This window comes from Ranitomeya imitator, chromosome 9 (assembly GCF_032444005.1).
Source record: "Ranitomeya imitator isolate aRanImi1 chromosome 9, aRanImi1.pri, whole genome shotgun sequence".
In the NCBI taxonomy this organism is placed as follows: domain Eukaryota; kingdom Metazoa; phylum Chordata; class Amphibia; order Anura; family Dendrobatidae; genus Ranitomeya; species Ranitomeya imitator.
This window is the reverse complement of record NC_091290.1, coordinates 6,084,357-6,156,445: the sequence shown is the minus strand read 5'-3', so window position 1 is coordinate 6,156,445 and position 72,089 is coordinate 6,084,357. Positions and strand designations below refer to the sequence as shown.

At 54.7% G+C, this 72,089-nt stretch overlaps 1 protein-coding gene across 2 annotated transcripts; it reads right to left on the bottom strand.

The window, feature by feature from the left end:
- Window positions 1–38,337: 38,337 nt before the first annotated feature.
- ZNF143 (zinc finger protein 143) lies at window positions 38,338–71,525 on the bottom strand. 2 transcript variants are annotated; one of them, XM_069740435.1, is made up of 15 exons: window positions 71,423–71,525; window positions 61,554–61,669; window positions 60,082–60,174; window positions 59,925–60,014; window positions 59,688–59,765; window positions 59,363–59,559; window positions 59,214–59,288; window positions 59,020–59,139; window positions 58,871–58,946; window positions 56,868–56,993; window positions 52,108–52,287; window positions 51,770–51,997; window positions 40,003–40,130; window positions 39,676–39,822; window positions 38,338–39,498 (listed from the first exon to the last, which is right to left on the bottom strand). In XM_069740435.1, exons 2-15 carry the CDS (start codon window positions 61,660–61,662, stop codon window positions 39,415–39,417), a joined length of 1,731 nt encoding a protein of 576 aa, XP_069596536.1. In that variant the 5' UTR covers window positions 61,663–61,669; window positions 71,423–71,525; the 3' UTR covers window positions 38,338–39,414. The 2 variants fall into 2 exon arrangements, with proteins under 2 accessions (XP_069596536.1, XP_069596537.1); XM_069740436.1 differs by having other exon boundaries at window positions 59,925–60,002.
- Between the last annotated feature and the right edge of the window lie 564 nt (window positions 71,526–72,089).

The window sequence follows — 72,089 nt, the reverse complement described above, 5'->3', positions numbered from 1 at the left end:
GCCTGTGTACTGTGTATATACTGCCTGTATACTGTGTATATACTGCCTGTATACTGTGTATATACTGCCTGTATACTGCCTGTGTACTGTGTATATACTGCCTGTATACTGCCTGTGTACTGTGTATATACTGCCTATATACTGCCTGTGTACTGTGTATATACTGCCTGTATACTGCCTGTGTACTGTGTATATACTGCCTGTGTACTGCCTGTATACTGCCTGTGTACTGTGTATATACTGCCTGTATACTGCCTGTGTACTGTGTATATACTGTCTGTATACTGCCTGTGTACTGCCTGTATACTGTCTGTATACTGTGTATATACTGTCTGTATACTGCCTGTGTACTGTGTATATACTGTCTGTATACTGCCTGTATACTGTGTATATACTGCCCGTATACTGTGTATATACTGCCTGTATACTGCCTGTGTACTGTGTATATACTGCCTGTATACTGTGTATATACTGCCTGTATACTGCCTGTGTACTGTGTATATACTGCCTGTATACTGTCTGTGTACTGTGTATATACTGTCTGTATACTGCCTGTATACTGTGTATATACTGCCCGTATACTGTGTATATACTGCCTGTGTACTGTGTATATACTGCCTGTATACTGCCTGTGTACTGTGTATATACTGCCCGTATACTGTGTATATACTGCCTGTATACTGCCTGTGTACTGTGTATATACTGCCTGTATACTGCCTGTATACTGTGTATATACTGCCTGTATACTGCCTGTGTACTGCCTATATGCTGCCTGTATACTGCCTGTGTACTGTGTATATACTGTCTGTATACTGCCTGTATACTGTGTATATACTGCCCGTATACTGTGTATATACTGCCTGTATACTGCCTGTGTACTGTGTATATACTGCTTATATACTGCCTGTATACTGTGTATATACTGCCTGTATACTGTGTATATACTGCCTGTATACTGCCTGTGTACTGCCTATATGCTGCCTGTATACTGCCTGTGTACTGTGTATATACTGCCTGTATACTGCCTGTGTACTGTGTATATACTGTCTGTATACTGCCTGTGTACTGCCTGTATACTGTCTGTATACTGTGTATATACTGTCTGTATACTGCCTGTGTACTGTGTATATACTGTCTGTATACTGCCTGTATACTGTGTATATACTGCCCGTATACTGTGTATATACTGCCTGTATACTGCCTGTGTACTGTGTATATACTGCCTGTATACTGTGTATATACTGCCTGTATACTGCCTGTGTACTGTGTATATACTGCCTGTATACTGTCTGTGTACTGTGTATATACTGTCTGTATACTGCCTGTATACTGTGTATATACTGCCCGTATACTGTGTATATACTGCCTGTGTACTGTGTATATACTGCCTGTATACTGCCTGTGTACTGTGTATATACTGCCCGTATACTGTGTATATACTGCCTGTATACTGCCTGTGTACTGTGTATATACTGCCTGTATACTGCCTGTATACTGTGTATATACTGCCTGTATACTGCCTGTGTACTGCCTATATGCTGCCTGTATACTGCCTGTGTACTGTGTATATACTGTCTGTATACTGCCTGTATACTGTGTATATACTGCCCGTATACTGTGTATATACTGCCTGTATACTGCCTGTGTACTGTGTATATACTGCTTATATACTGCCTGTATACTGTGTATATACTGCCTGTATACTGTGTATATACTGCCTGTATACTGCCTGTGTACTGCCTATATGCTGCCTGTATACTGCCTGTGTACTGTGTATATACTGCCTGTATACTGCCTGTGTACTGTGTATATACTGTCTGTATACTGCCTGTGTACTGTGTATATACTGTCTGTATACTGCCTGTATACTGTGTATATACTGCCCGTATACTGTGTATATACTGCCTGTATACTGCCTGTGTACTGTGTATATACTGCCTGTATACTGTGTATATACTGCCTGTATACTGCCTGTGTACTGTGTATATACTGCCTGTATACTGTCTGTGTACTGTGTATATACTGTCTGTATACTGCCTGTATACTGTGTATATACTGCCCGTATACTGTGTATATACTGCCTATATGCTGCCTGTGTACTGTGTATATACTGCCTGTATACTGTGTATATACTGCCTGTGTACTGTGTATATACTGCCTGTATACTGCCTGTGTACTGTGTATATACTGTCTGTATACTGCCTGTGTACTGTGTATATACTGCCTGTATACTGTGTATATACTGCCTGTGTACTGTGTATATACTGTCTGTATACTGCCTGTGTACTGTGTATATACTGCCTGTATACTGCCTGTGTACTGTGTATATACTGCCTGTATACTGCCTGTGTACTGTGTATATACTGTCTGTATACTGCCTGTGTACTGTGTATATACTGCCTGTATACTGCCTGTGTACTGTGTATATACTGCCTGTATACTGCCTGTGTACTGCCTATATGCTGCCTGTATACTGCCTGTGTACTGTGTATATACTGTCTGTGTACTGTGTATATACTGTCTGTGTACTGTGTATATACTCCCTGTGTACTGTGTATATACTGCCTGTATACTGTGTATATACTGCCTGTATACTGCCTGTATACTGCCTGTGTACTGTGTATATACTGCCTGTATACTGCCTGTGTACTGTGTATATACTGCCTGTATACTGCCTATATGCTGCCTGTATACTGCCTGTGTACTGTGTATATACTGTCTGTATACTGCCTGTGTACTGTGTATATACTGCCTGTGTACTGCCTATATTATTATTATTATTATTATTATTTATTATTATTATAGCGCCATTTATTCCATGGCGCTTTACATGTGAGGAGGGGTATACATAATAAAACAAGTACAATAATCTTGAAAAATACAAGTCACAACTGGTACAGGAGGAGAGAGGACCCTGCCCGCGAGGGCTCACAATCTACAAGGGATGGGTGAGGATACAGTAGGTGAGGGTAGAGCTGGCCGTGCAGCGGTTTGGTCAATCGGTGGTTGTATACTGCCTGTGTACTGTGTATATACTGCCTGTATACTGCCTATATGCTGCCTGTATACTGTGTATATACTGCCTGTATACTGCCTGTGTACTGTGTATATACTGCCTATATACTGCCTGTGTACTGTGTATATACTGCCTGTGTACTGTGTATATACTGTCTATATTCTGTGAATACCAATTAGACACACAGTGCAGAGGGTTAATAGTTCCCAACCCCTGCGCCCATCCGGAAATAAATATAATTAGTCCCATGCAAAGAATATATAAATCTATAAATAAATTTTGCACACAGAACTCAGATAAGAAAAAAGTATAAAGTTTATTGATAATAACACTTAACATCATGAATAATGCGGCCAGTGGTGAATGGACCAAATGAAACAAGACCCCACAGACCAGAGGATCGTTATACCCCAGAATTCTGCCCCCTACGGCCGTAATGTAAGTGCCCCCAGTGGCTGATCAGCACCTCGTGCCGTGACCAGGCCCAGTCAGAACGCCACATACGGGTCAGTACATATCATATAATCCTCATTACCTCTGCTCCGATTTGTTTCCTACGAAATTGAAATAAAATATGACCCTTCTGTTTGCTCCCATGTGGAAGTTTGGCTTTAAGGGTCCGTCCCCTGCTGGACATGGCTGTGGCCCCTGCTAACTGGACATTGTGGAGACCCCCTCCCCCCATCCTGGGCGAGGCGCGACCTGTCACCTGCAGGAAATAGTCCATGATTGGGACAGCCATCAGTATCTGCCGAAACACAGTCAGGTGTGAACAGTGACATCATTCCTGGAGACATCACGGTGTCATCTGCTCCATGCAGACGAGTGGTGGTCGGCAGCAGCTCTCCAGCGGTGGTCGGCAGCAGCTCTCCAGCGGTGGTCGGAAGCAGGTCCCCAGCGGTGGTCGGCAGCAGCTCTCCAGCGGTGGTCGGCAGCAGCTCTCCATTGCTGGTCGGCAGCAGGTCCCCAGCGGTGGTCGGCAGCAGCTCTCCAGCGGTGGTCGGCAGCAGGTCCCCAGCGGTGGTCGGCAGCAGCTCTCCATTGCTGGTCGGCAGCAGGTCCCCAGCGGTGGCCGGCAGCAGCTTTCCAGTGGTGGTCGGCAGCAGGTCCCCAGTGGTGGTCGGCAGCAGCTCTCCAGCGGTGGTCGGCAGCAGCTCTCCAGCGGTGGTCGGCAGCAGCTCTCCAGCGGTGGTCGGCAGCAGCTCTCCAGCGGTGGTCGGCAGCAGCTCTCCAGCGGTGGTCGGCAGCAGGTCCCCAGCGGTGGTCGGCAGCAGCTTTCCAGCGGTGGTCGGCAGCAGCTCTCCATTGCTGGTCGGCAGCAGGTCCCCAGCGGTGGTCGGCAGCAGCTTTCCAGCGGTGGTCGGCAGCAGGTCCCCAGCGGTGGTCGGCAGCAGCTCTCCAGCGGTGGTCGGCAGCAGCTCTCTAGCGGTGGTCGGCAGCAGCTTTCCAGCGGTGGTCGGCAGCACGTCCCCAGCGGTGGTCGGCAGCAGCTCTCCAGCGGTGGTCGGCAGCAGTTCTCCAGCGGTGGTCGGCAGCAGCTTTCCAGCGGTGGTCGGCAGCAGGTCCCCAGCGGTGGTCGGCAGCAGCTCTCCAGCGGTGGTCGGCAGCAGGTCTCTAGCGGTGGTCGGCAGCAGCTTTCCAGCGGTGGTCGGCAGCAGGTCCCCAGCGGTGGTCGGCAGCAGCTCTCCAGCGGTGGTCGGCAGCAGTTCTCCAGCGGTGGTCGGCAGCAGCTTTCCAGCGGTGGTCGGCAGCAGCTCTCCAGCGGTGGTCGGCAGCAGTTCTCCAGCGGTGGTCGGCAGCAGGTCCCCAGCGGTGGTCGGCAGCAGCTTTCCAGCGGTGGTCGGCAGCAGGTCCCCAGCGGTGGTCGGCAGCAGCTCTCCAGCGGTGGTCGGCAGCAGTTCTCCAGCGGTGGTTGGCAGCAGGTCCCCAGCGGTGGTCGGCAGTAGGTCTCCAGCGGTGATCGGCAGCAGTTCTCCAGCGGTGGTCGGCAGCAGCTCTCTAGCGGTGGTCGGCAGCAGCTTTCCAGCGGTGGTCGGCAGCAGGTCCCCAGCGGTGGTCGGCAGCAGTTCTCCAGCGGTGGTCGGCAGCAGTTCTCCAGCGGTGGTTGGCAGCAGGTCCCCAGTGGTGGTCGGCAGTAGGTCTCCAGCGGTGGTCGGCAGCAGCTCTCGGCCGTCTCCCCCACATCCAGGAGCTCCGTGTTCTGAGTGTCGCTGGAGGACATCCCTGACAGCCGCTTATTCCTGCCAAACAAAGGATCGGACATGCCCGATGCTTAACTACCCCGTCGACTGTCCAGGGACCCCCATGTGTAATGTGTATGGGGGGAGGGCTGTGAAGTCAGACCCCTCCAAAATGGACACAACTGCACAGCCCTGTATGGGGGGCCGCCTGACAGTGCGATGTCCTCTCCTTATTACAGTGGACGCGGCGGCCCCTCAGTGTGGACGTTACTGGGGGTGCGCTGCAGACGTCGCTGCTGTCCAGGGCCGCGGAGAGCACTGAGCACCCGCACGTTTTATAGGACGACCCTACAGGAAGATTTTCTGTTGCTGGAGTTTTCAACATGGTTTTTGGATGAAACATTGCAAAATTTAGCGACTTTTGTCAATTTTATGACATCAAATTTCCAGCTTTGTGTAAAGTTCATAGGGAAGGAGACATCACCGAGCGCAGCCACATGACCGACTACTGGCGTGTGAGTGTCGCAGGCATCGACGCCCAACTCTGCATGAATCTGTGGTTAGCACACAGAGGCTCAGTGGTTAGCACACAGTGGCTCGGTGGTTAGCACACGGTGGTGGCTCAGTGGTTAGCACACGGTGGTGGCTCGGTGGTTAGCACACGGTGGTGGCTCAGTGGTTAGCACACGGTGGTGGCTCAGTGGTTAGCACACGGTGGTGGCTCAGTGGTTAGCACACGGTGGCTCAGTGGTTAGCACACGGTAGTGGCTCAGTGGTTAGCACATGGTGGCTCAGTAATTAGCACACGGTGGTGGCTCAGTGGTTAGCACACGGTGGTGGCTCAGTGGTTAGCACGCGGTGGTGGCTCAGTGGTTAGCACACGGTGGTGGCTCAGTGGTTAGCACATGGTGGCTCAGTGGTTAGCACATGGTGGTGGCTCAGTGGTTAGCACACGGTGGTGGCTCAGTGGTTAGCACGCGGTGGTGGCTCAGTGGTTAGCACACGGTGGTGGCTCAGTGGTTAGCACGCGGTGGTGGCTCAGTGGTTAGCACACGGTGGTGGCTCAGTGGTTAGCACATGGTGGCTCAGTGGTTAGCACATGGTGGTGGCTCAGTGGTTAGCACACGGTGGTGGCTCAGTGGTTAGCACGCGGTGGTGGCTCAGTGGTTAGCACGCGGTGGTGGCTCAGTGGTTAGCACACGGTGGTGGCTCAGTGGTTAGCACATGGTGGCTCAGTGGTTAGCACACGGTGGTGGCTCAGTGGTTAGCACACGGTGCCTCAGTGGTTAGCACGCTGTGGTGGCTCAGTGGTTAGCACTGTTGCTTGCACCACTGCGGGTGCAGAATGCCGCCATCACTGGGTGCTGGATACATGGATCACTCTGCTTACACTTCGTCATGCTCAGGGTCTGTATATCTGTGGCCGTCTGTGGGTCGTGCACACTTTGCACCGATTGTTTTGGTAATTCCTTGGTCTGAGGTGATGACGACACGTGAATGTGATAGAGAATGGACACCGCCACATCCAGCTCGTTCTCACATTTCCTAGACGCGGCCTCCATAGAATTATTTGCGACTTTATGACTGGGGAAGTAGAAACGTGGCCACAATCGGCGGCATCGTCACGAGGTCGGCGGCGGCATCTCAAGGCCGGCTGCATCGTCACAAGGTCGGCGGCGGCATCTCAAGGTCGGTGGCATCGTCACGAGGTCGGCGGTGGCATCGTCACAAGGTCGTCGTCGGCGGCATCGTCACGAGGTCGGCGGCGGCATCGTCACGAGGTCGGCGGCAGCATCGTCACGAGGTCGGCGGCGACATCTCAAGGCCGGCGGCATTGTCACGAGGTCGGTGGCAGCATCTCAAGGTTGGCGGCATCGTCACAAGGTCGGCGGCATCTCAAGATCGGCGGCATCGTCACGAGGTCGGTGGCAGCATCTCAAGGTTGGCGGCATCGTCACGAGGTCAGCGGCGGCATCTCAAGGTCGGCGGCATTGTCACGAGGTCGGCGGCGGCATCTCAAGGTCGGCGGCATTGTCACAAGGCTGGCTGCATCGTCTCAAGGTCGGCGGCGGCATTGTCACGAGGTCGGCGGCATCAGAAGCTCGGTGTTGGTACGGCAGAGATGTCTTTAAAAACGTTCTCTTTCCCCTCATTTGTGAGTAGTGACGGTGGACGTGTGGCGTGCACCAGAGCGGCGGCTTCCTATGATTTGCGGAGGAGCTGTACACGGCGGTATAGACGGCACCGCGGTGCAGACAGGAGCGGCACATGCACGGCTGGTGCAGGGGGCGCTGCGGCCGGGGACTCCAATCACTTTATTATTATTTATATCGCTTTCCATCGCTCACCCGTTATTATTCGAGGATTACATCCAGATTTGACTTTCTTTGCCCTCCAGCTTTTATTTGGATCTTATCCAGGATTTTCCGCTGCCACGTCCACAGAGTCGCAGACACCAGACCAGAAAAACCGGATCTGTAGATTCCTGCAGCTCATCCCCCGACATCAGACACCGAGACAAAGGAACAACAACTCTGCTGTGAACAGTCCAGTCATGGAATAAGAGACCGTGTACTCCTGAGCCGTGCGTATACTCTGTGATACTGTCTGCTGAGCCGTGTATCCAATCCCACAGTATGTGACACATTTCACTGAGCTGTGTATCCAATCCCACAGTATGTGATACATTTCACTGAGCCGTGTATCCAATCCCACAGTATGTGACACATTTCACTGAGCCGTGTATCCAATCCCACAGTATGTGACACATTTCACTGAGCTGCGTATCCAATCCCACAGTATGTGACACATTTCACTGAACTGTGTATCCAATCCCACAGTATGTGACACATTTCACTGAACTGTGTATCCAATCCCACAGTATGTGACACATTTCACTGAGCCGTGTATCCAATCCCACAGTATGTGATACATTTCACTGAGCCGTGTATCCAATCCCACAGTATGTGACACATTTCACTGAGCCGTGTATCCAATCCCACAGTATGTGATACATTTCACTGAGCCGTGTATCCAATCCCACAGTATGTGACGCATTTCACTGAGCCGTGTATCCAATCCCACAGTATGTGACACATTTCACTCAGCCGTGTATCCAATCCCACAGTATGTGACACATTTCACTGAGCTGTGTATCCAATCCCACAGTATGTGATACATTTCACTGAGCCGTGTATCCAATCCCACAGTATGTGACACATTTCACTGAGCCGTGTATCCAATCCCACAGTATGTGACACATTTCACTCAGCCGTGTATCCAATCCCACAGTATGTGATACATTTCACTGAGCCGTGTATCCAATCCCACAGTATGTGACACATTTCACTGAGCCGTGTATCCAATCCCACAGTATGTGACACATTTCACTGAAGTTCGTGTGTATCCAATCCCACAGTATGTGACACATTTCACTGAGCCGTGTATCCAATCCCACAGTATGTGACACATTTCACTGAGCCGTGTATCCAATCCCACAGTATGTGATACATTTCACTGAGCCGTGTATCCAATCCCACAGTATGTGACACATTTCACTCAGCCGTGTATCCAATCCCACAGTATGTGACACATTTCACTGAAGTTCGTGTGTATCCAATCCCACAGTATGTGACACATTTCACTGAGCCGTGTATCCAATCCCACAGTATGTGACACATTTCACTGAGCCGTGTATCCAATCCCACAGTATGTGACACATTTCACTGAGCCGTGTATCCAATCCCACAGTATGTGACACATTTCACTGAGCCGTGTATCCAATCCCACAGTATGTGACACATTTCACTGAACTGTGTATCCAATCCCACAGTATGTGACACATTTCACTGAACCGTGTATCCAATCCCACAGTATGTGACACATTTCACTGAGCCGTGTATCCAATCCCACAGTATGTGACACATTTCACTGAACCGTGTATCCAATCCCACAGTATGTGACACATTTCACTGAACCGTGTATCCAATCCCACAGTATGTGACACATTTCACTGAACCGTGTATCCAATCCCACAGTATGTGACACATTTCACTGAGCCGAGTATCCAATCCCACAGTTTGTGACACATTTCACTGAACTGTGTATCCAATCCCACAGTATGTGACACATTTCACTGAACTGTGTATCCAATCCCACAGTATGTGACACATTTCACTGAGCTGTGTATCCAATCCCACAGTATGTGACACATTTCACTGAACCGTGTATCCAATCCCACAGTTTGTGACACATTTCAATGAACTGTGTATCCAATCCCACAGTATGTGACACATTTCACTGAACTGTGTATCCAATCCCACAGTATGTGACACATTTCACTGAGCTGTGTATCCAATCCCACAGTATGTGACACATTTCACTGAGCCGAGTATCCAATCCCACAGTATGTGACACATTTCACTGAGCCGTGTATCCAATCCCAGCGTGTGTGACACATTTCACTGAGCCGTGTATCCAATCCCACAGTATGTGACACATTTCACTGAGCCGTGTATCCAATCCCACAGTATGTGACACATTTCACTGAGCTGTGTATCCAATCCCACAGTATGTGACACATTTCACTGAGCTGTGTATCCAATCCCACAGTATGTGATACATTTCACTGAGCCGTGTATCCAATCCCAGCGTGTGTGACACATTTCACTGAGCCGTGTATCCAATCCCACAGTATGTGACACATTTCACTGAGCCGTGTATCCAATCCCACAGTATGTGACACATTTCACTGAGCCGTGTATCCAATCCCACAGTATGTGATACATTTCACTGAGCCGTGTATCCAATCCCACAGTATGTGACACATTTCACTGAGCCGTGTATCCAATCCCACAGTATGTGACACATTTCACTGAGCCGTGTATCCAATCCCACAGTATGTGACACATTTCACTGAACTGTGTATCCAATCCCACAGTATGTGACACATTTCACTGAGCCGTGTATCCAATCCCACAGTATGTGACACATTTCACTGAACCGTGTATCCAATCCCACAGTATGTGACACATTTCACTGAGCCGTGTATCCAATCCCACAGTATGTGACACATTTCACTGAACTGTGTATCCAATCCCACAGTATGTGACACATTTCACTGAGCCGTGTATCCAATCCCACAGTATGTGACACATTTCACTGAGCCGTGTATCCAATCCCACAGTATGTGACACATTTCACTGAGCCGTGTATCCAATCCCACAGTATGTGACACATTTCACTGAACTGTGTATCCAATCCCACAGTATGTGACACATTTCACTGAGCCGTGTATCCAATCCCACAGTATGTGACACATTTCACTGAACCGTGTATCCAATCCCACAGTATGTGACACATTTCACTGAGCCGTGTATCCAATCCCACAGTATGTGACACATTTCACTGAGCCGTGTATCCAATCCCACAGTATGTGACACATTTCACTGAGCCGTGTATCCAATCCCACAGTATGTGACACATTTCACTGAGCCGTGTATCCAATCCCACAGTATGTGACACATTTCACTGAGCCGTGTATCCAATCCCACAGTATGTGATACATTTCACTGAACTGTGTATCCAATCCCACAGTATGTGACACATTTCACTGAACTGTGTATCCAATCCCACAGTATGTGACACATTTCACTGAGCCGTGTATCCAATCCCACAGTATGTGACACATTTCACTGAGCCGTGTATCCAATCCCACAGTATGTGACACATTTCACTGAACTGTGTATCCAATCCCACAGTATGTGACACATTTCACTGAGCCGTGTATCCAATCCCACAGTATGTGACACATTTCACTGAGCCGAGTATCCAATCCCACAGTATGTGACACATTTCACTGAACTGTGTATCCAATCCCACAGTATGTGACACATTTCACTGAGCCGTGTATCCAATCCCACAGTATGTGATACATTTCACTGAGCCGAGTATCCAATCCCACAGTATGTGACACATTTCACTGAGCCGTGTATCCAATCCCACAGTATGTGATACATTTCACTGAACTGTGTATCCAATCCCACAGTATGTGACACATTTCACTGAGCCGTGTATCCAATCCCACAGTATGTGACACATTTCACTGAACTGTGTATCCAATCCCACAGTATGTGACACATTTCACTGAGCCGTGTATCCAATCCCACAGTATGTGACACATTTCACTGAGCCGAGTATCCAATCCCACAGTATGTGACACATTTCACTGAGCCGTGTATCCAATCCCAGCGTGTGTGACACATTTCACTGAGCTGTGTATCCAATCCCACAGTATGTGACACATTTCACTGAGCTGTGTATCCAATCCCACAGTATGTGACACATTTCACTGAGCCGTGTATCCAATCCCAGCGTGTGTGACACATTTCACTGAGCCGTGTATCCAATCCCACAGTATGTGACACATTTCACTGAACTGTGTATCCAATCCCACAGTATGTGACACATTTCACTGAGCCGAGTATCCAATCCCACAGTATGTGATACATTTCACTGAGCCGTGTATCCAATCCCACAGTATGTGACACATTTCACTGAACTGTGTATCCAATCCCACAGTATGTGACACATTTCACTGAGCCGTGTATCCAATCCCACAGTATGTGACACATTTCACTGAGCCGTGTATCCAATCCCACAGTATGTGACACATTTCACTGAGCCCTGTATCCAATCCCACAGTATGTGACACATTTCACTGAGCCGAGTATCCAATCCCACAGTATGTGATACATTTCACTGAACTGTGTATCCAATCCCACAGTATGTGATACATTTCACTGAGCCGAGTATCCAATCCCACAGTATGTGATACATTTCACTGAACTGTGTATCCAATCCCACAGTATGTGATACATTTCACTGAGCCGAGTATCCAATCCCACAGTATGTGACACATTTCACTGAGCCGTGTATCCAATCCCACAGTATGTGACACATTTCACTGAGCCGTGTATCCAATCCCACAGTATGTGATACATTTCACTGAGCCGTGTATCCAATCCCACAGTATGTGATACATTTCACTGAGCCGAGTATCCAATCCCACAGTATGTGACACATTTCACTGAGCCGTGTATCCAATCCCACAGTATGTGACACATTTCACTGAGCCGTGTATCCAATCCCACAGTATGTGACACATTTCACTGAACTGTGTATCCAATCCCACAGTATGTGATACATTTCACTGAGCCGAGTATCCAATCCCACAGTATGTGATACATTTCACTGAGCCGTGTATCCAATCCCACAGTATGTGACACATTTCACTGAGCCGTGTATCCAATCCCACAGTATGTGATACATTTCACTGAGCCGTGTATCCAATCCCACAGTATGTGATACATTTCACTGAGCCGTGTATCCAATCCCACAGTATGTGATACATTTCACTGAGCCCTGTATCCAATCCCACAGTATGTGACACATTTCACTGAGCCGAGTATCCAATCCCACAGTATGTGACACATTTCACTGAGCCCTGTATCCAATCCCACAGTATGTGACACATTTCACTGAGCCGTGTATCCAATCCCACAGTATGTGATACATTTCACTGAGCCGTGTATCCAATCCCACAGTATGTGACACATTTCACTGAGCTGTGTATCCAATCCCACAGTATGTGACACATTTCGCTGAGCCGTGTATCCAATCCCACAGTATGTGATACATTTCGCTGAGCCGTGTATCCAATCCCACAGTATGTGATACATTTCGCTGAGCTGTGTATCCAATCCCACAGTATGTGACACATTTCACTGAGCCGTGTATCCAATCCCACAGTATGTGACACATTTCACTGAGCCGTGTATCCAATCCCACAGTATGTGATACATTTCACTGAGCCGTGTATCCAATCCCACAGTATGTGACACATTTCACTGAGCCGTGTATCCAATCCCACAGTATGTGACACATTTCACTGAGCCGTGTATCCAATCCCACAGTATGTGACACATTTCGCTGAGCCGTGTATCCAATCCCACAGTATGTGATACATTTCGCTGAGCTGTGTATCCAATCCCACAGTATGTGACACATTTCACTGAGCCGAGTATCCAATCCCACAGTATGTGACACATTTCACTGAGCCGTGTATCCAATCCCACAGTATGTGACACATTTCGCTGAGCCGTGTATCCAATCCCACAGTATGTGATACATTTCGCTGAGCTGTGTATCCAATCCCACAGTATGTGACACATTTCACTGAACTGTGTATCCAATCCCACAGTATGTGACACATTTCACTGAGCCGTGTATCCAATCCCACAGTATGTGATACATTTCACTGAGCCGTGTATCCAATCCCACAGTATGTGACACATTTCGCTGAGCCGTGTATCCAATCCCACAGTATGTGATATATTTCACTGAACTGTGTATCCAATCCCACAGTATGTGACACATTTCACTGAGCCGTGTATCCAATCCCACAGTATGTGATACATTTCGCTGAGCCGTGTATCCAATCCCACAGTATGTGATACATTTCACTGAGCCGTGTATCCAATCCCACAGTATGTGACACATTTCGCTGAGCCGTGTATCCAATCCCACAGTATGTGATACATTTCGCTGAGCTGTGTATCCAATCCCACAGTATGTGACACATTTCACTGAGCCGTGTATCCAATCCCACAGTATGTGATACATTTCACTGAGCCGAGTATCCAATCCCACAGTATGTGACACATTTCACTGAGCCGTGTATCCAATCCCACAGTATGTGATATATTTCACTGAGCCGTGTATCCAATCCCACAGTATGTGATACATTTCACTGAGCCGTGTATCCAATCCCACAGTATGTGACACATTTCGCTGAGCCGTGTATCCAATCCCACAGTATGTGATACATTTCGCTGAGCTGTGTATCCAATCCCACAGTATGTGACACATTTCACTGAGCCGAGTATCCAATCCCACAGTATGTGACACATTTCACTGAGCCGTGTATCCAATCCCACAGTATGTGATACATTTCACTGAGCCGTGTATCCAATCCCACAGTATGTGACACATTTCGCTGAGCCGTGTATCCAATCCCACAGTATGTGATATATTTCACTGAACTGTGTATCCAATCCCACAGTATGTGACACATTTCACTGAGCCGTGTATCCAATCCCACAGTATGTGATACATTTCGCTGAGCCGTGTATCCAATCCCACAGTATGTGATACATTTCACTGAGCCGTGTATCCAATCCCACAGTATGTGACACATTTCGCTGAGCCGTGTATCCAATCCCACAGTATGTGATACATTTCGCTGAGCTGTGTATCCAATCCCACAGTATGTGACACATTTCACTGAACTGTGTATCCAATCCCACAGTATGTGACACATTTCACTGAGCCGTGTATCCAATCCCACAGTATGTGATACATTTCACTGAGCCGAGTATCCAATCCCACAGTATGTGATACATTTCACTGAACTGTGTATCCAATCCCACAGTATGTGACACATTTCGCTGAGCCGTGTATCCAATCCCACAGTATGTGATACATTTCGCTGAGCTGTGTATCCAATCCCACAGTATGTGACACATTTCACTGAACTGTGTATCCAATCCCACAGTATGTGACACATTTCACTGAGCCGTGTATCCAATCCCACAGTATGTGATACATTTCACTGAGCCGTGTATCCAATCCCACAGTATGTGACACATTTCACTGAAGTTCGTGTGTATCCAATCCCACAGTATGTGATACATTTCACTGAGCCGTGTATCCAATCCCACAGTATGTGACACATTTCACTGAGCCGTGTATCCAATCCCACAGTATGTGACACATTTCACTGAACTGTGTATCCAATCCCACAGTATGTGACACATTTCACTGAACCGTGTATCCAATCCCACAGTATGTGACACATTTCACTGAGCCGTGTATCCAATCCCACAGTATGTGACACATTTCACTGAGCCGTGTATCCAATCCCACAGTATGTGACACATTTCACTGAACTGTGTATCCAATCCCACAGTATGTGACACATTTCACTGAACTGTGTATCCAATCCCACAGTATGTGACACATTTCACTGAGCCGAGTATCCAATCCCACAGTATGTGATACATTTTGCTGAGCCGTGTATCCAATCCCAGCGTGTGTGATAAATTGAGGGGATTTTCACCTGTCCCCGGCTTAGATGCGCGGTACCCCCCATGCACCCATTGTCTGTCCTGACTCCTGCAGAGGCTGATAAGAGTCATTGATACCAGACAGGATGGAGTGGGGGATGGGGTGAACAATCACAGATAACAGGACAATGGCGGCTGCTGGGGGGTTCTCCGATACTCCAGCCTCAGCCATCGCCTGCTCCCCTCCAGACGTCTGGGGTCACACAATGAGGGTCTGTGGACGGCTGCAGTCACTGGTCGGGTCCAGGCCGCGCTGGCAATTCTGCATTTTTCATTGTAAATTATTATTATTTTTTTAGTCCATAATAATAATCTTTATTTTTATATAGCGCTAACATATTCCGCAGCGCTTTACAGGTTGCAGACATTATCATCACTGTCCCCGATGGGGCTCACAATCTAAATTCCCTATCAGTATGTCTTTGGAATGTGGGAGGAAACCGGAGAACCAGGAGGAAACCCACGCAAACATGGAGAGAACATACAAACTTCTTGCAGATGTTGTCCTTGGTGGGATTAGAACCCAGGACCCCAGTGCTGCAAGGCTGCTGTGCTAACCACTGCGCCACCGTGCTGCCCTAGTCCATCTTCTGGTCATAAATCCAGGACCCCGTGGGGCACGGAGACGGCGAGGAGCCCGGGGGCCACAATCTGGGAACTTTTCTTGCTCTAGAAAACATCTGGAGGCAGAATATCAGTATTGGCGGTGATCAGCCGGCGGGCCAGGCACAGACCTCCAGGGAAGCAGCGGCCCTCTGCTCCTGACCGTCACAGCCACCAGCCAGTCCTCCCAGGCCATTAGGTGCAGAGACCACCTCCAATATAAACCCCCTAAATGCAGCAGTGATTCCCGCATCCACCCACACGGACGGACCGGCCATCACCTCTCTGTCCCCATCGGTTAGGCCACGAGTTAGGCTACTTTCACACTAGCGTCGGGCTCGGTCCGTCGCAGTGCGTCGGGCCGAGGTTACCGACGCTAGCGTTGTCTCTGCCGCACAACGGGTGCAGCGGATGCTGCTTTTCAGCGCATCCGTTGCCCCATTGTGAGGTGCGGGGAGGAGGGGATGGAATTCCGGCCGCGCATGCCCGGTCGGAAAAGACGGACACGTCGCACAAAAAAAGTTACATGTACCGTTTTTTTGTGCCGACTGTCCGCCAAAGCACGACGCATCCGTCGCACGACGGATGGGACGTGTGGCAACCTGTCGCAATGCGTCGTCAATACAAGTCTATGGGGGAAAAAACGCATCCTGCAAGCACTTTTGCAGGATGCGTTTTTTCTGCAAAACGACGCATTGTGACGGATTGCAGTTAACGCTAGTGTGAGCTGAATGCAGACGTCCATGATTCCGGCTCCTAGTACGGTGTGGTCCGGAGCGGCCGCCGGTCTCCTGAGCCGGAGTCTTCATTCTATGTCTCTCACATCGTCTACTCGGACTGACAGCGGTTTGTGCTCAGGATCTCTGCTTGCTGTCTGTGAAAATGCTCTCATCTGCATCCACTGGTGCGGTCCTGCTCACAGCTGATCATTTGTTACATTGTATCCAGTCCTCTGAGCGTTTGCTTACATCACATTGTATACTGGATACAATTGAAGTCACGTTCCCCGCCGTCACGTTCCCCGCTGTCACGTTCCCCGCCGTCACGTTCCCCGCCGTCACGTTCCCCGCCGTCACGTTCCCCGCCGTCACGTTCCCCGCCGTCACGTTCCCCGCCGTCACGTTCCCCGCCGTCACGTTCCCCGCCGTCACGTTCTCCGCCGTCACGTTCTCCGCCGTCACGTTCTCCGCCGTCACGTTCCCCGCCGTCACGTTCTCCGCCGTCACGTTTTTCGCCGTCACGTTCCCCGCCGTCACGTTTTTCGCCGTCACGTTCTCCGCCGTCACGTTTTTCGCCGTCACGTTCCCCGCCGTCACGTTCCCCGCCGTCACGTTCCCCGCCGTCACGTTCTCCGCCGTCACGTTCCCCGCCGTCACGTTCCCCGCCGTCACGTTCCCCGCTGTCACGTTCTCCGCCGTCACGTTCTCCGCCGTCACGTTCCCCGCCGTCACGTTCCCCGCCGTCACGTTCTCTGCCGTCACGTTCCCCGCCGTCACGTTCCCCGCCGTCACGTTCTCCGCCGTCACGTTCTCCGCCCTCCTGACTCACATTACTTGGAGAACTTAGAGAATTTTAAACTTTCCCCCTTGTTTCCGGCCTTGGTGACTCGCCCGTCTTGTTTTTTGGTGATTTTCCAATCCAGTAAGATCCTCGCTTTTCTCTTCCTCGATGACGCCGGGAGCGTTGTGTGCACATGAGCCGTCGCTGTAGAAACCGGGGAAACTCGCCAGATCCCTAGAAGCCGCCCGTGCGCTGGTGGATCCTGCGGGACAGTACTGGTTATGTTACATAAGAGCGGTGCCGGGGAATCCGAGGAGGAACGAATGCTGATCTATGGGGGCTGCACAGCCCTGACCTCAGCTGATGCTCCACTGCACTGGATCCACAAGTCACTGACACCGCCACATGCTGGGGCTTGTAGTCCCTTCCTGGCTCAGCCACTGTACAGCCTTCCTGTCTGCTAGACTGGCCGTCTCCCCATATGGTGACATGTACTGCTTGTGTAAGGGTACCGTCACACAGTGCCATTTTGATCGCTACGACGGTACGATTCGTGACGTTCCAGCGATATCCATACGATATCGCTGTGTCTGACACAATCGCTGGCCGGTGAACGATCGTCCCCTCCACCTCCCAGTACGCGAGCGCTCAGCCCAGCCTGTGTTCTGTAAGAACCGCACCAAACAGAAGCGCCGGCTTTATCGGGGGAGCCCCGTCACCTGCTGATATCGGCTAATGTGAATGTAGCCTTAAAGAACAATTAACGCACGGATGCGTTTAGCATGAAAAGCGTCAGACCTTCTAGTGCACACCAACACATTCTTCTAATCACCTGATTGTCTGCAGCGGTACTCTCCTCCGGAGTGACCTGCAATGAATCCGCAGGGGCACTGGAAGGTGAATACAACACCATTTTTATTTTAATTGCATCCAGGACTGAAAAATTTAGCACAGATTTGACTGCTTGAACCTAGCGCGGGCGCCCGGGCATCATGGCGGCCACATATTTTGGTGCACCCTCCCACCGGCCGGTTTTCTTTCTGAGGTCGGGATGGGCAGCTACAATAGCAGAATGACACCTTCATGCCGCACAGAAACCATTAGGGCCTCAGGCAGAGGGTGATGGGGGAAGGGTCTTCATTAGGACTGTGACTCATGGGCAATGCCTGGAACATAGCACAGGACGGCAGCAGTGGAGTCTGCAAGTGGGGCGAGCGGGCGACTGAGAACGCCCCAGTGCTGGGCAGGGATAGAAGTAGAATGGTGACTGGGGCCGGACGAGATCTGGTTATAGTGACCGGCCGGACCTCAGTCATTGTGATCCCCCGGTAGCACCTGTGCATCTCAGGGAGCGCCAGGGTGCCAGCTATGATGAAAACCAGCAGTCACGGTTGGGTTATACTGGGGGACGTGAGTGTTTAGAATTGGGCCAGCGCAGAATAAAAGATGCCAGGAGCTGGACAGACGTGTTCATCGTCACCTGTGATCATCACTTCTGAGGACACCTGGCCGTCTGATGATGGCAGTGACACGAAGATGTCATCACTGGCAGCGAGTGCGCCAATGTGTCTCACTGTGGTCTGGGGGAGAAGTGAGACAACCAAGTCCTGGCGACATGCCTTATAACTGAGGACAATCTCTGCTTATCTGCACGAGTGCTGATGATCCAGCAGATGTTACTGCAACTCTAGCGTGGCCCCTCAAGTAGAGCCCAAAATCCATGCAGGCACTCCTGATCGTAGTGTCTCGGTGCGCTCTCCACTCATCATAAGACCTCGGTGCGGCCGGCGTTCATCGTAAGGCCTCGGTGTGCTCTCCACTCATCGTAAGGCCTCAGTGCGCTCTCCACTCATCGTAAAGCCTCGGTGCGCTCTCCACTCATTGTAAGGCCTCAGTGCGCTCTCTCATCGTAAGGCCTCGGTGCGGCTGGCGCTCATCGTAAGGTCTCTGTGAGGCCGGCGTTCATTGTAAGGCCTCGGTGCACTCTCCACTTACCGTAAGGCCTCAGTGTGCTCTCCACTCATCGTAAAGCCTCAGTGTGCTCTCCACTCATCGTAAGGCCTCAATGCGCTCTCCACTCATCGTAAAGCCTCGGTGCGCTCTCCACTCATTGTAAGGCCTCAGTGTGCTCTCCACTCATCGTAAAGCCTCAGTGTGCTCTCCACTCATCGTAAAGCCTCAATGCGCTCTCCACTCATCGTAAGGCCTCGGTGCGCTCTCCACTCATTGTAAGGCCTCGGTGCGCTCTCTCATCGTAAGGCCTCAGTGCGGCTGGCGCTCATCGTAAGGTCTCTGTGAGGCCGGCGTTCATTGTAAGGCCTCGGTGCACTCTCCACTTACCGTAAGGCCTCGGTGCGCCCTCCACTCATCGTAAGGCCTCGGTGCGCTCTCCACTCATCGTAAGGCCTTGGTGCGCTCTCCACTCATCGTAAGACCTCTGCAGCCGGCATTCATCGTAATGTCTTTGTGCAGCCGCCGCTCATCGTAAGGCCTCGGTGCAGCCGGCGTTCATCGTAAGGCCTCGGTGCGCTCTCCGCTCATCGTAAGGCCTCGGTGCGGCTGGCGTTCATCGTAAGGCGCGGTGCGGCTGGCGTTCATCGTAAGGCCTCGGTGCCCTCTCCGCTCATCGTAAGGCCTCGGTGTGGCTGGCGTTCATCGTAAGGCCTTGGTGCGGCTGGCGTTCATCGTAAGGCCTCGGTGCCCTCTCCGCTCATCGTAAGGCCTCGGTGCGGCTGGCGTTCATCGTAAGGCCTCGGTGCGGCTGGCGTTCATCGTAAGGCCTCAGTGCCCTCTCCGCTCATCGTAAGGCTTCGGTGCGGCTGGTGTTCATCGTAAGGCCTCGGTGCGCTCTCCACTCATCGTAAGGCCTCGTTGCAGCCGCCGCTCATCGTAAGGTCTCTGTGAGGCCGGCATTCATCGTAAGGCCGCGATGCACCTGCCACTCATCGTAAGGTTTCTGTGAGGCCGGCGTTCATCGTAAGGCCTCAGTGCAGCCGTCGCTCATTGTAAGGCCTCGGTGCGCTCTCCGCTCAGCATAAGGCCTTGGTGCGCTCTCCACTCATCGTAAGGCCTCGGTGCGGCCGCTGCTCATCGTAATGTCTCGGTGCGGCTGGCGTTCATAGTAAGGCCTCGGTGCACTCTCTGCTCATCGTAAGGCCTCGGTGCGCTCTCCACTCATCGTAAGGCCTCGGTGCAGCCGCCGCTCATCGTAAGGTCTCTGTGAGGCCGGCGTTCATTGTAAGGCCTCGGTGCGCCCTCCACTCATCGTAAGACCTCTGTGCAGCCGGCGTTCATCGTAATGTCTCTGTGCAGCCGCCGCACATCGTAAGGTCTCAGTGCACTGTCTGCTCATCGTAAGGCCTCGGTGCGCTCTCCACTCATCGTAAGGCCTCGGTGCAGCCGTCGCTAATCGTAAGGTCTCTGTGAGGCCGGCGTTCATTGTAAGGCCTCGGTGCGGCCGGCGTTCATCGTAATGTCTCTGTGCAGCCGCCGCACATCGTAAGGTCTCAGTGCACTGTCTGCTCATCGTAAGGCTTCGGTGCGGCCGGCGTTCATCATAAGGCCTCGGTGCGCTCTCCACTCATCGTAAGGCCTCGGTGCAGCCGTCGCTAATCGTAAGGTCTCTGTGAGGCCGGCGTTCATTGTAAGGCCTCGGTGCGGCCGGCGTTCATCTTAAGGCCTCTGTGCAGCCGCTGCTCATCGTAAAGTTGGCTCAGCCAATCAGGTCGCATACTGGTGAAGGTGACTATCTGCCCCCTGATATTTCTGATAATTGGGGTCGAAAAATCTCTAGCTAAAAACTGCTTTATAATTGTGACATGGCAGTATGAAGGTGTTCTTCGTTTTGTTTGTTTTTTATATTTTTTTTTGTCCACCACTTTGGTCTTGTGTATATATATTTATTGCAACATCCAGCACGTGTGCTAATCCATACCTGACGTCTGTAGTATGTGACCCCCGCCCCTTACCGGGTGTCTGTAGTGTGTGACCCCCGCTCCTTACCGGGTGTCTGTAGTGTGTGACCCCCGCTCCTTACCGGGTGTCTGTAGTATGTGACCCCCGCTCCTTACCGGGTGTCTGTAGTATGTGACCCCCGCTCCTTACCGGGTGTCTGTAGTATGTGACCCCCGCTCCTTACTGGGTGTCTGTAGTATGTGACCCCGCTCCTTACCGGGTGTCTGTAGTGTGTGACCTCCGCTCCTTACCGGGTGTCTGTAGTGTGTGACCTCCGCTCCTTACCGGGTGTCTGTAGTGTGTGACCTCCGCTCCTTACCGGGTGTCTGTAGTGTGTGACCCCCGCTCCTTACCGGGTGTCTGTAGTATGTGACCTCCGCTCCTTACCGGGTGTCTGTAGTGTGTGACCTCCGCTCCTTACCGGGTGTCTGTAGTGTGTGACCTCCGCTCCTTACCGGGTGTCTGTAGTGTGTGACCTCCGCTCCTTACCGGGTGTCTGTAGTGTGTGACCCCCGCTCCTTACTGGGTGTCTGTAGTATGTGACCCCCGCTCCTTACCGGGTGTCTGTAGTGTGTGACCTCCGCTCCTTACCGGGTGTCTGTAGTATGTGACCCCCGCTCCTTACCGGGTGTCTGTAGTATGTGACCCCCGCTCCTTACCGGGTGTCTGTAGTGTGTGACCTCCGCTCCTTACCGGGTGTCTGTAGTGTGTGACCCCCGCTCCTTACCGGGTGTCTGTAGTGTGTGACCCCCGCTCCTTACCGGGTGTCTGTAGTGTGTGACCTCCGCTCCTTACCGGGTGTCTGTAGTGTGTGACCCCCGCTCCTTACTGGGTGTCTGTAGTATGTGACCCCCGCTCCTTACCGGGTGTCTGTAGTATGTGACCCCCGCTCCTTACCGGGTGTCTGTAGTATGTGACCCCCGCTCCTTACTGGGTGTCTGTAGTATGTGACCCCCGCTCCTTACTGGGTGTCTGTAGTATGTGACCCCCGCTCCTTACCGGGTGTCTGTAGTATGTGACCCCAGCTCCTTACCGGGTGTCTGTAGTATGTGACCTCCGCTCCTTACCGGGTGTCTGTAGTATGTGACCTCCGCTCCTTACCGGGTGTCTGTAGTATGTGACCTCCGCTCCTTACTGGGTGTCTGTAGTGTGTGACCCCCGCTCCTTACCGGGTGTCTGTAGTGTGTGACCTCCGCTCCTTACCGGGTGTCTGTAGTGTGTGACCCCCGCTCCTTACTGGGTGTCTGTAGTATGTGCCTGTAGTGTGTGACCCCCGCTCCTTACCGGGTGTCTGTAGTGTGTGACCCCCGCTCCTTACCGGGTGTCTGTAGTATGTGACCTCCGCTCCTTACCGGGTGTCTGTAGTGTGTGACCCCCGCTCCTTACCGGGTGTCTGTAGTATGTGACCTCCGCTCCTTACCGGGTGTCTGTAGTGTGTGACCTCCGCTCCTTACCGGGTGTCTGTAGTATGTGACCTCCGCTCCTTACCGGGTGTCTGTAGTGTGTGACCCCCGCTCCTTACCGGGTGTCTGTAGTGTGTGACCCCCGCTCCTTACTGGGTGTCTGTAGTGTGTGACCCCCGCTCCTTACCGGGTGTCTGTAGTATGTGACCCCCGCTCCTTACCGGGTGTCTGTAGTGTGTGACCTCCGCTCCTTACCGGGTGTCTGTAGTGTGTGACCTCCGCTCCTTACCGGGTGTCTGTAGTGTGTGACCCCCGCTCCTTACCGGGTGTCTGTAGTGTGTGACCCCCGCTCCTTACCGGGTGTCTGTAGTGTGTGACCCCCGCTCCTTACCGGGCGTCTGTAGTGTGTGACCTCCGCTCCTTACCGGGCGTCTGTAGTATGTGACCTCCGCTCCTTACCGGGCGTCTGTAGTGTGTGACCCCCGCTACTTACCGGGTGTCTGTAGTGTGTGACCTCCGCTCCTTACCGGGCGTCTGTAGTATGTGACCCCCGCTCCTTACCGGGCGTCTGTAGTATGTGACCCCCGCTCCTTACCGGGCGTCTGTAGTATGTGACCTCCGCTCCTTACCGGGTGTCTGTAGTATGTGACCTCCGCTCCTTACCGGGTGTCTGTAGTATGTGACCCCCGCTACTTACCGGGTGTCTGTAGTGTGTGACCTCCGCTCCTTACCGGGCGTCTGTAGTATGTGACCCCCGCTCCTTACCGGGCGTCTGTAGTATGTGACCCCCGCTCCTTACCGGGCGTCTGTAGTATGTGACCTCCGCTCCTTACCGGGTGTCTGTAGTATGTGACCCCCGCTCCTTACCGGGTGTCTGTAGTATGTGACCCCCGCTCCTTACCGGGTGTCTGTAGTATGTGACCCCCGCTCCTTACCGGGTGTCTGTAGTATGTGACCCCCGCTCCTTACCGGGTGTCTGTAGTGTGTGACCTCCGCTCCTTACCGGGTGTCTGTAGTGTGTGACCCCCGCTCCTTACCGGGTGTCTGTAGTGTGTGACCTCCGCTCCTTACCGGGTGTCTGTAGTGTGTGACCCCCGCTCCTTACTGGGTGTCTGTAGTATGTGACCCCCGCTCCTTACCGGGTGTCTGTAGTATGTGACCCCCGCTCCTTACTGGGTGTCTGTAGTGTGTGACCTCCGCTCCTTACCGGGTGTCTGTAGTATGTGACCCCCGCTCCTTACCGGGTGTCTGTAGTGTGTGACCCCCGCTCCTTACCGGGTGTCTGTAGTGTGTGACCCCCGCTCCTTACCGGGTGTCTGTAGTGTGTGACCTCCGCTCCTTACTGGGTGTCTGTAGTATGTGACCTCCGCTCCTTACTGGGTGTCTGTAGTGTGTGACCTCCGCTCCTTACCGGGTGTCTGTAGTGTGTGACCTCCGCTCCTTACTGGGTGTCTGTAGTGTGTGACCTCCGCTCCTTACTGGGTGTCTGTAGTGTGTGACCCCCGCTCCTTACTGGGTGTCTGTAGTATGTGCCTGTAGTGTGTGACCCCCGCTCCTTACCGGGTGTCTGTAGTGTGTGACCCCCGCTCCTTACCGGGTGTCTGTAGTGTGTGACCCCCGCTCCTTACTGGGTGTCTGTAGTGTGTGACCCCCGCTCCTTACCGGGTGTCTGTAGTGTGTGACCTCCGCTCCTTACTGGGTGTCTGTAGTGTGTGACCCCCGCTCCTTACCGGGTGTCTGTAGTATGTGACCTCCGCTCCTTACCGGGTGTCTGTAGTGTGTGACCTCCGCTCCTTACTGGGTGTCTGTAGTGTGTGACCCCCGCTCCTTACCGGGCGTCTGTAGTGTGTGACCCCCGCTCCTTACCGGGCGTCTGTAGTGTGTGACCCCCGCTCCTTACTGGGTGTCTGTAGTATGTGACCCCCGCTCCTTACTGGGTGTCTGTAGTATGTGACCTCCGCTCCTTACCGGGCGTCTGTAGTGTGTGACCCCCGCTCCTTACTGGGTGTCTGTAGTGTGTGACCCCCGCTCCTTACCGGGCGTCTGTAGTGTGTGACCCCCGCTCCTTACTGGGTGTCTGTAGTATGTGACCTGCGCTCCTTACTGGGCGTCTGTAGTGTGTGACCCCCGCTCCTTACCGGGCGTCTGTAGTGTGTGACCCCCGCTCCTTACCGGGTGTCTGTAGTGTGTGACCTCCGCTCCTTACTGGGTGTCTGTAGTGTGTGACCCCCGCTCCTTACCGGGCGTCTGTAGTGTGTGACCCCCGCTCCTTACCGGGTGTCTGTAGTGTGTGACCCCCGCTCCTTACCGGGCGTCTGTAGTGTGTGACCCCCGCTCCTTACCGGGCGTCTGTAGTGTGTGACCCCCGCTCCTTACCGGGTGTCTGTAGTGTGTGACCCCCGCTCCTTACCGGGTGTCTGTAGTATGTGACCCCCGCTCCTTACTGGGTGTCTGTAGTGTGTGACCCCCGCTCCTTACTGGGTGTCTGTAGTATGTGACCTCCGCTCCTTACCGGGCGTCTGTAGTGTGTGACCCCCGCTCCTTACCGGGCGTCTGTAGTGTGTGACCCCCGCTCCTTACTGGGTGTCTGTAGTATGTGACCTCCGCTCCTTACCGGGCGTCTGTAGTGTGTGACCCCCGCTCCTTACCGGGCGTCTGTAGTATGTGACCTCCGCTCCTTACTGGGCGTCTGTAGTATGTGACCCCCGCTCCTTACTGGGTGTCTGTAGTATGTGACCCCCGCTCCTTACCGGGCGTCTGTAGTGTGTGACCCCCGCTCCTTACCGGGTGTCTGTAGTGTGTGACCTCCGCTCCTTACCGGGTGTCTGTAGTGTGTGACCCCCGCTCCTTACCGGGTGTCTGTAGTGTGTGACCCCCGCTCCTTACCGGGCGTCTGTAGTGTGTGACCCCCGCTCCTTACTGGGTGTCTGTAGTGTGTGACCCCCGCTCCTTACCGGGCGTCTGTAGTGTGTGACCCCCGCTCCTTACTGGGTGTCTGTAGTATGTGACCTCCGCTCCTTACTGGGTGTCTGTAGTGTGTGACCCCCGCTCCTTACCGGGCGTCTGTAGTGTGTGACCCCCGCTCCTTACCGGGTGTCTGTAGTGTGTGACCTCCGCTCCTTACTGGGTGTCTGTAGTGTGTGACCCCCGCTCCTTACCGGGCGTCTGTAGTGTGTGACCCCCGCTCCTTACCGGGTGTCTGTAGTGTGTGACCCCCGCTCCTTACCGGGCGTCTGTAGTGTGTGACCCCCGCTCCTTACTGGGTGTCTGTAGTGTGTGACCCCCGCTCCTTACCGGTGGTCTGTAGTGTGTGACCCCCGCTCCTTACCGGGCGTCTGTAGTGTGTGACCCCCGCTCCTTACCGGGCGTCTGTAGTGTGTGACCCCCGCTCCTTACTGGGTGTCTGTAGTGTGTGACCCCCGCTCCTTACCGGGTGTCTGTAGTGTGTGACCCCCGCTCCTTACCGGGTGTCTGTAGTGTGTGACCTCCGCTCCTTACCGGGTGTCTGTAGTGTGTGACCTCCGCTCCTTACCGGGTGTCTGTAGTGTGTGACCCCCGCTCCTTACCGGGTGTCTGTAGTGTGTGACCCCCGCTCCTTACCGGGTGTCTGTAGTGTGTGACCTCCGCTCCTTACTGGGTGTCTGTAGTGTGTGACCCCCGCTCCTTACCGGGTGTCTGTAGTGTGTGACCTCCGCTCCTTACTGGGTGTCTGTAGTATGTGACCTCCGCTCCTTACTGGGTGTCTGTAGTATGTGACACCCGCTCCTTACTGGGTGTCTGTAGTGTGTGACCTCCGCTCCTTACTGGGTGTCTGTAGTGTGTGACCCCCGCTCCTTACCGGGTGTCTGTAGTGTGTGACCTCCGCTCCTTACTGGGTGTCTGTAGTATGTGACCTCCGCTCCTTACTGGGTGTCTGTAGTGTGTGACCCCCGCTCCTTACTGGGTGTCTGTAGTGTGTGACCCCCGCTCCTTACCGGGTGTCTGTAGTGTGTGACCCCCGCTCCTTACCGGGTGTCTGTAGTGTGTGACCCCCGCTCCTTACCGGGTGTCTGTAGTGTGTGACCCCCGCTCCTTACCGGGCGTCTGTAGTGTGTGACCCCCGCTCCTTACTGGGTGTCTGTAGTGTGTGACCCCCGCTCCTTACCGGGTGTCTGTAGTGTGTGACCTCCGCTCCTTACTGGGTGTCTGTAGTGTGTGACCCCCGCTCCTTACCGGGTGTCTGTAGTGTGTGACCTCCGCTCCTTACCGGGTGTCTGTAGTATGTGACCCCCGCTCCTTACCGGGTGTCTGTAGTGTGTGACCTCCGCTCCTTACTGGGTGTCTGTAGTGTGTGACCCCCGCTCCTTACCGGGTGTCTGTAGTGTGTGACCCCCGCTCCTTACCGGGTGTCTGTAGTGTGTGACCTCCGCTCCTTACCGGGTGTCTGTAGTGTGTGACCCCCGCTCCTTACCGGGTGTCTGTAGTATGTGACCCCCGCTCCTTACCGGGTGTCTGTAGTGTGTGACCTCCGCTCCTTACTGGGTGTCTGTAGTGTGTGACCCCCGCTCCTTACCGGGTGTCTGTAGTGTGTGACCTCCGCTCCTTACTGGGTGTCTGTAGTATGTGACCTCCGCTCCTTACTGGGTGTCTGTAGTATGTGACCCCCGCTCCTTACTGGGTGTCTGTAGTGTGTGACCTCCGCTCCTTACTGGGTGTCTGTAGTGTGTGACCCCCGCTCCTTACCGGGTGTCTGTAGTGTGTGACCTCCGCTCCTTACTGGGTGTCTGTAGTATGTGACCTCCGCTCCTTACTGGGTGTCTGTAGTGTGTGACCCCCGCTCCTTACTGGGTGTCTGTAGTGTGTGACCCCCGCTCCTTACTGGGTGTCTGTAGTGTGTGACCCCCGCTCCTTACCGGGTGTCTGTAGTGTGTGACCTCCGCTCCTTACTGGGTGTCTGTAGTGTGTGACCTCCGCTCCTTACCGGGTGTCTGTAGTGTGTGACCTCCGCTCCTTACTGGGTGTCTGTAGTGTGTGACCCCCGCTCCTTACCGGGTGTCTGTAGTGTGTGACCTCCGCTCCTTACCGGGTGTCTGTAGTGTGTGACCTCCGCTCCTTACCGGGTGTCTGTAGTGTGTGACCTCCGCTCCTTACCGGGTGTCTGTAGTGTGTGACCTCCGCTCCTTACCGGGTGTCTGTAGTGTGTGACCTCCGCTCCTTACTGGGTGTCTGTAGTGTGTGACCTCCGCTCCTTACCGGGTGTCTGTAGTGTGTGACCTCCGCTCCTTACCGGGTGTCTGTAGTGTGTGACCTCCGCTCCTTACTGGGTGTCTGTAGTGTGTGACCTCCGCTCCTTACCGGGTGTCTGTAGTGTGTGACCTCCGCTCCTTACTGGGTGTCTGTAGTGTGTGACCTCCGCTCCTTACCGGGTGTCTGTAGTGTGTGACCCCCGCTCCTTACCGGGTGTCTGTAGTGTGTGACCTCCGCTCCTTACCGGGTGTCTGTAGTGTGTGACCTCCGCTCCTTACCGGGTGTCTGTAGTATGTGACCTCCGCTCCTTACCGGGTGTCTGTAGTGTGTGACCTCCGCTCCTTACCGGGTGTCTGTAGTATGTGACCTCCGCTCCTTACCGGGTGTCTGTAGTGTGTGACCCCCGCTCCTTACCGGGTGTCTGTAGTGTGTGACCTCCGCTCCTTACCGGGTGTCTGTAGTATGTGACCTCCGCTCCTTACCGGGTGTCTGTAGTGTGTGACCCCCGCTCCTTACCGGGTGTCTGTAGTGTGTGACCTCCGCTCCTTACCGGGTGTCTGTAGTATGTGACCTCCGCTCCTTACCGGGTGTCTGTAGTGTGTGACCTCCGCTCCTTACCGGGTGTCTGTAGTATGTGACCTCCGCTCCTTACCGGGTGTCTGTAGTGTGTGACCCCCGCTCCTTACCGGGTGTCTGTAGTGTGTGACCTCCGCTCCTTACCGGGTGTCTGTAGTATGTGACCTCCGCTCCTTACCGGGTGTCTGTAGTGTGTGACCCCCGCTCCTTACCGGGTGTCTGTAGTGTGTGACCTCCGCTCCTTACCGGGTGTCTGTAGTATGTGACCTCCGCTCCTTACCGGGTGTCTGTAGTATGTGACCTCCGCTCCTTACCGGGTGTCTGTAGTGTGTGACCTCCGCTCCTTACCGGGTGTCTGTAGTGTGTGACCCCCGCTCCTTACCGGGTGTCTGTAGTATGTGACCTCCGCTCCTTACCGGGTGTCTGTAGTGTGTGACCCCCGCTCCTTACCGGGTGTCTGTAGTGTGTGACCTCCGCTCCTTACCGGGTGTCTGTAGTATGTGACCTCCGCTCCTTACCGGGTGTCTGTAGTGTGTGACCCCCGCTCCTTACCGGGTGTCTGTAGTATGTGACCTCCGCTCCTTACCGGGTGTCTGTAGTGTGTGACCCCCGCTCCTTACCGGGTGTCTGTAGTGTGTGACCTCCGCTCCTTACCGGGTGTCTGTAGTATGTGACCTCCGCTCCTTACCGGGTGTCTGTAGTGTGTGACCCCCGCTCCTTACCGGGTGTCTGTAGTGTGTGACCTCCGCTGACCGGTTCTGTAAATAGTCTCGGCTCTGATTCTTGTTTACCTGCTGAAGGTCATTGAACACATCAGATTACAGATCGCTCAGACTGGGGGGCCGCAGCCGTCCAGCTTTGGACCCTTCTCCCGTATCCTCTGCTATTTCCTTGCTCTGTGGTGCAGATTACAGGCGGGATCGCGCTCCCAGCGTCGCTTCATTACCGCATGAACACAGACGGGGCGATTTTAACAGTTTATTACATTCGTACTTCGCTCAGTTTTTTTTTTTTTTCTTAAAAGTTCTTTATACGTTTTTAGTAACGGAGCAGAAGTACGGATGATGAATAATAGAAACACCACGTGCAAATGTTAGGAAGCAAAGGCACCAACTTTTATGGGCCGCAAAGTGGGGCCCCCGGCCCACAAACCACGAGCCCCGGCACCATCAGCCCTGGCCCAGATACCGCAAGCCCAGGCCCACACATCATAAGCTCACACACGGGGAGCCCCTGCCCACACACGGGGAGCCCCTGCCCACACACGGGGAGCCCCTGACCACACACGGGGAGCCCCTGACCACACACGGGGAGCCCCTGCCCACACACGGGGAGCCCCTCCCACACACGGGGAGCCCCTGCCCACACACGGGGAGCCCCTGCCCACACACGGGGAGCCCCTGACCACACACGGGGAGCCCCTGACCACACACGGGGAGCCCCTGCCCACACACGGGGAGCCCCTCCCACACTCGGGGAGCCCCTGCCCACACACGGGGAGCCCCTGCCACACACGGGGAGCCCCTGCCCACACACGGGGAGCCCCTGCCACACACGGGGAGCCCCTGCCCACACACGGGGAGCCCCTGCCCACACACGGGGAGCCCCTGCCCACACACGGGGAGCCCCTGCCCACACACGGGGAGCCCCTGCCCACACACCTACAGCCACGGCACCAGACACCATCAACCCCGGCCCACACACTTAGAGCCACGGCACCGGACATCAATAGTCCTGACCCAGGGCTGCAGAATTGGAGATTTTCCAGCTGTTGTCCCTTTAACAATCTGCAGACTTTCAGCGACCATTGAAGTGAATGGGATAACAGATCACCCATTGCCCTTTACATTGCAGGTTACCCCAACACGATTCCTCCCAGGACACAGGAGGCGTCTAATGGACGTTAATGGTAAGTCCGGAGCTTCACACGAGGCGCGGCTCATAATCACCACATGGGAAGTGGCACAGCTGCTGCGGTACATCTGTCACCGTGGTTGGACTGCACTACTTATAGTCTGAGCCTCCCATCAAACAGGCGTCACCGCACGGAACCAAGCAACCCCAGGAATGACGAGAGCGAGCGGCGGCCGGAGCTCCTGCAGGGGTAACAGCGCGTCCGCCACATGAGCAGGACCTGCATCCGCCACGTAAGGGGGACCTGCATCTACCACATGAGAGTCCAGCATCCACCATGTAAGGGGGACCTGCATCCACCACGTAAGGGGGACCTGCATCTACCACATGAGAGTCCTGCATCCACCATGTAAGGGGGACCTGCATCCACCACGTAAGGGGGACCTGCATCCACCACATGAGCGGGTCCAGCATTCACCATGTAAGGGGGACCTGCATTCACCATGTAAGGGGGTCCAGCATCCACCACGTAAGGGGGACCTGCATCCACCACATGAGCGGGTCCTGCATCCACCATGTAAGGGGTCCAGCATCCGCCACGTAAGGGGGACCTGCATCTACCACATGAGAGTCCAGCATCCACCATGTAAGGGGGACCTGCATCCACCACGTAAGGGGGACCTGCATCTACCACATGAGAGTCCTGCATCCACCATGTAAGGGGGACCTGCATCCACCACGTAAGGGGGACCTGCATCCACCACATGAGCGGGTCCAGCATTCACCATGTAAGGGGGACCTGCATTCACCATGTAAGGGGGTCCAGCATCCACCACGTAAGGGGGACCTGCATCCACCACATGAGCGGGTCCTGCATCCACCATGTAAGGGGTCCAGCATCCGCCACGTAAGGGGGACCTGCATCTACCACATGAGAGTCCTGCATCTACCACATGAGAGTCCTGCATCCACCATGTAAGGGGGACCTGCATCTACCACGTCAGGGGGACCTGCATCCACCACATGAGCGGGTCCAGCATCCACCACGTCAGGGGGACATGCATCTACCACATGAGCGGGTCCAGCATTCACCATGTAAGGGGGACCTGCATCCACCACGTAAGGGGTCCAGCATCCGCCACGTAAGGGGGACCTGCATCTACCACATGAGAGTCCTGCATCCACCATGTAAGGGGGACCTGCATCTACCACATGAGCGGGTCCAGCATTCACCATGTAAGGGGGACCTGCATCCACCACGTAAGGGGGTCCAGCATCCACCACGTAAGGGGGACCTGCATCCACCACGTAAGGGGGTCCTGCATCCACCATGTAAGAGAGTCCAGCATTCACCATGTAAGGGGGACCTGCATCCACCACATGAGCGGGTCCAGCATCCACCACGTCAGGGGGACCTGCATCCACCACGTAAGGGGGACCTGCATCTACCACATGAGCGGGTCCAGCATCCACCACGTCAGGGGGACCTGCATCCACCACGTAAGGGGGACCTGCATCTACCACATGAGCGGGTCCAGCATCCACCACGTAAGGGGGACCTGCATCTACCACATGAGCGGGTCCAGCATTCACCATGTAAGGGGGACCTGCATCTACCACATGAGCGGGTCCAGCATTCACCACGTCAGGGGGACCTGCATCTACCACATGAGCGGGTCCAGCATTCACCATGTAAGGGGGACCTGCATCCACCACATGAGCGGGTCCAGCATCCACCACGTCAGGGGGACCTGCATCCACCACGTAAGGGGGACCTGCATCTACCACATGAGCGGGTCCAGCATTCACCATGTAAGGGGGACCTGCATCCACCACGTAAGGGGGTCCAGCATCCACCACGTAAGGGGGACCTGCATCCACCACGTAAGGGGGTCCTGCATCCACCATGTAAGAGAGTCCAGCATTCACCATGTAAGGGGGACCTGCATCCACCACATGAGCGGGTCCAGCATTCACCATGTAAGGGGGACCTGCATCCACCACATGAGCGGGTCCAGCATCCACCACGTCAGGGGGACCTGCATCCACCACGTAAGGGGGACCTGCATCTACCACATGAGCGGGTCCAGCATCCACCACGTAAGGGGGACCTGCATCTACCACATGAGCGGGTCCAGCATTCACCATGTAAGGGGGACCTGCATCTACCACATGAGCGGGTCCAGCATTCACCACGTCAGGGGGACCTGCATCTACCACATGAGCGGGTCCAGCATTCACCATGTAAGGGGGACCTGCATCCACCACATGAGCGGGTCCAGCATCCACCACGTCAGGGGGACCTGCATCCACCACGTAAGGGGGACCTGCATCTACCACATGAGCGGGTCCAGCATTCACCATGTAAGGGGGACCTGCATCCACCACGTAAGGGGGTCCAGCATCCACCACGTAAGGGGGACCTGCATCCACCACGTAAGGGGGTCCTGCATCCACCATGTAAGAGAGTCCAGCATTCACCATGTAAGGGGGACCTGCATCCGCCACGTAAGGGGGACCTGCATCTACCACATGAGAGTCCTGCATCTACCACATGAGAGTCCTGCATCCACCATGTAAGGGGGACCTGCATCCACCACGTAAGGGGGACCTGCATCTACCACATGAGCGGGTCCAGCATCCACCACGTCAGGGGGACCTGCATCTACCACATGAGCGGGTCCAGCATTCACCACGTAAGGGGGTCCAGCATTCACCATGTAAGGGGGACCTGCATCCACCACGTAAGGGGGACCTGCATCTACCACATGAGCGGGTCCAGCATTCACCATGTAAGGGGGACCTGCATCCACCACGTAAGGGGGTCCAGCATCCACCACGTAAGGGGGACCTGCATCCACCACATGAGCGGGTCCTGCATCCACCATGTAAGAGAGTCCAGCATTCACCATGTAAGGGGGACCTGCATCCACCACGTAAGGGGTCCAGCATCCACCACGTAAGGGGGTCCTGCATTCACCACGTCAAGGGGACCTGCATCCACCACATGAGAGTCCTGCATCCACCATGTAAGGGGGACCTGCATCCACCACATGAGCGGGTCCAGCATTCACCATGTAAGGGGGACCTGCATCCACCACGTAAGGGGGACCTGCATCTACCACATGAGAGTCCTGCATCCACCATGTAAGGGGGACCTGCATCCACCACGTAAGGGGGACCTGCATCTACCACATGAGCGGGTCCAGCATTCACCACGTCAGGGGGACCTGCATCTACCACATGAGCGGGTCCAGCATTCACCATGTAAGGGGGACCTGCATCCACCACGTAAGGGGGTCCAGCATCCACCAGGTAAGGGGGACCTGCATCCACCACGTAAGGGGGTCCAGCATCCACCAGGTAAGGGGGACCTGCATCCACCACGTAAGGGGGTCCAGCATTCACCATGTAAGGGGGACCTGCATCCACCACGTAAGGGGGTCCAGCATCCACCAGGTAAGGGGGACCTGCATCCACCACATGAGCGGGTCCTGCATCCACCATGTAAGAGAGTCCAGCATCCACCATGTAAGGGGTCCAGCATCCACCACGTAAGGGGTCCAGCATCCACCATGTAAGGGGGACCTGCATCCACCACGTAAGGGGTCCAGCATCCACCATGTAAGGGGGACCTGCATCCACCACGTAAGGGGTCCAGCATCCACCATGTAAGGGGGACCTGCATCCACCATGTAAGGGGGACCTGCATCCGCCACGTAAGGGGGTCCTGCATTCACCATGTAAGGGGGTCCTGCATCCGCCACGTAAGGGGGACCTGCATCCACCACGTAAGGGGGTCCTGCATTCACCATGTAAGGGGGACCTGCATCCACCACATGAGCGGGTCCAGCATTCACCACGTCAGGGGGACCTGCATCTACCACATGAGCGGGTCCAGCATTCACCATGTAAGGGGGACCTGCATCCACCACGTAAGGGGGTCCAGCATCCACCAGGTAAGGGGGACCTGCATCCACCACATGAGCGGGTCCTGCATCCACCATGTAAGAGAGTCCAGTATTCACCATGTAAGGGGGACCTGCATCCACCACGTAAGGGGGTCCAGCATCCACCAGGTAAGGGGGACCTGCATCCACCACGTAAGGGGGTCCAGCATTCACCATGTAAGGGGGACCTGCATCCACCACGTAAGGGGGTCCAGCATCCACCACGTAAGGGGGACCTGCATCCACCACATGAGCGGGTCCTGCATCCACCATGTAAGAGAGTCCAGCATTCACCATGTAAGGGGGACCTGCATCCACCACGTAAGGGGTCCAGCATCCACCACGTAAGGGGGTCCTGCATTCACCACGTCAAGGGGACCTGCATCCACCACATGAGAGTCCTGCATCCACCATGTAAGGGGGACCTGCATCCACCACATGAGCGGGTCCAGCATTCACCATGTAAGGGGGACCTGCATCCACCACGTAAGGGGGACCTGCATCTACCACATGAGAGTCCTGCATCCACCATGTAAGGGGGACCTGCATCCACCACGTAAGGGGGACCTGCATCTACCACATGAGCGGGTCCAGCATTCACCACGTCAGGGGGACCTGCATCTACCACATGAGCGGGTCCAGCATTCACCATGTAAGGGGGACCTGCATCCACCACGTAAGGGGGTCCAGCATCCACCAGGTAAGGGGGACCTGCATCCACCACGTAAGGGGGTCCAGCATCCACCAGGTAAGGGGGACCTGCATCCACCACGTAAGGGGGTCCAGCATTCACCATGTAAGGGGGACCTGCATCCACCACGTAAGGGGGTCCAGCATCCACCAGGTAAGGGGGACCTGCATCCACCACATGAGCGGGTCCTGCATCCACCATGTAAGAGAGTCCAGCATCCACCATGTAAGGGGTCCAGCATCCACCACGTAAGGGGTCCAGCATCCACCATGTAAGGGGGACCTGCATCCACCACGTAAGGGGTCCAGCATCCACCATGTAAGGGGGACCTGCATCCACCACGTAAGGGGTCCAGCATCCACCATGTAAGGGGGACCTGCATCCACCATGTAAGGGGGACCTGCATCCGCCACGTAAGGGGGTCCTGCATTCACCATGTAAGGGGGTCCTGCATCCGCCACGTAAGGGGGACCTGCATCCACCACGTAAGGGGGTCCTGCATTCACCATGTAAGGGGGACCTGCATCCACCACATGAGCGGGTCCAGCATTCACCACGTCAGGGGGACCTGCATCTACCACATGAGCGGGTCCAGCATTCACCATGTAAGGGGGACCTGCATCCACCACGTAAGGGGGTCCAGCATCCACCAGGTAAGGGGGACCTGCATCCACCACATGAGCGGGTCCTGCATCCACCATGTAAGAGAGTCCAGTATTCACCATGTAAGGGGGACCTGCATCCACCACGTAAGGGGGTCCAGCATCCACCAGGTAAGGGGGACCTGCATCCACCACGTAAGGGGGTCCAGCATTCACCATGTAAGGGGGACCTGCATCCACCACGTAAGGGGGTCCAGCATCCACCAGGTAAGGGGGACCTGCATCCACCACATGAGCGGGTCCTGCATCCACCATGTAAGAGAGTCCAGCATCCACCATGTAAGGGGGACCTGCATCCACCACGTAAGGGGTCCAGCATCCACCATGTAAGGGGGACCTGCATCCACCACGTAAGGGGTCCAGCATCCACCATGTAAGGGGGACCTGCATCCACCATGTAAGGGGGACCTGCATCCGCCACGTAAGGGGGTCCTGCATTCACCATGTAAGGGGGTCCTGCATCCGCCACGTAAGGGGGACCTGCATCCACCACGTAAGGGGGTCCTGCATTCACCATGTAAGGGGGACCTGCATCCACATGAGCGGGTCCAGCATCCACCACGTCAGGGGGACCTGCATCCACCACGTAAGGGGGACCTGCATCTACCACATGAGCGGGTCCAGCATCCACCACGTCAGGGGGACCTGCATCCACCACGTAAGGGGGTCCAGCATCCACATGAGCGGGTCCAGCATTCACCAGGTCAGGGGGACCTGCATCTACCACATGAGCGGGTCCAGCATTCACCATGTAAGGGGGACCTGCATCCACCACGTAAGGGGGTCCAGCATCCACCAGGTAAGGGGGACCTGCATCCACCACGTAAGGGGGTCCAGCATTCACCATGTAAGGGGGACCTGCATCCACCACGTAAGGGGGTCCAGCATCCACCAGGTAAGGGGGACCTGCATCCACCACATGAGCGGGTCCTGCATCCACCATGTAAGAGAGTCCAGCATCCACCATGTAAGGGGTCCAGCATCCACCACGTAAGGGGTCCAGCATCCACCATGTAAGGGGGACCTGCATCCACCACGTAAGGGGTCCAGCATCCACCATGTAAGGGGGACCTGCATCCACCACGTAAGGGGTCCAGCATCCACCATGTAAGGGGGACCTGCATCCGCCACGTAAGGGGGTCCTGCATTCACCATGTAAGGGGGTCCTGCATCCGCCACGTAAGGGGGACCTGCATCCACCACGTAAGGGGGTCCTGCATTCACCATGTAAGGGGGACCTGCATCCACCACATGAGCGGGTCCAGCATTCACCACGTCAGGGGGACCTGCATCTACCACATGAGCGGGTCCAGCATTCACCATGTAAGGGGGTCCAGCATCCACCAGGTAAGGGGGACCTGCATCCACCACATGAGCGGGTCCTGCATCCACCATGTAAGAGAGTCCAGTATTCACCATGTAAGGGGGACCTGCATCCACCACGTAAGGGGGTCCAGCATCCACCAGGTAAGGGGGACCTGCATCCACCACGTAAGGGGGTCCAGCATTCACCATGTAAGGGGGACCTGCATCCACCACGTAAGGGGGTCCAGCATCCACCAGGTAAGGGGGACCTGCATCCACCACATGAGCGGGTCCTGCATCCACCATGTAAGAGAGTCCAGCATCCACCATGTAAGGGGGACCTGCATCCACCACGTAAGGGGTCCAGCATCCACCATGTAAGGGGGACCTGCATCCACCATGTAAGGGGGACCTGCATCCGCCACGTAAGGGGGTCCTGCATTCACCATGTAAGGGGGTCCTGCATCCGCCACGTAAGGGGGACCTGCATCCACCACGTAAGGGGGTCCTGCATTCACCATGTAAGGGGGACCTGCATCCACCACATGAGCGGGTCCAGCATCCACCACGTCAGGGGGACCTGCATCCACCACGTAAGGGGGACCTGCATCTACCACATGAGCGGGTCCAGCATTCACCATGTAAGGGGGACCTGCATCCACCACGTAAGGGGGTCCAGCATCCACCACGTAAGGGGGACCTGCATCCACCACATGAGCGGGTCCTGCATCCACCATGTAAGAGAGTCCAGCATTCACCATGTAAGGGGTCCAGCATCCACCATGTAAGGGGGTCCTGCATTCACCACGTAAGGGGGACCTGCATCCACCACATGAGCGGGTCCTGCATCCACCACGTAAGGGGTCCAGCATCCACCATGTAAGGGGGACCTGCATCCACCATGTAAGGGGGACCTGCATCCACCACGTAAGGGGGTCCTGCATTCACCATGTAAGGGGGTCCTGCATTCACCATGTAAGGGGGACCTGCATCCACCACGTAAGGGGGTCCTGCATTCACCACGTAAGGGGGTCCTGCATCCACCAGTGCACGAATCACCAAACATCTGAAGGTTTTTTTTTTAATAAAAAAAAAAAAGCAAAATATTTATTGCTTCGTTGTACAAATAAAATCAGTGCTTATAAATAAACTGAAGCGCGATAAGTGTCCCCTCCCCGACGGCCAACGCGACTGAGGACGTGGAGGGGAGAAAAATTCAGAAATGTACATAAATAAAGAATCCAGCAACAGCCGAGGGCAGTGCTTTATTAATGAATGTGAGAGATCCTCGGCGGAGCGCCCCCCGGGGGCACACGGAAACGTCACAACGACCGCCCCTCTGATATTTCATGTCAGAGTCTCAGTCCGATTTATAAAGTGTCATAAACGCACACGGCGGACGTGAGATGTCTATCCGCAGATCTGACGCAGGAGGTGGCAGCTTTGTCCAGTGTGTTCGGGTGCGTGCTGCGCCTGATGATTGACAGCAGCATGGCCCGACCTGTGCCATCTATGCTGCCGCAACATCGGAGGAGCACAGACCCAATTCACCAGCTTCAGAGCAGCGCTCACCGGCTAAAAAGTAAAGGAATTGTGACGCTGCGTTCCTTGCCTAAGAAAACAGCCACGGCTACAGAGTGCAGCGGTGGCCGGGAACCTAGACAGCACGTTGTACAATTATACACCCCCCGTCCGTGAGAACAGAGTAATGAGAGGCACATTGCAAACTTGCTCTATGTAACCAGCATTTGGCAATTTTACCCATTAAAGATAAAGGGGTTGAATTAATTATAAGAAAATAACTTAAGAAAAAGGTAGAAAAAAACCCGATCCATTAATCGCCGTTAAGTTGCGGAATCCTATAGTAACGATGTCGCTTGCATCATCACTGCTGATGTCAGGGATTGGCTGCAGCGGTCAGGTGATAGATGACTGCAGGACCACCCGAGTGCTGGCGGATAAACATCTCACGTCTGCGGATGAACTGATTCAGGTGAAGCTTCCCGGATCTTCTCCATCTATGCCCAGAATGGCGGCATCGTGCAGGCTCTGTGCGGCCCCTGTATGTCGGGGGCAGGGGAGGGCTTTGTGCATGATGTGCAGCAAAGATAAAATAGTATCAACAATCTCGGCATTAACAATCTCTATTTACAAAAAGTACAAAGCGTCCGGAGCGCGAGCGCAGACGTGAGCCCTGACGGCGAGACCACGCCGGGGACACGCAACTGAAATGTAACCGGAATTTCATCTCGGCCCCGGAAAGCGATCAATGTCCTACAAGTCCCGGAATAAGATGGCCGCTGCGATGGGCTACTCGTCCAGCCCCGGAGACTCCCCCTGCTGTATCCGCGAGGCTATCCTGATGGCTTCTTCCAAGGATTGCTGCTCGCCGAGCTGATGGGAGAAAACAAGCTATGTATGATCCGTCCATGGGAGGTAAGGGGACCACCGCCCACCCGTGACCCCCAGCAGTCCCATAGACAATGAGGGGAGAGGTGGTCCGCATACGCCACATAGAAAGGGTCCGCCAAGATAATTAGCCCAGCAATAACACATGAATCCGCCTCATACCGTCACGGCAATCTGCGTCCCATTAGATGTGGCCAGTAATGTGACCGGCCGGCTCTCGGTGGTGACCAGATGGTGACCGTGCTGCTGCTGCACCATTTCCGCCGAGGCCGCATGGAAAGCGGACAGGTCCTGCGCCACTATAGCCACCTGCGAGAGGAGAAAGGAGACGATGGAGAAATGCACCAGAGGGGCTGCGGCACCACCGGGGAGGCGGAGGGCAGCCGAGAACGGGCTGAAAATAGAGTCTGCAGCATTGCGCATGTTTATATCATTGGCATCATGATTACGTTGTGGGACTTCATGTGCCGATTATTGCTCATCACTTACGTGTTGTGTGCCGTCCTGCGCGATAAGAGCCAACTGCTGCCCTGACTGCGCCACGGCTGTCGGTATACCGTCCTCTCCTCCCACCCCAGTGACGTATGTGATCTGCGAGCTCTTCAGGAGGTCTTCAGCTATAAGAGGGAAGGACAGAGAGGGGTCAACATCCGAGGAAACGGTCAGAGAAGTAAGCGAAATATAAAGATTAATCAGTGACTCCATCACATTACTGATCCTGAGTTACCTCCTGTATTATACTCCAGAGCTGCACTCACTATTCTGCTGGTGCAGTCACTGTGTACATACATTACTGATCCTGAGTTACATCCTGTATTATACTCCAGAGCTGCTCTCACTATTCTGCTGGTGCTGTCACTGTGTACATACATTACATTACTGATCCTGAGTTACCTCCTGTATTATACCCCAGAGCTGCACTCACTATTCTGCTGGTGCAGTCACTGTGTACATACATTACATTACTGATCCTGAGTTACCTCCTGTATTATACTCCAGAGCTGCACTCACTATTCTGCTGGTGCAGTCACTGTGTACATACATTACATTACTGATCCTGAGTTACATCCTGTATTATACTCCAGAGCTGCACTCACTATTCTGCTGGTGTAGTCACTGTGTATAAACATTACATTACTGATCCTGAGTTACATCCTCTATTATACTCCAGAGCTGCACTCACTATTCTTCTGGTGCAGTCACTGTGTACATACATTACATTACTGATCCTGAGTTACATCCTGTATTATACCCCAGAGCTGCACTCACTATTCTGCTGGTGCAGTCACTGTGTACATACATTACTGATCCTGAGTTACATCCTGTATTATACCCCAGAGCTGCACTCACTATTCTGCTGGTGCAGTCACTGTGTACATACATTACATTACTGATCCTGAGTTACCTCCTGTATTATACCCCAGAGCTGCACTCACTATTCTGCTGGTGCAGTCACTGTGTACATACATTACATTACTGATCCTGAGTTACCCCTGTATTATACCCCAGAGCTGCACTCAGTGACTACTGTGTACATACATTACATTACTGATCCTGAGTTACATCCTGTATTATACCCCAGAGCTCCACTCACTATTCTGCTGGTGCAGTCACTGTGTACATACATTACATTACTGATCCTGAGTTACATCCTGTATTATACCCCAGAGCTGCACTCACTATTCTGCAGGTGCAGTCACTGTGTACATACATTACATTACTGATCCTGAGTTACCTCCTGTATTATACCCCAGAGCTGCACTCACTATTCTGCTGGTGCAGTCACTGTGTACATACATTACATTACTGATCCTGAGTTACATCCTGTATTATACTCCAGAGCTGCACTCACTATTCTGCTGGTGCAGTCACTGTGTACATACATTACATTACTGATCCTGAGTTACCTCCTGTATTATACCCCAGAGCTGCACTCACTATTCTGCTGGTGCAGTCACTGTGTACATACATTACATTACTGATCCTGAGTTACATCCTGTATTATACCCCAGAGCTGCACTCACTATTCTGCTGGTGCAGTCACTGTGTACATACATTACATTACTGATCCTGAGTTACATCCTGTATTATACCCCAGAGCTGCACTCACTATTCTGCTGGTGCAGTCACTGTGTACATACATTACATTACTGATCCTGAGTTACATCCTGTATTATACCCCAGAGCTGCACTCACTATTCTGCTGGTGCAGTCACTGTGTACATACATTACATTACTGATCCTGAGTTACATCCTGTATTATACCCCAGAGCTGCACTCACTATTCTGCTGGTGCAGTCACTGTGTACATACATTACATTACTGATCCTGAGTTACATCCTGTATTATACCCCAGAGCTGCACTCACTATTCTGCTGGTGCAGTCACTGTGTACATACATTACATTACTGATCCTGAGTTACCTCCTGTATTATACTCCAGAGCTGCACTCACTATTCTGCTGATGCAGTCACTGTGTACATACATTACATTACTGATCCTGAGTTACATCCTGTATTATACTCCAGAGCTGCACTCACTATTCTGCTGGTGCAGTCACTGTGTACATACATTACTGATCCTGAGTTACCTCCTGTATTATACCCCAGAGCTGCACTCACTATTCTGCTGGTGCAGTCACTGTGTACATACATTACATTACTGATCCTGAGTTACCTCCTGTATTATACCCCAGAGCTGCACTCACTATTCTGCTGGTGCAGTCACTGTGTACATACATTACATTACTGATCCTGAGTTACATCCTGTATTATACCCCAGAGCTGCACTCACTATTCTGCTGGTGCAGTCACTGTGTACATACATTACATTACTGATCCTGAGCTACATCCTGTATTATACCCCAGAGCTGCACTCACTATTCTGCTGGTGCAGTCACTGTGTACATACATTACATTACTGATCCTGAGTTACATCCTGTATTATACCCCAGAGCTGCACTCACTATTCTGCTGGTGCAGTCACTGTGTACATACATTACTGATCCTGAGTTACATCCTGTATTATACCCCAGAGCTGCACTCACTATTCTGCTGGTGCAGTCACTGTGTACATACATTACATTACTGATCCTGAGTTACCTCCTGTATTATACCCCAGAGCTGCACTCACTATTCTGCTGGTGCAGTCACTGTGTACATACATTACATTACTGATCCTGAGTTACCCCTGTATTATACCCCAGAGCTGCACTCAGTGACTACTGTGTACATACATTACATTACTGATCCTGAGTTACATCCTGTATTATACCCCAGAGCTCCACTCACTATTCTGCTGGTGCAGTCACTGTGTACATACATTACATTACTGATCCTGAGTTACATCCTGTATTATACCCCAGAGCTGCACTCACTATTCTGCAGGTGCAGTCACTGTGTACATACATTACATTACTGATCCTGAGTTACCTCCTGTATTATACCCCAGAGCTGCACTCACTATTCTGCTGGTGCAGTCACTGTGTACATACATTACATTACTGATCCTGAGTTACATCCTGTATTATACCCCAGAGCTGCACTCACTATTCTGCTGGTGCAGTCACTGTGTACATACATTACATTACTGATCCTGAGTTACATCCTGTATTATACCCCAGAGCTGCACTCACTATTCTGCTGGTGCAGTCACTGTGTACATACATTACATTACTGATCCTGAGTTACCTCCTGTATTATACCCCAGAGCTGCACTCACTATTCTGCTGGTGCAGTCACTGTGTACATATATTACTGATCCTGAGTTACATCCTGTATTATACCCCAGAGCTGCACTCACTATTCTGCTGGTGCAGTCACTATGTACATACATTACACTACTGATCCTGAGTTACCTCCTGTATTATACCCCAGAGCTGCACTCACTATTCTGCTGGTGCAGTCACTGTGTACATACATTACATTACTGATCCTGAGTTACATCCTGTATTATACCCCAGAGCTGCACTCACTATTCTGCTGGTGCAGTCACTGTGTACATACATTACATTACTGATCCTGAGTTACATCCTGTATTATACCCCAGAGCTGCACTCACTATTCTGCTGGTGCAGTCACTGTGTACATACATTACATTACTGATCCTGAGTTACATCCTGTATTATACCCCAGAGCTGCACTCACTATTCTGCTGGTGCAGTCACTGTGTACATACATTACATTACTGATCCTGAGTTACATCCTGTATTATACCCCAGAGCTGCACTCACTATTCTGCTGGTGCAGTCACTGTGTACATACATTACATTACTGATCCTGAGTTACATCCTGTATTATACCCCAGAGCTGCACTCACTATTCTGCTGGTGCAGTCACTGTGTACATACATTACATTACTGATCCTGAGTTACCTCCTGTATTATACTCCAGAGCTGCACTCACTATTCTGCTGATGCAGTCACTGTGTACATACATTACATTACTGATCCTGAGTTACATCCTGTATTATACCCCAGAGCTGCACTCACTATTCTGCTGGTGCAGGTCACAGTTTATTCTATATAAGAATGCGCTCCAAATCACAGACAACAGATCAGCAGCACGTTAAAGATTAACCTGTCGCCTGTAATAAAAGACGAGTTTCCTGCAGCTGGGAAGAAGCCACAGCTCTGGTAGAGACACAGTGGAGGCCGTGTACACAGTGAGGTCACAAGAATCACTCAGTCTGCAAACAGCAAGGAAGTGATAAGGACGAAGGAGGCGGAGGAGAGGTCAGAGGGCGAGGCGTGAACCGGGGGAGGGGGGGTATATACAGTATATACCGGGGCTACTCTATCCCAGGTATACAGTATATACCGGGGGCTGCTCTATCCCGGGTATACAGTATATACCGGGGGCTGCTCTATCCCGGGTATACAGTATATACCGGGGCTACTCTATCCCAGGTATACAGTATATACCGGGAGCTGCTCTATCCCAGGTATACAGTATATACCGGGGGCTGCTCTATCCCGGGTATACAGTATATACCGGGGCTACTCTATCCCAGGTATACAGTATATACCGGGGGCTGCTCTATCCCAGGTATACAGTATATACCGGGGGCTGCTCTATCCCGGGTATACAGTATATACCGGGGCTACTCTATCCCAGGTATACAGTATATACCGGGGGCTGCTCTATCCCGGGTATACAGTATATACCGGGGGCTGCTCTATCCCAGGTATATAGTATATATCGGGGGCTGCTCTATCCCAGGTATATAGTATATACCGGGAGCTGCTCTATCCCAGGTATACAGTATATATCGGGGGCTGCTCTATCCCAGGTATACAGTATATACCGGGGGCTGCTCTATCCCAGGTATACAGTATATACAGGGGGCTGCTCTATCCCAGGTATACGGTATATACCGGGGGCTGCTCTATCCCAGGTATACAGTATATACCGGGGGCTGCTCTATCCCAGGTATACAGTATATACCGGGGGCTGCTCTATCCCGGGTATACAGTATATACCGGGGGCTGCTCTATCCCAGGTATACAGTATATACCGGGGCTGCTCTATCCCAGGTATACAGTATATACCGGGGGCTACTCTATCCCAGGTATACAGTATATACCGGGGGCTGCTCTATCCCAGGTATACAGTATATACCAGGGGCTGCTCTATCCCAGGTATACAGTATATACCGGGGGCTGCTCTATCCCAGGTATACAGTATATACCGGGAGCTGCTCTATCCCAGGTATACAGTATATACCAGGGGCTGCTCTATCCCAGGTATACAGTATATACCGGGGCTGCTCTATCCCAGGTATACAGTATATACCGGGGGCTACTCTATCCCAGGTATACAGTATATACCGGGGGCTGCTCTATCCCAGGTATACAGTATATACCGGGGGCTGCTCTATCCCAGGTATACAGTATATACCGGGAGCTGCTCTATCCCAGGTATACAGTATATACCGGGGGCTGCTCTATCCCAGGTATACGGTATATACAGGGGGCTGCTCTATCCCAGGTATACAGTATATACCGGGGGCTGCTCTATCCCAGGTATACAGTATATACCGGGGGCTGCTCTATCCCAGGTATACAGTATATACCGGGGGCTGCTCTATCCCAGGTATACAGTATATACCAGGAGCTGCTCTATCCCAGGTATATAGTATATACCGGGGGCTGCTCTATCCCAGGTATACAGTATATACCGGGGGGCTGCTCTATCCCAGGTATACAGTATATACCGGGGGCTGCTCTATCCCAGGTATACGGTATATACAGGGGGCTGCTCTATCCCAGGTATATAGTATATACCGGGGGCTGCTCTATCCCAGGTATACAGTATATACCGGGGGGCTGCTCTATCCCAGGTATACAGTATATACCGGGGGCTGCTCTATCCCAGGTATACGGTATATACAGGGGGCTGCTCTATCCCAGGTATATAGTATATATCGGGGGCTGCTCTATCCCAGGTATACAGTATATACCGGGGGCTGCTCTATCCCAGGTATACAGTATATACCGGGGGCTGCTCTATCCCAGGTATACGGTATATACAGGGGGCTGCTCTATCCCAGGTATATAGTATATACCGGGGGCTGCTCTATCCCAGGTATACAGTATATACCGGGGGGCTGCTCTATCCCGGGTATACAGTATATACCGGGGGCTGCTCTATCCCAGGTATATAGTATATACCGGGGGCTGCTCTATCCCAGGTATATAGTATATACCGGGGGGCTGCTCTATCCCAGGTATACAGTATATACCGGGGGCTGCTCTATCCCAGGTATACAGTATATACCGGGGGCTGCTCTATCCCAGGTATACAGTATATACCGGGGGGCTGCTCTATCCCGGGTATATAGTATATACCGGGGGCTGCTCTATCCCAGGTATACAGTATATACCGGGGGCTGCTCTATCCCGGATATACAGTATATACCGGGGGCTGCTCTATCCCAGGTATATAGTATATACCGGGGGCTGCTCTATCCCAGGTATACAGTATATACCGGGGGCTGCTCTATCCCAGGTATATAGTATATACCGGGGGCTGCTCTATCCCAGGTATATAGTATATACCGGGGGCTGCTCTATCCCAGGTATACAGTATATACCGGGGGGCTGCTCTATCCCAGGTATATAGTATATACCGGGGGCTGCTCTATCCCAGGTATACAGTATATACCGGGGGCTGCTCTATCCCAGGTATATAGTATATACCGGGGGCTGCTCTATCCCAGGTATATAGTATATACCGGGGGCTGCTCTATCCCAGGTATATAGTATATACCGGGGGCTGCTCTATCCCAGGTATACAGTATATACCGGGGGCTGCTCTATCCCAGGTATACAGTATATACCGGGGGCTGCTCTATCCCAGGTATACAGTATATACCGGGGGCTGCTCTATCCCAGGTATACAGTATATACCGGGGGGCTGCTCTATCCCAGGTATACAGTATATACCGGGGGCTGCTCTATCCCAGGTATATAGTATATACCGGGGGCTGCTCTATCCCAGGTATATAGTATATACCGGGGGCTGCTCTATCCCAGGTATACAGTATATACCGGGGGGCTGCTCTATCCCGGGTATATAGTATATACCGGGGGCTGCTCTATCCCAGGTATACAGTATATACCGGGGGCTGCTCTATCCCAGGTATATAGTATATACCGGGGCTGCTCTATCCCAGGTATACAGTATATACCGGGGGCTGCTCTATCCCGGGTATATAGTATATACCGGGGGCTGCTCTATCCCAGGTATACAGTATATACCGGGGGGCTGCTCTATCCCAGGTATACAGTATATATCGGGGGCTGCTCTATCCCGGGTATATAGTATATACCGGGGGCTGCTCTATCCCAGGTATACAGTATATACCGGGGGCTGCTCTATCCCAGGTATACAGTATATACCGGGGGGCTGCTCTATCCCAGGTATATAGTATATACCGGGGGCTGCTCTATCCCGGGTATACAGTATATACGGGGGGCTGCTCTATCCCAGGTATACAGTATATACCGGGGGCTGCTCTATCCCGGTATATAGTATACAGCAGCAGTTTCAGGATGGGAACACGCGCTCCCTCTGCTGTTCATCAGATGAACTGCATGTATGCGATCCCTGGTGCTTCCGTCAGTAGAGATTAATGGTGGTGACACACAATCGTGTTTGTCATCATGGTCGGCGGCGTTTCGTTGTCACCATCTGACCCTACCGGAGCGGTTTTCCCAATTTAATGCCGCTCTTGTAGAAGTGAAGAGAAACATTCCTGCTTTAAATTGGAAGAACAGAACTCATTCAGACCTGATTCATTTAACAGCTGAGGATTTGTTGCAATGTATCTAATGTACAGTAGGTAATCAGGAATGCTTGCTACAGTGTAGAAGCGCAGGTAAAATGTGTCTGACTGGAGTTCTCCTGACAGTAAGCAGAGATACTGAACTGTAGCGCAGAGCGGAGTCAGGAGAGTGCGGAGGATCAGCGATGCAGAGCGCGGAGGATCAGCGATGCAGAGCGCGGGGGATCAGCGATGCAGAGCGCGGGGGATCAGCGATGCAGAGCGCGGGGGATCAGCGATGCAGAGCGCGGAGGATCAGCGATGCAGAGCGCGGGGGATCAGCGATGCAGAGCGCGGAGGATCAGCGATGCAGAGCGCGGGGGATCAGTGATGCAGAGTGCGGCCGATCAGTGATGCAGAGCGCGGGGGATCAGCGATGCAGAGCGCGGGGGATCAGCGATGCAGAGCGCGGGGGATCAGCTATGCAGAGCGAGGGGGATCAGCGATACAGAGCGTGTCGGATCAGCTATGCAGAGCGAGGGGGATCAGCGATGCAGAGCGCGGGGGATCAGCGATGCAGAGCGCGGGGGATCAGCGATGCAGAGCGCGGGGGATCAGCGATGCAGAGCGCGGGGGATCAGCGATGCAGAGCGCGGGGGATCAGCGATGCAGAGCCCGGGGGATCAGCGATGCAGAGCGCGGGGGATCAGCGATGCAGAGCGCGGCGGATCAGTGATGCAGAGCACGGCGGATCAGCTATGCAGAGCGAGGGGGATCAGCGATACAGAGCTCGGCGGATCAGCTATGCAGAGCGAGGGGGATCAGATACAGAGCGCAGCGGATCAGCTATGCAGAGCGCGGCGGATCAGCGATGCAGAGCGCGGCGGATCAGCGATGCAGAGCGTCGGGGATCAGCGATGCAGAGCGCGGGGGATCAGCTATGCAGAGCGAGGGGGATCAGCGATACAGAGCGTGTCGGATCAGCTATGCAGAGCGAGGGGGATCAGCGATGCAGAGCGCGGGGGATCAGCGATACAGAGCGTGTCGGATCAGCTATGCAGAGCACGGCGGATCAGCGATGCAGAGCGAGGGGGGATCAGCGATACAGAGCGTGGCAGATCAGGGATGCAGAGCGTAGTGGATCAGCGATGCAGAGCGCGGAGGATCAGCGATGCAGAGCGCGGAGGATCAGAGATACAGAGCGTCGGGGGATCAGGGATGCAGAGCGTGGCAGATCAGGGATGCAGAGCGTGGCAGATCAGGGATGCAGAGCGCGGAGGATCAGCGATGCAGAGCACGGCGGATCAGCGATGCAGAGCGCGGCGGATCAGCGATGCAGAGCACATCGGATCAGCGATGCAGAGCACGGCGGATCAGCGATGCACAGCGCAGAGGATCAGCGATACAGAGCGTGGCAGATCAGCGATGCAGAGCGCGGGGAATCAGCGAAGCAGAGCACATCGGATCAGCGATGCAGAGCGCGGCGGATCAGCGATGCAGAGCACATCGGATCAGCGATGCAGAGCACGGCGGATCAGCGGTGCACAGCGTGCCGGTTTGCACTGTACTATCAGGACAATATTCCGGGGCAGTCTCGGGTCTCTGCCGCGGTCACATCCATCTATTACAGCCGGTACAAGTTCTGGCTGTCAGCGCACAAACAATGGAAGCAGCGGAGCCGCAGATGGTGCAGCCGGCAGCTGTTCCAGATCAGCGGTTCTGACAGAGAGGAATGTACGGCCCCTCCCCATGTCAGGGCTGCTGCTCTGCCAGGTGGGCCGTTGACCCAACGGATGCTGCCTGGGCCCCTCCACGCTCGTTAGCAGCTTCTTTGTGAAGGTGCAGCGTTGTGGCCTGGCACCTGCCCAAACCAGCGATCTCGCCAGGTGTCCTGGGCAAACAGATCGGCTGGTTGCGCGCGAGAGCATTGTGCTCCAGAAACGGACGCTCCGCGGTGACCCAGGTATCAATGACACAGCAACTGCCAGCTGTGCGAGCGACAGGCACCCGAGGGGCAGCGCTGCAGACATGGCAGCTCCAACACCGGGAGCACGGAAAACATCAGAGAATATGGAGTGCGAGCAGTCTAACCCTCTGTGAGAGGCAGTCTAGGCCTCTGTGAGAAGCAGTCTAGGCCTCTGTGAGAAGCAGTCTAGGCCTCTGTGAGAAGCAGTCTAGCCCTCTGTGAGAAGCAGTCTAGGCCTCTGTGAGAAGCAGTCTAGGCCTCTGTGAGAGGCAGTCTAGGCCTCTGTGAGAAGCAGTCTAGGCCTCTGTGAGAAGCAGTCTAGGCCTCTGTGAGAAGCAGTCTAGGCTTCTGTGAGAAGCAGTCTAGCCCTCTGTGAGAAGAGGTCTAGGCCTCTGTGAGAAGCAGTCTAGGCCTCTGTGAGAAGCAGTCTAGCCCTCTGTGAGAAGCAGTCTAGGCCTCTGTGAGAAGCAGTCTAGGCCTCTGTGAGAAGCAGTCTAGGCTTCTGTGAGAAGCAGTCTAGCCCTCTGTGAGAAGAGGTCTAGGCCTCTGTGAGAAGCAGTCTAGGCCTCTGTGAGAAGCAGTCTAGGCCTCTGTGAGAAGCAGTCTAGGCCTCTGTGAGAAGCAGTCTAGGCCTCTGTGAGAAGCAGTCTAGCCCTCTGTGAGAAGCAGTCTATCCCTCTGTGAGAAGCAGTCTAGGCCTCTGTGAGAAGCAGTCTAGGCCTCTGTGAGAAGCAGTCTAGCCCTCTGTGAGAAGCAGTCTAGGCCTCTGTGAGAAGCAGTCTAGGCCTCTGTGAGAAGCAGTCTAGCCCTCTGTGAGAAGCAGTCTAGGCCTCTGTGAGAAGCAGTCTAGGCCTCTGTGAGAAGCAGTCTAGGCCTCTGTGAGAAGCAGTCCAGGCCTCTGTGAGAAGCAGTCTAGGCCTCTGTGAGAAGCAGTCTAGGATTCTGTGAGAAGCAGTCTAGGCCTCTGTGAGAAGCAGTCTAGGCCTCTGTGAGAAGCAGTCTAGGCCTCTGTGAGAAGCAGTCTAGCCCTCTGTGAGAAGCAGTCTAGCCCTCTGTGAGAAGCAGTCTAGCCCTCTGTGAGAAGCAGTCTAGGTCTCTGTGAGAAGCAGTCTAGGCTTCTGTGAGAAGCAGTCTAGGCCTCTGTGAGAAGCAGTCTAGGCCTCTGTGAGAAGCAGTCTAGGCTTCTGTGAGAAGCAGTCTAGGCCTCTGTGAGAAGCAGTCTAGGATTCTGTGAGAAGCCGTCTAGGCCTCTGTGAGAAGCAGTCTAGGCCTCTGTGAGAGGCAGTCTAGGCCTCTGTGAGAAGCAGTCTAGGCCTCTGTGAGAAGCAGTCTAGGCCTCTGTGAGAAGCAGTCTAGGCCTCTGTGAGAAGCAGTCTAGGCCTCTGTGAGAAGCAGTCTAGGCTTCTGTGAGAAGCAGTCTAGGCCTCTGTGAGAAGCAGTCTAGGCCTCTGTGAGAGGCAGTCTAGGCCTCTGTGAGAAGCAGTCTAGGCCTCTGTGAGAGGCAGTCTAGCCCTCTGTGAGAAGCAGTCTAGGCCTCTGTGAGAAGCAGTCTAGGCCTCTGTGAGAAGCAGTCTAGGCCTCTGTGAGAGGCAGTCTACGCTTCTTGGAGAAGCAGTCTGGCCCTCTGAGAAGCGGCCGTCTATCCCTCTGTGAGAGGCAGTCTAGCCCTCTGTGAGATGAACATGGCAGCAACACTGATCTTTTCTCGCTGATGATTTGTTACAATGTATCAGGTTGACATTCCAGGACCCTGGTCCGCTGGACAAGAGCCCTTCTAACCTCCTCCTGTCAGGCGGCTTCTTCTCTGATTACTGGACCCCGTGTGACGTCACGTGTCTCATGCCACGAAGATCACGTCACGCCGAGCCCACCCATCAGGAGAGGCGCCAGGGATGTAGAGGGCTCATTCTCCACTCGCTGAGATGTTGATGGCGGTGGCAGCACCGCAGCGTTCCCATAATGAGCCGCCATGTAATAACATCCCAGAGTGGAGATAGTCGGGGTCCGAGCACAGGGGGCACATACGTGGCTGCGGGACGTAGAAGCCTTCCTGGTCCTCCTCGATGGGCTCCGTGTCGTTGTGTGCGGTCTTCTTGTGCATGGCCAGCGTGGAGATCTGCTTGTAGGTTTTGCCACAGTGGTTGCAGTTGTACGGCTTGGAGTGCGTGTGAACCACGTGGTGCTTGTACAGGCTGGAATACTCGGTGAAACGCTTGTCGCACCCCGGCACCGTGCACACGTACGGCTTCTCCCCTACCGCAGAGACAGAAGGAAGAGTGGTCAGGAGGCCAAACCCCCCGAGACCCGTGCATTCTCGGAGGGGCTGCGGTAACGTGGCCCTTACAGCCGGCGGGCCGTGGTACCTGTGTGTATCCGCACGTGGTTCTTGTAGTTGGTGGCGCTGGCGAACGCTCTGCCGCAGCCGGCCTCCGAGCAGTAATATGGCCGCTCTCCCGTGTGCGTGCGGATGTGAACTTTCCGGATGTTCGATGTGGTGAACGACCTCCCGCAGCCCTCGAACGGACACTTGAACGGCCGCTCTCCTGCAGGCGAAGAATGACAGATTTATGGACGAGCAGAAAACAGAAATCTTAGGACACGGTCATCATTTCCACATCATGCAGCAACCACGCCGGATTATCAGATGCCGGATTACAGCTCAGTACCTGCTGCCCCCTGCTTGGCACGTCACACACATCAGAACCGCTAACAACACCCAGTGCACGAGGGGTTAAGCCGGAATGGCCGCTGCCATTTAACCCTTCTAAGTCTATGAGATCACTGCTGTGTAAATCTGATCATCCGGAGTCGCTGAGCTCAGATTTTCCAAACGCTCCACATTTAGATCCACGATTGGCGGCGGTTTTCAGTGTACGCGCACAAGGACGCCGTGTTCTGCTCCGGCAGAGGACACCATGTTCCCTCCCCGCCCCATGCACTCAGGCCGCACTCCCTGCCAAACTGCACGGAACATTATGTAACCAGACGTCGCCGCGGAGACAGGAAACGCCCACAACAACCATTATTATTACTGACGGAGCGCCAGCCGCCAATCACAGGACATTTAAATAAAAATAAAGGCAGAAATTACATAACTGGAACCAGCGGCGGAGGGAACATCTGTCCACCACAAGACCCAGAAATTAACCCATTACTCCCCACTGGGAGGCTGCAGGACCCCAATAGGCCACGTCTGGAGCGGACAGAAGTTTCCTGTTCTGCAGACTATCACTGTGCAATTACTGTACAGACCCGGCTCCCCTGACCCTTGTTCCCCTGACACTGCTCCCCTGACACTGCTCCCCCGACCCTGCGCCCCTGACCCGGCTCCCCTGACACTGCTCCCCTGACACTGCTCCCCCGACCCTGCGCCCCTGACCCGGCTCCCCTGACACTGCTCCCCTGACACTGCTCCCCTGACCCTTGTTCCCCCAACACTGCTCCCCTGACACTGCTCCCCCGACACTGCTCCCCTGACCCTTGTTCCCCCGACACTGCTCCCCCGACACTGGTCCCCTGACACTGCTCCCCCGACACTGCTCCCCTAACCCTGCTCCCCTGACACTGCTCCCCTGACCCTTGTTCCCCCGACACTGCTCCCCTGACACTGCTCCCCTGACCCTGCTCCCCTGACCCTGCTCCCCTGACCCTGCTCACCTGACCCTGCTCCCCTGACCCTTGTTCCCCCGACACTGCTCCCCTGACCCTTGTTCCCCCGACCCTTGTTCCCCCGACACTGCTCCCCTGACACTGCTCCCCTGACACTGCTCCCCTGACCCTGCTCCCGACACTGCTCCCCTGACACTGCTCCCCTGACCCTGCTCCCCTGACACTGCTCCCCTGACCCTTGTTCCCCCGACACTGCTCCCCTGACCCTGCTCCCCTGACCCTGCTCCCCTGACCCTTGTTCCCCCGACACTGCTCCCCTGACACTGCTCCCCTGACCCTTGTTCCCCCGACACTACTCCCCTGACCCTTGTTCCCCTGACACTGCTCCCCTGACCCTTGTTCCCCTGACACTGCTCCCCTGACCCTTGTTCCCCCGACACTACTCCCCTGACCCTTGTTCCCCTGACACTGCTCCCCTGACCCTTGTTCCCCCAACACTGCTCCCCTGACACTGCTCCCCCGACACTGCTCCCCTGACCCTTGTTCCCCCGACACTGCTCCCCCGACACTGGTCCCCTGACACTGCTCCCCCGACACTGCTCCCCTAACCCTGCTCCCCTGACACTGCTCCCCTGACCCTTGTTCCCCCGACACTGCTCCCCTGACACTGCTCCCCTGACCCTGCTCCCCTGACCCTGCTCCCCTGACACTGCTCACCTGACCCTGCTCCCCTGACCCTTGTTCCCCCGACCCTTGTTCCCCCGACACTGCTCCCCTGACACTGCTCCCCTGACACTGCTCCCCTGACCCTGCTCCCGACACTGCTCCCCTGACACTGCTCCCCTGACCCTGCTCCCCTGACACTGCTCCCCTGACCCTTGTTCCCCCGACACTGCTCCCCTGACCCTGCTCCCCTGACCCTGCTCCCCTGACCCTTGTTCCCCCGACACTGCTCCCCTGACACTGCTCCCCTGACCCTTGTTCCCCCGACACTACTCCCCTGACCCTTGTTCCCCTGACACTGCTCCCCTGACCCTTGTTCCCCTGACACTGCTCCCCTGACCCTTGTTCCCCCGACACTACTCCCCTGACCCTTGTTCCCCTGACACTGCTCCCCTGACCCTTGTTCCCCCAACACTGCTCCCCTGACACTGCTCCCCCGACACTGCTCCCCTGACCCTTGTTCCCCCGACACTGCTCCCCCGACACTGGTCCCCTGACACTGCTCCCCCGACACTGCTCCCCTAACCCTGCTCCCCTGACACTGCTCCCCTGACCCTTGTTCCCCCGACACTGCTCCCCTGACACTGCTCCCCTGACCCTGCTCCCCTGACCCTGCTCCCCTGACACTGCTCACCTGACCCTGCTCCCCTGACCCTTGTTCCCCCGACACTGCTCCCCTGACCCTTGTTCCCCCGACCCTTGTTCCCCCGACACTGCTCCCCTGACACTGCTCCCCTGACCCTGCTCCCGACACTGCTCCCCTGACACTGCTCCCCTGACCCTGCTCCCCTGACCCTGCTCCCCTGACCCTTGTTCCCCCGACACTGCTCCCCTGACCCTGCTCCCCTGACCCTGCTCCCCTGACCCTTGTTCCCCCGACACTGCTCCCCTGACACTGCTCCCCTGACCCTTGTTCCCCCGACACTACTCCCCTGACCCTTGTTCCCCTGACACTGCTCCCCTGACCCTTGTTCCCCTGACACTGCTCCCCTGACCCTTGTTCCCCCGACACTACTCCCCTGACCCTTGTTCCCCTGACACTGCTCCCCTGACCCTTGTTCCCCCGACACTGCTCCCCTGACACTGCTCCCCTGACCCTTGTTCCCCCGACACTGCTCCCCTGACACTGCTCCCCTGACCCTTGTTCCCCCGACACTGCTCCCCTGACCCTTGTTCCCCTGACACTGCTCCCCTGACCCTTGTTCCCCCGACACTGCTCCCCTGACCCTTGTTCCCCTGACACTGCTCCCCTGACACTGCTCCCCTGACCCTTGTTCCCCCGACACTGCTCCCCTGACCCTTGTTCCCCTGACACTGCTCCCCTGACACTGCTCCCCTGACCCTTGTTCCCCCGACACTGCTCCCCTGACCACTGTTCCCCTGACGCTGCTCCCCTGACGCTGCTCCCCTGACCACTGTTCCCCTGACGCTGCTCCCCTGACCCTGCTCCCCTGACCCTGCTCCCCTGACACAGCTCCCCTGACCACTGTTCCCCTGACCCGGCTCCCCTGACGCTGCTCCCCTGACCCTGCTCCCCTGACACAGCTCCCCTGACCACTGTTCCCCTGACCCGGCTCCCCTAACACTGCTCCCCTGACATGTTGGGGTTCTCCAGCATGTGTGTGTGTTGGGGGAGTTATCACCTGTAACATGGGGGTCAGGGTGTCTCTCACCTGTGATGTGTGTGTGTGCCTCACCAGTGATGGGGGCTTCTCACCTATGATGTTGGGGGGGTCTTCACCTGGGATGTGTGTGAACGTGTGGGGGGTTCTCACCTGTGATGGGGGATTGGGGGGTCTTTCACCTGTGATGTGGGGGGGGGGGGGTCTCTCACCTGTGATGTGGGGGGTCTCACCTGTGATGTAGGATGGGGGGGTCTCACCTGTGATGGGGGGGGTCTCTCACCTGTGATGTGGGATGGGGGGGGTCTCTCACCTGTGATGTGCGATGGGAGGGGGAGTCTCTCACCTGTGATGTGGGATGGGGGGGTCTCTCACCTGTGATGTGGGATGGGGGGGTCTCTCACCTGTTATGTGGGATGGGGGGGGTCTCTCACCTGTGATGGGGGATGGGGGGGGTCTCTCACGTGGGATGGGGGGGGGTCTCTCACCCGTGATGTGGGATGGGGGGGGGTCTCACCTGTGATGTGGGATGGGGGGGGTCTCTCACCCGTGATCTGGGAGGGGAAGTCCCTCACCTGTGATGTGGGGGTCTGTCACCTGTGATGGGGGATGGGGGGGGTCTCTCACCTGTGATGTGGGATGGGGGGGGTCTCTCACCTGTGATGGGGGATGGGGGGGGTCTCTCACCTGTGATGTGGGAAGGGGGGGTCTCTCACCTGTGATGTGGGAAGGGGGGTCTCTCACCTGTGATGGGGGATGGGGGGGTCTCTCACCTGTGATGTGGGAGGGGGGGTCTCTCACCCGTGATGTGGGATGGGGGGGGGTCTCTCACCCGTGATGTGGGATGAGGGTCTCTCACCCGTGATGTGGGATGGGGGGGTCTCTCACCCGTGATCTGGGAGGGAGGGTCTCTCACCCGTGATCTGGGAGGGGGGGTCCCTCACCTGTGATGTGGGATGGGGGGGTCTCTCACCTGTGATGTGGGATGGGGGGTCTCTCACCCGTGATGTGGGATGAGGGTCTCTCACCCGTGATGTGGGATGGGGGGGGGTCTCTCACCCGTGATCTGGGAGGGGGGGTCTCTCACCCGTGATCTGGGAGGGGGGGTCCCTCACCTGTGATGGGGGATGGGGGGGGGGGTCTCTCACCTGTGATGGGGGGTCTCTCACCTGTGTGGGTTCGGATGTGTTTCTGGAGGTCTCCTGACGTTTTGAATGACTTGATGCAGTTCTCCTCCGTGCACCTGTACGGCTTCTCCCCTGTGTGGGTCCGGACGTGGCTTTTTAACCCATAACCTGCAGAAATAAATCAGATGTCACCATCCTGAGCTTCACAATCAAACACTGCTCCCCCTCCGGAGACATCCAGAGCGGCAATCACACTGCTGCAAGGTTGTATAGGAGCCTGAAGGAGGAGGACAGAGCAGTCTGTGAGGGAGGAGGACAGCAGAGGAGTCTGGAGGGAGGAGGAGGACAGAGGAGTCTGGAGGGAGGAGGAGGACAGAAGAGTCTGGAGGGAGGAGGAGGACAGAAGAGTCTGGAGGGAGGAGGAGGATAGAGGGGTCTGGAAGGAGGAGGAGGACAGAGGGGTCTGGAGGGAGGAGGACAGCAGAGGACTCTGGAGGGAGGAGGACAGCAGAGGGGTCTGGAGGGAGGAGGAGGACAGAGGGGTCTGGAGGGAGGAGGAGGACAGAGGAGTCTGGAGGGAAGAGGACAGCAGAGGGGTCTGGAGGGAGGAGGACAGCAGAGGAGTCTGTAGAGAGGAGGAGGACAGAGGGGTCTGGAGGGAGGAGGAGGACAGAGGAGTCTGGAGGGAAGAGGACAGCAGAGGGGTCTGGAGGGAGGAGGAGGACAGAGGAGTCTGGAGGGAAGAGGACAGCAGAGGGGTCTGGAGGGAGGAGGAGGACAGAGGAGTCTGGAGGGAGGAGGACAGAGGGGTCTGGAGGGAGGAGGAGGACAGAGGGGTCTGGAGGGAGGAGGACAGAGGAGTCTGGAGGGAGGGGGACAGAGAGGTCTGGAGGGAGGAGGAGGACAGAGGAGTCTGGAGGGAGGAGGACAGAGGGGTCTGGAGGGAGGAGGAGGACAGGAGTCTGGAGGGAGGAGGACAGAGGAGTCTGGAGGGAGGAGGACAGAGGAGTCTGGAGGGAGGAGGACAGAGGAGTCTGGAGGGAGGAGGACAGAGGAGTCTGGAGGGAGGAGGAGGACAGAGGAGTCTGGAGGGAGGAGGACAGAGGAGTCTGGAGGGAGGGGGACAGAGAGGTCTGGAGGGAGGAGGAGGACAGAGGAGTCTGGAGGGAGGAGGACAGAGGAGTCTGGAGGGAGGAGGACAGAGGAGTCTGGAGGGAGGAGGACAGAGGAGTCTGGAGGGAGGAGGACAGAGGAGTCTGGAGGGAGGAGGACAGAGGAGTCTGGAGGGAGGAGGACAGAGGAGTCTGGAGGGAGGAGGAGGACAGAGGGGTCTGGAGGGAGGAGGAGGACAGAGGGGTCTGGAGGGAGGAGGACAGAGGGGTCTGGAGGGAGGAGGAGGACAGGAGTCTGGAGGGAGGAGGACAGAGGAGTCTGGAGGGAGGAGGAGGACAGAGGGGTCTGGAGGGAGGAGGACAGAGGAGTCTGGAGGGAGGAGGACAGAGGAGTCTGGAGGGAGGAGGACAGAGGAGTCTGGAGGGAGGAGGACAGAGGAGTCTGGAGGGAGGAGGACAGAGGAGTCTGGAGGGAGGAGGACAGAGGAGTCTGGAGGGAGGAGGAGGACAGAGGGGTCTGGAGGGAGGAGGACAGAGGAGTCTGGAGGGAGGAGGACAGAGGAGTCTGGAGGGAAGAGGACAGAGGAGTCTGGAGGGAGGAGGAGGACAGAGGGGTCTGGAGGGAGGAGGAGGACAGGAGTCTGGAGGGAGGAGGACAGAGGAGTCTGGAGGGAGGAGGAGGACAGAGTGGTCTGGAGGGAGGAGGACAGCAGAGGGGTCTGGAGGGAGGAGGACAGCAGAGGGGGTATGGTGGGATCATATGACTGCTCGCTGCTCCTGTTTTTGGTCAGGAGAGACTTTCGGCAGCTCTGGATGTGACGACTATAAATGAAGGATAAAGTAGCAGGGGAGGCTCCCGCTGTTCCCCGTTATCTGTGCCCCCCAGCCCGTGTCCCCGTGCCCCCGCTGTGGACTGAATACAAACTACTGCACCTGTTGCGAACGCTTTCCCGCAGCCGCCGTGCTCGCACTGGTACGGCCGGTCCCCGGTGTGCGATCGCTCATGCACCTATCAGACAGGGATCAGCGTTACAATGTGTCAGACAAGCGCCCCTCTGGAGGGTAGACGGCGCCCCCCATACCTTGAGGTGGTGCGCTGTGGTGTAGAGCTTTCCACATCCCTCATAGTCGCAGCGAAACGCTTTCTCGTTGGTCTGTGGGGGTTTCGCCGTCACCCGCGGCCCGTGTCCCTGTAGGACGATCTGCAGATGAGAATGGCGGCATTAAGACCGAGGAGCAGACTGCAGCCTCCCCGGGGTCCGTGTGCGGCACTCACCTGCATCTTCTTCTCCTGCTCGGCCTCGGCCATTAGCGCGCCGCTGCTCACGTTCTCGCTTCCTTCGATAGACACCTATAGCAGAGAGAAGGCGGCCGTCACCCACGGACTGGTGGAATGATGCCAGCTTCTCGTGGTCTTGTTATTACCTTGGCCGCATAGTGCTCCAGGGCGCTGATGGTGTCCGGGTCGATGGTGGCTTCGGTGGCGTGCAGTCCGGCCACCGTGCCGTCAGCCTGGATGGCGAGGATGGTGTCCGGCTGCGGGACCTGCACGGCGTGGTGGATGTATGCCGTGGTGCCATCTTCTAGCTGCACCGCCTGCACCGAGCTCTGGTCGTAGGAATCTAGAAGAGATTGTCCGGGGTAAGTGATGGGGGCAGGTTAGGTGGGCAGCTGCCATCACCGTGGTGTACAGAGTGTGTGGAAGGGTTAATGCCATGCACACCAGCATAGCGCAGCCCCCAGTGCCTACCTTTGGTGGAGTGGTGGATGTAGGCGGTGGTCCCGTCCTCCAGCTGCACCGCCTGTCCGTCCTCCAGGCGCAGAGAGTCTGTAGGGAGCAGATTGCACATGGTGAGGTCGGTGCAGGTAACGTTTGTGCGACCACAAGGTGGGATTTGTTGCACCACGACCCCAATGACGACCAGTACATGTCGCCTGCTCCGGTCGCTGCAGGTCCAGCCTCATGGTCTTGGTGTGTGGCACTCACCATTTTTTGGGACATGTTGGACGTAGGCCGCGGAGCCGTCCTCCAGCTGAATCACTTGTCCTTCCATGAGTTTTCCATCTGTAGAGGAGACTGGAGATCATTAGTGATCGCGTGCTCAGCACAGCGGTGCCGGTGCGCAGGGTAGACGCTCTCATACCTTTCGCATTGTGCTGTATGTACGCCGTGGAGCCGTCGGACAGGGTCACCGCTTGTAGGCTCACACCCTCCATGGTGTCTATGCTCTCACCATCTGAAAAAGCAGGACCAGACTCGTGAAACCCTTCACTTCTGTCATCACTCCCATCGTCTCCCCAAGCGGACAGATCCTGGTAAGACCCAGACTTCGGGGTCCGGTTATAGGCCCCCCGACATGTCCACTCGCCTTCGCATCTATTCACACTTCCGCATTGCAGCGAGCGGTGCTGATGTTACGGCCCCACGTGGCGGCAGAGACGCGGCAGGTATCGTGCCCATCAGAAACCGCAGAGAGTGCAGGCGGCGTATCCAGTATAGTCACCTGAATGCAGGAGTGAAGCCCCCTGTAAGCCCCCTCTAATGGGTATGACATCACCGGAAGGATCTATGATGTGTGTGACGTCATTGGAAGTAGAGAACATCAGAGCGGCCATCATGTGTCCCGGGGTTTTACTCCCGGGAGACCTGAGGAACTTAATTTGGGGTCTTGGAAAGCCCCTAAATGTATTAGAAGGGGGGGATCCTATTATAATCAATGATCTTGAATACATCATGCAGGCATTGAGCATTCTCAGCTGCACCTTGGGGGGACTGCCCATAAACCCATGGCCACCCTGGACCCGCACAGGTCTATGCTAAGCCTAGAAATGAACGATACACTAACAGGAGATAATCTCGCCCCAGGGTTATCAGTCTGCAGGATTAATATGCTGGAAAGGGGAGAGGCTCCTGCTGCAGCCAGACACAGGAAAGGTGAGAGGCTCCTGCTGCAGCCAGACACAGGAAAGGGGAGAGGCTCCTGCTGCAGCCAGACACAGGAAATGGGAGAGGCTCCTGCTGCAGCCAGACACAGGAAAGGGGAGAGGCTCCTGCTGCAGCCAGACACAGGAAAGGGGAGAGGCTCCTGCTGCAGCCAGACACAGGAAAGGGGAAAGGCTCCTGCTGCAGCCAGACACAGGAAAGGGGAGAGGCTCCAGCTGAAGCCAGACACAGGAAAGGGGAGAGGCTCCAGCTGCAGCCAGACACAGGAAAGGGGAGAGGCTCCTGCTGCAGCCCGACACAGGGGCCGAGGAGGGATCGGTGCTGATCTCCTGGGACACAGAGGTTTCCACAGCTTTTTAAAAATGGTCTACCTTTAAGGGAACATTAAATATAAAAAACCTAATCTTCCTGACCACTCCAGCCCCACCATCGGGGGTCCTGGAAGTCATGTGACTGAGTGGATGGGACACGGTGGCTTCACCAGACCTCCTCCTCACTATTTCTGGCTGCAGCAGGAGCCTCCCCCTACACGGTTTACACCGGGCAGACATTTTTCTGGGGGCAGAATATTTTCGACAACGGTCCAATTCTGATGATCCGTCTAGTCTTTCTCCCTCTTTCCTCCAGCTGATCACCTGCAACTAAAGGGTTCATGAATGAAAATAAAATTACCGTCACCGGTCACGGCCTCGGTCAGACACAGTGTGACGTGGCCGTCGCTGCCTCCTCCGGTGAACTCCGCCATCCCCTGCGAGTCGCGGTTGATCTGGGCCAGCAGCATGGTTTACCTGCAGAGACAGTAAGAGCCGGTGATTGCCGCCGTCCGGCCTCGATAATCTACAATACGCCGCGTTAGGATTCTACAGAACTTTCGCCATGGCTGTCAGTGACTAGAAGCGCACCGCTCACGCCATCCTGGGGGGGCGCTATCTACTCAGGATTGTTACAATGCATCGCTACAATGGAGGAATCTGCGGTGACCGCATGGGATAACCATAGCGTTACGGCAGATGTCGCCCGCGGACACATACCTCATGTGCTGGACACTTTCCATGTTCCTGCACAGATTTTTTTACTTTATGAAGTTAAAGTCGGTTCTGGGTCGTTCCCCGATTCTTCCCATTCGCTGCCACTAACGTCCACATATAGTAATCACCGGTCATGACGGCGAACGCCTCGTTTCTGCAAAAAGCACCCAACTTTTCCAGGATTTTTGCAGTTTGGAAAGTGGGCGTGGCTTTAGTAAAATGGGTGTGGCCTGAACATTTCAGCCTCATTCAGACGCCAGTGAATGGTGGACAGCGCGAGGATGCAAGTGTCATGGCGTCCGTGTGCACCCTGCGTCCTTCATGGCGCCACACTGGCGATACGGGTGTGACCCGGAGGAGAACGCACATCTCCGGTGCTTTCTGCAGACACGTGAGCAGTCGCACCGACTACATCAGGGCGTAATATACGTGTACGATCCGGGGCAGTGAGGGCGGCTGCACACGGACTGCACGATATGGAGATGGAAGGGACTGTCGCCTGTCGGTGGAGATCCCGCTCCGCGCCTCACCCATAGACTTATTACTCACAAGGCCAGACAACGGCGCAGATTTCCTGACTTTAGGACACTCAAAATTGTGACAAATTTATGAAGCGTTGTCGCCTTTTATCTTTTTAGGCTGACACACGAGCCGGCCTTTGTGAACGAGAGCTTTTTACAATGCACCAATCAAGCTTGTTTCTTTTACATGGGACTTCACGATCCGTAGAGACCGTACACACCATCATTTTTCTTGCCCAGATGCAGAATCTTGCATTTCGCTCTGAAAAATACCATTCTATTATTCGCTGCCCATTGTTCAAGCTTCTCTGGATCCTTCTGAATCCTAACCTAACCCTGCTTTCGTGGTGCCCCTGGGGTCCAGTCGCCACAGAGTTACTGCACCTCACCCATAAGTGTGGTATCCCACTCTCAGGTAAGGATGGAGCACTGCCCAAGACTCTAAGGCTAAGTGCACACATTGCAGAATTGCTGCGGAAATTTCTGCACCTTACTGTGTCCTTGTGTTATTCCTACAACACCTGCCTGGCCTACCACAACCACCATCATCTCATCACTTATTCATAGTGTCCCTGGGGTTTAGCTCTACCTGTGGAGAGCCGTACCAACTCTGCTGCATCACCATCGGCCCCAGCGGACTCTGGCGCAGCGTTGGCTAATACCTTTATTGCCGAGTACCAAAGGTGGCGTCACAAACATTTTCCAATGTCTCCTTTTCCCCCCATGAACTTTATTCCCATTTCATTGACTCTTACAAACTCTTCAGAACTGTCCGACCCGTCCCGAGTACCCCACAGCCCTTGGGGGCGCTCCAACTTGGCATCAAGAACAGAATGGACCGACCCGATAAATCGGGTCCTGTGCGCCATAGACTGTATTTAACTGTACAAAACTTGCTGCCATTACAGCGCCACGAGGCGCGTAGGAAGAGAAAGGTGCGTCATCGTGGGTGGGATGCAGCGGACCATGCCCGCCCACTGCCAGCACTACTATGCGATGAGGAGGTGTCCGTCAGCAAGAGAGGTCCGCCTGCTGATCTGGTATGGCGGCAATAGAAAGAAGGACCTGGGTGAAAAAGAAGATCTGGGCAACGCCATGGCGGTGGAAGGTGAACGAGCACCAATGTGTGGGGTGGAGCAGGAGGACTCCCCCAGCCGAGACTCGCAAGAACTGTACCAGCCGCCTGCGGTGGATCCGGACCTCCTGGACGCGGAGGAGCTGACCCGCCAGCTCCTGCAGACACATCTGGCGGTGATAGCGGGATGGAAGGAGGCCTTCCTGGAGAAGCTGACTGGGCGACAGACGGCCTCGCCACCAACCGCAGCGGAGGAGACCGGCACCAGTGCAGCACCAGTACTGTGCCGACCCTGGTGGCTGACGGCACTTTAGTAGGCCCACTTCACACTCTGACAGCCGCTAGGCCTGGCTGGGCATCTAGAAAAGCTTCCGGGGACCGGACATCTTAGACGAGATGCCAGCCCCACTGACAACAAGGAGTGGGCCTCAGGAGGTGCACGCTGAGCCAGTGGTGATTAAAAGGGGAACCCAGGGAACTGATATGAAGGGAAATCCCGGCCATCACGCGGGAGGAATATCGCAGGCAGCAAAATATGATGCAGAAAGGAGGGCCGACAGGAGGAGAGGGAGAAGAGGAACCTGCGGGCTAAGGCCCAAGCCCATAAGAGCAAAAGCATGAACCAAAGCCCACTGCGGCAGGGAGGAGAGGTCACCTTCCACTTAGAAAAAGGGGCGGTGATAGCCTTTCATCAGAAAAAGGGGCGGTGATAGCCTTTCATCAGAAAAAGGGGCGGTATGGCCCTAGATGTCATAAAGTGTGCACCTGCACCAAGAAGACTGGCAGCTGCAGACCTGGCTGCAACAACAGGCACTGAAAGCGCAGCCCAGACGCAGACACCGGTGGCAGGACAGGATCTGACTGTGCGTGACTTTATAGGCCATGACCTCTTTGTGTTACCTGGAGTAACATCAGCCCACAAACTTTCCCGGCCAGAGAGTGGCCGGCACCAGGTACTGCCCTGGAAACAGCAGAAGTGAGCAAGAGATAGCATGTGACCGTAAACAGTTAGTACAGTGTACTAGTTGATAGTTACATTAACCTGGTAAGGTTTAGTACCTGTTAATACAGAGACAATAGGGCCATGGACAGCGAGTGACCAGAACTTTTTGATTTACATAGTTACCACTTCTTAATGTGCTCCTTGTTGGTTTTACATCACCCCTTTAAGAGTGTGAGTAGGACACTCTATCCCTTTAATAAAAGATCAAAGAACAAAAACCGTCTGGCGTGGCCAAAAACGTGGTCCAATGAGATGACCAGCTATGCCTTGTAGTCACGCCCAAGCCCTACGTTGGGGGTTTAAGATGGGTCCCCCCCATATTGCACTAAAGAGAGGGATGCCCCGCTTTGGGATCCCATTGAAACCTACTGAACTTAATAGAGGAAGTTTTATGGAACTTGATATAAAGATGTTTTATTGCACTTGAAAAGGAAAATGTTTTACTGCCTTTAATTAGGACTGCCCTGGTGAGCTCAAGGAAGAAGCGTTCATTGACAGCAGTGTTAATGTTTAGTGCAGATTTGCTAAAGTTTACATGAAGAATGACAATGTTTTAGGGTATGTTCACACGTTCCTGATATCCCTCCTTTTTTTTTCAGGACTGAAACCGCAGCTCTTTGCAGAAAACGCAGGTCCTTTTTTTGGTGCGTTTTTTGATGCGTTTTTTTATGCAGTTTTCTATGCAGAGTCTGTGTGTTTTCTAGGAAGTTTTTTAGGGTTAAAATGGCTGAAAATACCCTACCCCTAACCCTAACCCTATTCTAACCTTAGTGGAAAAAAAAAAAAAAATTCTTAATTTTTTTATTGTCCCTACCTATGGGGGTGACAAGGGGGGGGGGGGTTTCATTTACTATTTTTTTTATTTTGATCACTGAGATAAGTTATATCTCAGTGATCAAAATGCACTTTGGAACGAATCTGCCGGCCGGCAGATTCGGCGGGCGCACTGCGCATGCGCCCGCCATTTTGCAAGATGGCGGCGCCCAGGGAGAAGAAGGCCGGACGGACACCGGGAGGCCGGGTAAGTATAAGGGGGGGAGATTAGGGCATGGGGGGGGGGCATCGGAGCACAGGGGGGGGGGGGCATCGGAGCACGGGGGGTGGGCATCGGAGCACGGGGGGTGGGGGCATCGGAGCATGGGGGGGTGGGATCGGGGCAGCCACACTCCGCCCACGCACTTCCGCCCGCTTCCCCGCACTTCCTGCTGCAGCGGTTCGGCACCACAAACCGCAATAAAACCCGCAGATATATTTTTGATCTGTGGGTTTTACTGCGGGTTTGACCTCACAATGGAGGTCTATGGGTGCAGAACCGCTGCGGCTCCGAAAAAAGAAGTGACATGGTACTTCTTTTTTACCGCGGCTATTCAGCGCGGCTTTTTTTCCCGATTCCCGCATCATGTGCACAGTGGTTCCTGTTTTCCATAGGGTACATTGTACTGTACCCTGCATGGAAAACAGCTGCGGAACCGCAGCGGCAAAAACGCTGCGGTTCCGTAGAAAAAAACGCACTGTGTGAACATGGCCTTATACTGTTTGATAGAATTGTTATTTAAAATTGCTACATTTAAATTTGGAGTGCCTCCCATAACGGGAAGAAAGGTTTTTCACCTGTTTTTACAATTTATTGCAAGTTTCTTGTAACACCTGTATTTGCTATTGTTACGTGTTACGGAACCACTCAGCACCCAGAATATGTTGTGCAGTTATATGTATGTATAATAGGTTCCATGTGAGATGCATCAGTCCACAGGCTGCGCACCTGGGCAGAGGGGACACGATATTCTCCTTCTGCCCTCCCCCACCTTTGTAATTCCCACAGTAAATATCGGCAGGCTCCGGCCCCCTGCGGCTATTGTAATGTATGTCTGGCCTGCCGCTTGTCTATTGGCCTGCCCTGTGTATCTGTGTAATATATGCTGTGTCCTGTGAATAAAGTGTTGTCAGACTGGAAATACGTGGAGAAGCAGTGATCTTTTATATGCGCCCATGTAACCAAGCAATTCCAGCCAGCGTCCTTCATTCAGACTCCAGCCAAAGCAGAGTGGACCTCTTGAAACACGGGGTGGTACTGAAGGAGGTACCCCAGCTTGGTAGACCCCGTTACAGCTATGTTCCGGGCCGCGGACGTGCTGTGTTGAACGGGGGGGGGGGTTGGTATGTGGCGCCCCTGGGGTCCAGTCGCCACGGAGTTACTGCACCTCACACAGAGGTGTGGTATCCCACTCTCAGGTAAGGATTAAGCACTGCCCAGGACTCTGACGCATCCAACACACAGCAGTTCAGTGGGGGCATTTGGGTGTACCCTGAGGTAGGCCTTATCCCAGACTGGAGAGGGTAACTAGGTAGAGGGTGTGGGTGGAGTGAGTAGTTAGGAGAGGAGATAATTAGGAGGGAAAGCGAGTCAGATTGTGAGAGGAGTGGAGCTGAGCAAACGTGCAGGTCTGCAGCTCCTGACAGACAGAACAGATGAGTGTGACCGAGAGACAGAAAAAAGCTCCCAGAGGGACAGAAGGGGTCCTAGGGGCACGAGAAGTGCAGAAGTCACCCATGGGGCTCATATCCAGACGTGGAGGGACCAGGTTGCAGTTACGGGACTGGCCCCAACTTAGTGGAATACTTCAAGTTCAGCTAAGAAACCGGAGGCTGTGGCTTTTGCAAGAAGCACAGCCACATCCACCCATACTTCGCCAAAAAGGCAGCCATATAGAATTCAGGGGACAGAGAAGACGTCGCCCGACCAGGTTCCTGGCTTGGGACACTGTGTGTTAGGCGCTGGGCAGGAGAAGTGGAAGCCAGCATAGTGAGACGGCCAGAGAAGCATCAGGAGTCCTGGAGAGGTGCATCCCATCTACCTGGGAGTTTGCTGGACCTGAAGCACACAGCACCAGGCTGACGTTTGTGGACTGGAGATCTGTGAGTAAAAGTGGAAACTGCACCTTACTGTGTCCTTGTGTTATTCCTACAACACCTGCCTGGCCTACCACAACCACCATCATCTCATCACTCATTCATATGTTGCCCTGGGGTTTAGCTCTACCTGTGGAGAGCCGTACCAACTCTGCTGCATCACCATCGGCCCCAGCGTCGGCTAACAACTTTATTGCAGAGTACCACAGGTGGCGTCACAAACAAATCCCTTTTCCCATAAACTTTATTTCACCTTTAATTGGACGCCCAGAGCCACCGCTGCTGACTACTTCCCCTTTAAGAACAGTCTGGCCCGAGTACCCCACGGCCCTTGAGGGCGCTGCACGGTCTTCTTCTCCTCAGCTTTATCCCTGACCTGTCTGGTGGGCTCCTAAGCTTTATCCCTGACCTGTCTGGTGGGCTCCTCAGCTTTATCCCTGACCTGTCTGGTGGGCTCCTTGGTTTTCATGTGTTGTTATACGGAGACACAATGTACCAGGTCTGTGACTTCCGCGGGCATAGACCACTCGGGTGTTATTTAGGGGTAATCGGACTACAGGGGGCTGAATACTTATGCCTCAGTGTCAGGTTTACAGTCCCGCGCTCATTCCTGTGCCTTGGATCGTTTCCTCTACACGTCACTAACGCTTGTTACTTGGTATCACAGAAAATCTCTTCATATTTGTGGCTTTAACGTGAAATCTGCGGAACTGTCCCGGGGTGTGCAGACTTCTGCACTGTATCACACATGGTGAGGTCACGTCCCGGGGTGTGCAGACTTCTGCATTATATCACACGCGGTGAGGTCACGTCCCGGGGTGTGCAGACTTCTGCACTGTATCACACATGGTGAGGTCACGTCCCGGGGTGTGCAGACTTCTGCATTATATCACACGCGGTGAGGTCACGTCCCGGGGTGTGCAGACTTCTGCACTGTATCACACATGGTGAGGTCACGTCCCGGGGTGTGCAGACTTCTGCACCGTATCACACGCGGTGGGGTCACGTCCCGGGGTGTGCAGACTTCTGCACCGTATCACACGCGGTGAGGTCACGTCCCGGGGTGTGCAGACTTCTGCACTGTATCACACGTGGTGGGGTCACGTCCCGGAGTGTGCAGACTTCTGCATTATATCACATGCGGTGAGGTCACGTCCCGGGGTGTGCAGACTTCTGCATTGTATCACACGCGGTGAGGTCACGTCCCGGGGTGTGCAGACTTCTGCATTATATCACACGCGGTGAGGTCACGTCCCGGGGTGTGCAGACTTCTGCATTGTATCACACGCGGTGAGGTCACGTCCCGGGGTGTGCAGACTTCTGCATTGTATCACACGTGGTGGGGTCACGTCCCGGGGTGTGCAGACTTCTGCATTGTATCACACGCGGTGAGGTCACGTCCCGGGGTGTGCAGACTTCTGCACTGTATCACACATGGTGGGGTCACGTCCCGGGGTGTGCAGACTTCTGCATTATATCACACGCGGTGAGGTCACGTCCCGGGGTGTGCAGACTTCTGCATTATATCACACGCGGTGAGGTCACGTCCCGGGGTGTGCAGACTTCTGCATTATATCACACGCGGTGAGGTCACGTCCCGGGGTGTGCAGACTTCTGCATTATATCACACGCGGTGAGGTCACATCCCGGGGTGTGCAGACTTCTGCATTATATCACACATGGTGAGGTCACGTCCCGGGGTGTGCAGACTTCTGCAATGTATCACACGCGGTGAGGTCACGTCCCGGGGTGTGCAGACTTCTGCATTATATCACACGCGGTGAGGTCACATCCCGGGGTGTGCAGACTTCTGCATTGTATCACACATGGTGAGGTCACGTCCCGGGGTGTGCAGACTTCTGCAATGTATCACACGCGGTGAGGTCACGTCCCGGGGTGTGCAGACTTCTGCATTATATCACACATGGTGAGGTCACGTCCTGGGGTGTGCAGACTTCTGCACTGTATCACACATGGTGAGGTCACGTCCCGGAGTGTGCAGACTTCTGCATTATATCACACGCGGTGGGGTCACGTCCCGGGGTGTGCAGACTTCTGCATTATATCACACGCGGTGGGGTCACGTCCCGGGGTGTGCAGACTTCTGCACTGTATCACACGCGGTGAGGTCACGTCCCGGGGTGTGCAGACTTCTGCATTGTATCACACATGGTGAGGTCACGTCCCGGGGTGTGCAGACTTCTGCACTGTATCACACGCGGTGAGGTCACGTCCCGGGGTGTGCAGACTTCTGCATTGTATCACACATGGTGAGGTCACGTCCCGGGGTGTGCAGACTTCTGCATTATATCACACGCGGTGGGGTCACGTCCCGGGGTGTGCAGACTTCTGCACTGTATCACACGCGGTGGGGTCACGTCCCGGGGTGTGCAGACTTCTGCATTATATCACACATGGTGAGGTCACGTCCTGGGGTGTGCAGACTTCTGCACTGTATCACACATGGTGAGGTCACGTCCCGGAGTGTGCAGACTTCTGCATTATATCACACGCGGTGGGGTCACGTCCCGGGGTGTGCAGACTTCTGCATTATATCACACGCGGTGGGGTCACGTCCCGGGGTGTGCAGACTTCTGCACTGTATCACACGCGGTGAGGTCACGTCCCGGGGTGTGCAGACTTCTGCATTGTATCACACATGGTGAGGTCACGTCCCGGGGTGTGCAGACTTCTGCACTGTATCACACGCGGTGAGGTCACGTCCCGGGGTGTGCAGACTTCTGCATTGTATCACACATGGTGAGGTCACGTCCCGGGGTGTGCAGACTTCTGCACTGTATCACACGCGGTGAGGTCACGTCCCGGGGTGTGCAGACTTCTGCATTGTATCACACATGGTGGGGTCACGTCCCGGGGTGTGCAGACTTCTGCATTATATCACACATGGTGAGGTCACGTCCCGGGGTGTGCAGACTTCTGCATTAGATCACACACGGTGAGGTCACGTCCCGGGGTGTGCAGACTTCTGCATTGTATCACACATGGTGGGGTCACGTCCCGGGGTGTGCAGACTTCTGCATTATATCACACACGGTGAGGTCACGTCCCGGGGTGTGCAGACTTCTGCATTATATCACACGTGGTGAGGTCACGTCCCGGGGTGTGCAGACTTCTGCATTATATCACACGCGGTGAGGTCACGTCCCGGGGTGTGCAGACTTCTGCATTATATCACACATGGTGAGGTCACGTCCCGGGGTGTGCAGACTTCTGCATTATATCACACGCGGTGAGGTCACGTCCCGGGGTGTGCAGACTTCTGCATTAGATCACACGCGGTGAGGTCACGTCCCGGGGTGTGCAGACTTCTGCATTATATCACACGCGGTGAGGTCACGTCCCGGGGTGTGCAGACTTCTGCATTGTATCACACGTGGTGAGGTCACGTCCCGGGGTGTGCAGACTTCTGCACCGTATCACACGCGGTGAGGTCACGTCCCGGGGTGTGCAGACTTCTGCATTGTATCACACGCGGTGAGGTCACGTCCCGGGGTGTGCAGACTTCTGCATTGTATCACACGTGGTGAGGTCACGTCCCGGGGTGTGCAGACTTCTGCACCGTATCACACGCGGTGAGGTCACGTCCCGGGGTGTGCAGACTTCTGCATTATATCACACGCGGTGGGGTCACGTCCCGGGGTGTGCAGACTTCTGCACCGTATCACACATATGTATAGTGTCCGCACATCGGCCCCGGAGTCGCTGCCGCCGGTACCGGGCGGATCGGAGCAGATCCGGCCCGCGGCCTGCAGGAAGGCCTAGAGATGGAGTGCGGCCTGGGAGCCGCGCTGGGAGGAGGCCGGGCTCCGGAGCCGCACACCCGGCCGGCACACAGGAGGAGGCGGGGATGTGACGAGGCGGCGGGCGGGAGGCTGCGGTCCCCGCGGCGGTGGCAGGAGCGGCGCCCCCGGCCCAGCGCTGCGCTCCCCGGGCGGACTGCGAGGCACAAGGCACACTGGGTAAAAACACATTTATATACCAACCTCCGACACAATTTTCCAACAATTCCTCCGTCCGACCACCATGCATCAGGGCAGGAAACAGCCGCGCGACACCGCCCGGCGCCGAGGATGGAGCATAGCAGCGCCTGAGAGGAAGAGCAGCGGGCGGGACTAAGCCTGGAACTCCGCCTGCTTATTGGCTGAGGCGGGGGCGCGCTGCTTCGTATCCGTCCTGTGATTGGTGAATTTCTACATGTGAGCGTTTATGATTTTGAAATTCAGAGCGCAGGGCACTGCTGAGGAGATGGTTGAACCCGCCTACATCGTAGACCTGAAGATTATTGGCTGTGCAGGACCTGACGTCACAATAATTCGTGCGCTGATTGGACGTTGGAGCTGTCAGATGACAGGACCCGCCTAGTGATCCTGAGGAAGGTGCTGGTTCTGGGGCTGAGGGAAATGGGCGACATTTTGTGTGTGAGGCGGGTAATGACTGACGCCGGGGATCGCTGGAAACCTGCTGCTCTGCGTTACCGGGGCGCTGGTACCTGTGGGGGACACGTGAGGCGGCGCGGGGCTCCAGCTGTGGGGTCGTCACTGCCGAGGGTCCCAGAGCAATGGCGGCTCCCGACGTTACTGAGAGTCCGCTACAGTCCTGGGAGAATTCACAGCGCCTGACACGGTCTGACCCGCCGGGGAACCTGCCCCT

Coding starts and splice junctions, on each gene's coding strand:
- ZNF143 (XM_069740435.1), bottom strand. CDS start 61,662: ATGCTGCTGGCCCAGATCAACCGCGACTCGCAGGGGATGGCGGAGTTC. Junction 58,947..59,019: donor CCACAGCGCACCACCTCAAG/GTATGGGGGGCG, acceptor CCTGTCTGATAG/GTGCATGAGCGATCGCACAC. Junction 39,499..39,675: donor GGACGCAGATTGCCGTGACG/GTATGAGGCGGA, acceptor TTCTCCCATCAG/CTCGGCGAGCAGCAATCCTT.